This window comes from Pinus tabuliformis, chromosome 2_2, assembly GCF_031772625.1.
Source record: "Pinus tabuliformis cultivar Carrire ecotype Pingquan chromosome 2_2, CPIR1, whole genome shotgun sequence".
Lineage (NCBI taxonomy): Eukaryota > Viridiplantae > Streptophyta > Pinopsida > Pinales > Pinaceae > Pinus > Pinus tabuliformis.
The window spans coordinates 998,280,437-998,352,525 of record NC_142300.1 but is presented as its reverse complement, the minus strand read 5'-3'; the positions used below and the strand labels follow the sequence as shown (position 1 = coordinate 998,352,525).

Genomic DNA, 72,089 nt, shown 5'->3' with positions numbered 1-72,089 from the left:
GTAGAGGCCATAAAAGAGTCTATGTGTGTTGTTGGGAGGAAAAACAAGTAACCAATGCCTTGCTTTATCCCAAACAATGAACATAGAAACAACTCCCCCAAATCCAATTCCAACTCCCATTGATAATGCTATCAAAGACACTTTTTCATCTACATGGCTGCACGATTTGCTTTTAGTATTATTGTTAGTGTCATCGCCTCCATCAAGAGTTTTCTTTGGCTTGTCCTTCTCATCGCATGGTGGTAGAGGAAACCCACATAAACACTTATTCCTTTTAAATGAAGATGTATTAAAAGTGTAAAATTGTGTACCTATTTGCATTCGCTCACAAAGGTTATTAGAAGAAACATTTAAGTAAGCTAAAAATGATAATTTAGAGAGCTCAAGAGGAATTCTTCCAGTCAATTTATTTTTTGACAAGTCCAATTGCTCCAAAATAAATATCTCACTAAAACTTGCAGGAATTTTTCCTTCCAGTTGGTTTCTAGATAGATTTAGCAGCCACAAGTTACTCATATTTCCTATGCTTATAGGAATTTCTCCTGTAATATTATTGCTAGACAAATCAAATATGCCAATTTTATATGAGAAATAAAACAAATTATACTCTCTCCCTTTTACATATTCTTCAATTTGATTAGCATACACAGTGTTTTCTCCAAAATCTTCATCTCTTATATATCCTTGGAGTTTTTCAGGATCATATGGTATTCTTCCATTAAATCTATTGTTGGATAAAGCCAACATAACCAAGTTGGTAAAATTTTTGATCCATCAAGGAATACTAGCATCAAGATTATTATAACCAAGACTTAAAATTCTCAATTCATTGAAATTTGCAAAGTACAAAGGAAGCTTGCTAGTGAACCCATTTCTCCTTAAATCTAATATTTGAAGCTCCGTACAGTTGGCCCAAGATTATGACAGAGTCCCGGAAAAGTGGTTAGAATGAGCTAAAAAAACAATAAAGAAGTGTTGATGCACATGGTAGGAATAGGTCCATCTAAATTATTTCCTAATAGAGATACACCGATAAGTGAATATAAACTAGTAATATTGTTAGGAATATTGCCATAAAAATTATTATTACTTATATGTAGAAATTGAAGAGATTTTAATTTATCTATGCTATATGGGATTTTCCCGATGAAATTGTTTGAATCCAAATATAAATGTTGTAATGAATGAATCTTTATTATAGGCAGTGTGACTGGGTTACGGGTTTTTCCATACGATCGAGTAGCGAACAACAAGGGTTTTAGTTTGCAGCAGAGGTTTTTCCACGGAAAATTGCAAAGGAGGGAGCTCCACTCCCTCCTACAAGGAAGCTGTGGCCAATAAGGGCAAGAAATCTATAGATAAAGGCAGAGATACCGTTGAGGAAGGAAGAAGAAACATGGAAGAAGAGACAGAAGGTACCAAAATGAAGGAGAATAACAGCACTAAAGACAAGGAGGAAGATGACAAAAAACAGGGAACAAAAGACAAAAGACAAAAGGGACCTTGTAAACCCAAAGCTGAAATCACACCCAGAGTGGTATTAAATGATCCAGTGCTACAGGCGCACAGGGATCACATGCGCACCTATGCAATCATCTGTAAATTCATGGGATTATGGCCCACTGAAAAAGCTTTACAAACATGGATCAAATACCACTGGAAACCCAAAGGGAGCATTGATCTACATCTTGGGTCAAAGGGTTTCTTTACGGTGGTGTTCACAAACATTGAAGATAAAGACAGAGTGTTTGAAGGAGGGCCCTACTTCTACGCAGCAGCAGGTCTTTATATGAGGCCATGGATGATGAACTTTGTACCAGAGCGGGAAACTTTTACTTTGGTCCTAGTCTGGGTGAGACTTTATTCTCTACCTCTCGATTACTAGCAAACTAAATCGTTAGCTGCCATAGGCAATAAATTGGGTCAATTTGTTAAAGCTTCTAAAGCCACAAGAAGGGGAAAATACACCTCATTTGCAAGGATTTGTGTGGAGATGGATTTATCCAAAGCTCTTCCGGATGAGGTAATCCTGGAGGTCTATGATGAAGATTAGGTACAAGCAGTAGACTACAACCATATTCCATTCAGGTGTCATAGATGCCATGAACATGGGCACCTACTCAGACACTGCCCTCTCAATAAAGCAAACAACAAAAGCAAAACGAATACAATGAAAGAAACTGATAATTTTCACAAAGTGGTACATCAAGGAAAAGGCAGGAAAAAAGGGCCAAAACAACAACAAAAGGAAGGACAACAGGTAAGTCAGAACCAATTCCAAGTTCTTGAAGTGGATGAAGAATTAATAACAGAAGATCAAGCAAGGGAAAGAAGTCCTGGGGAGAAGGAGAAAGAAGAAAACCGGCAACAAATACAGGAAAATGATAAACAGAAAGAGATCATGATGAGTGATACAGAGCCAGAGATGGATCAGGAAATGACCCAAAGTGAGATGGATCTGGAGGACCATGAGCTTCAGGAGATTCTTGACAAGGAAAACCTAGATCTGGAGGGGTTCTTAATTCAGGGAACAACTAGGGGGCTAGAATCGTTACCTCAAGAAGAGTTAAATAGAATACAACAGCTGTATTTATGGAGAACTCAGGCTAAGGGTTTGGAGGGGGTAAAAAACATTGGCAGGCAGAGCAATGAAGGAGTAAAAACGATAAAAATGACTTCGGGATTAGCACCTAGAAACCCAGGAAAGAAAAGAGGTAGGAAAAAACAGAACGAGCTACTGATGGAATGTGGAAAGCTCATGATAGACTCAGGTAAGATGAAAGATCTAGCCAGCTATTCCTTTACTAATCTTTAAATATGAAGTTTACATCTTGGAATATTAGAGGTCTAGGCAGTAAAAGGAAACAGAGAATGCTTAGTAATAGACTGAAACATGAGGCTCCGGATATAATTTTTATCCAGGAAACGAAATGTTCCATTCAAAATTTAAGACAAATACATAGCAAATGGCTCAATAGATTTGAGTTTCTAGAAGTTAAGGCAGAGAATTCAGCAGGAGGTATTCTCTCTCTCTAGAATCCTCAAAGAATAGGCATAATAGATGCTGAGGCATCCAGGAATTATTTATCAGTGGTCATTCAGCCTGTTGGAGATAGGGAAACCTATCTAGTCACAAATGTTTATGGCCCTCAAAGGATAGATGAAAAACTCTGGTTCATAGAATCCCTTGTGGATCTCATGGATAGACATGCAGGGATACCTTGGATTATGGGAGGGGACTTTAATATGATTAAATCTCTTTCAGAGAAAAAAGGGGGAACCAGAGCTCTAAATAAAGACTCTTTGGCCTTTCAAACCTTTACAGATAATATGAAGCTAGTTGACATGGAGACAAATAATGGTTGCTTTACATGGAATAATAAAAGAGGAGGAGAGTCTCATGTAGCCTCCAAGTTAGACAGATTCATTATTTCCGAGGACCTTATGCTAATAGACAAGGAAATTATAATGAGGGTTCTTCCCTTTGGAGGCTCAGATCACTGGCTGGTTCAAATGGAGATTCAGGGCATAAGGAGCCCTCGGAATAGACTTTTCAGATTTGAGAATATATGGCTTTCACACCCAGAATTCATGAGCAATACTGAAAAATGGTGGGCAGAAGATTTGTAGATTCAAGGAACAAGAATGTTCCTTCTGCACAAAAGATTAAAGCACATCAAGATGAGACTAAAAGATTGGAACAAGAATTATTTTGGCAACATTTTTGTTGGAAAGAAATCTGTTGAAAACAAAATGCAGGAACTCAACCAAGTCATGATCAAGGAAGGCTTTGATAAAGACAAAAATGATCAAGTCGAGAAACATCATCAAGAATGGGATAACTTGTGTAAACAAGAGGAAATATTTTGGAGACAAAAATCTAGAGTTCAATGGCTAAAAGAGGGAGAACGCAATACCAAATTTTTCCACAGATCCACTATGGCCAATAGAGCTCACAACAGGATCTCTTCGATCAAGAATGAGAATGGGCAGATTCAGCAATCACATGAGGACATAGAAGCTGTGTTGGTCCAGCACTTCAGAGGCATAGCTCAGGAAAACAACCCAGAAAGAGATCATTACATTAGGGACTTAACCAGTCATATTCCTAAGCTGGTGTCTAGAGAGGACAATTTCAACCTTAACAGATTAGTGACTGAAAAGGAGGTCAGTGAGGTCCTCAAAGAAATGCAGAATGGAAAAGCACCAGGCCCAGATGGCTTCAATGTTGATTTCTTTAAAGCCTACTGGAATATTGTTAAACAGGATATTTTGAGGGTTGTGGAGGATTCCAAGTTGAACAAAACTATCTTGTAGGTGCTCAATACCTCCTTAATCTCTTTGATACCCAAACAGGATAATGCTCAAACACCAGAAAGGTATAGACCCATTGCTTTATGCAATGTGGTCTACAAGATAATATCCAAGGTAGTGGCCAATAGACTCAAACCTCTGCTTCCTTCTCTAGTATTGGGGGAACAGTCCAGATATGTAGAAGGTAGACAGATTCTAGACGACATCATTCAAGCTCATGAGGTGGTTCACTCGTTAACAAGCAAGAGGAAAGTTGGAATGATCATGCAACTGGACATAACCAAAGCATATGACAAAGTGAGTTGGGCCTACATCAGAAAAGTGCTTATGGCATTCCATTTTGATCATAATTGGGTCAGATGGATCATGGTCCTCGTGACGTCTTCTAGCTTTTCAATTCTAGTTAATGGATCTCCCTCTGAGATTTTTCTTCCTTCAAGAGGCCTCAGATAGGGAGATCCACTCTCACCCTTTCTCTTCATCCTCATGACGGAAGGATTGGGTCGTTCTATCAAGCATGATAGAGTAACGAGTAAAATCCGGGGACTTCAACTAACGGAGAATGGACAGGTTTTGACTCATCAACAATTTGTAGACGACACCTTGTTATAGGGTATCCCCACAGTCAAGGAAGCTTTAGCGTACAAACAAATTCTGAATGACTTTGCCATGGTTACAGGTATGGAAGTGAATCTTTCCAAATCAAAAATATTTTTCTTTAATACCAATATTGATATTTAGAGAAACATCTCCAGAATTCTAGGCTTTCAAAGAGATTCCCTCCCTTCCAAGTATCTGGGAGTGCCTCTAACTACAAAACCTTTGCATAAGAGAATTTGAGAATCGTTGATCAATAATATGCAAGATAAAGTCAGGAAATGACCATCAGATCTTTAAATCTGGCGGGGAGATTGGTGCTGACAAAGACGGTGCTCCAATCTTTTCCTATTTTCATGCTATCAGCTCTCCCAACTCTAAAAGGAGTACTGCAGCAATTCAGAAACATCCAAAGGGACTTTCTCTGGGACAAAGAGGAGACTAGAAAGAAATGGGCCTTAGTCTCTTGGAAAAAGATTTGTAAACCCAAGAACCTTGGAGGCCTAGGCTTGGATGATCAGGAGATACTCAGCAATGTTCTAAGGGCCAAACTTTGGTGGTGTTGGGTTAAAGATCCAAAGGCTCAATGGGCAAGTATTTGGAAAGAAAAATATGCCAGCTCTTGGCAACATACTGATCTCATAAGGATGTCTGGAAATATAAGGGGCTCATCCATCTGGAACAAGGCCTGGGAGAACAGAGGCTTAGTACAAAGAAACAATTTTTGGGAAATCAGAGGATGATCTAGCACTATTCTCGGAGGATTGTTAAAAGAAGACTTTTTGGGCCTTAAGAATGAGATAGATAACCAAGGATTAATAAAAGTAAAAGATTTTTGGGATCACACTAACAATTCAGGAAAATGGAGAACTTGGAGAAACATAGATTGCAGGGATGATAGACCCATGATAGCAAAAGCAGAGGCTCTCATGAGAATATTGGAACAAAGGATGATTTTAGTAACTAAGGGGCAGGACCAACTAAGATGGGGCAACAATAAAGAAGGCGTCTTTAACATTAAAGAGGCTAAAGGTTTTCTCCTGGAACTGGAGTCCCATGCTCGGGACAGAATTTAGTTGAACCTTTGGAGACACCAAGGATGGATGAAGATCAAACTCTTCATGTGGTTGGTGTATCACAAGAAAATATTGACTTGGGACAATATCCAGAAAAGGGGTATTCTGGGGCCTTCCAGATGCCAGCTCTGTGAAGCCCAAGAGGAGACCATGGAACATCTTCTCAATAGCTGCACTTTCACTTCTAGTTTATGGGATACATTTGCCACCATTTTCCAAAAGACCGATAGGGACAAAGAGAGTATCATCAACACCCTGAGCAATTGGAGAAGAAATTTTTCAGATAATGAAGTTCTTAACTATGCTTGGGCTCTCATGCCAAGCTTCATTATATGGAACATCTAGAAGGAAAGAAACAAGAGAATTTTCAAAAATGAAAGGAATCAATCTCTTCGTCTGTTTGATTTGATCTTAAAACAGCTTAAGGAAACGATTGGCACCACAATGAGGAATCTCCCCAATAATCCTCCCTCAGAGGCTGATAAGAGAATTCTCAGGTAGTTGGGTATGTAGAGGCTCATTCCACAAGGCCTGGATAGGAAAGTTATCCTAAAGGAAACTGAAAATGAGTTCTAGCATCCTCCCCCAAAAGGTTTTTTGAAATACAACATAGATGGCACTTCAAAAGGTAACCCGGGATCTGCGGGTTTTGGAGGGGTTCTATGAGATGAAGATGGGAGAATTCTCTTCCTCTTCCATTGTCATTTAGGAAAAGCTACCAACAACATGGTAGAACTAATGGCTCTAGAGCAATGTTTAGAATATCTAAAGCAGGACAACTGCTTAAATGTGGTGATAGAAGCTGACTCTAAATTAGTCATTAACTCAGCCAAAAGAATCAGTTGTGGAACAGATCCGGAGAAAGTCTCAAATCATTGGAGATTAATCTAGGTCTTCCAAAGAATTTAGGGTCACCTTTAGGGACTACATACGGTAAGATTCAACCACGTACGTAGAAAGGGCAACAAACTAGCGAATATAGTGGCAAACCAAGGTGTGACCTGTAAGGAATGCAAACTTTCAATGGGGTGGCAAGTAGTGCCTCAGGGCAGTTTGAAAATTCTCTGTCGCAATCAAGCGGAAGAAGATATAGAAGTGTATCGAAACAAAACTAGAGAAGCAAGATATATATGATTTGGTCTCTGTATGTTTCCCTAATTTTGGTCAGGTAGGTCTTTGGAGAGAGGTATGCATTGATCGGCCTCAGCAGCACGAGTAATCCCATCTTCAAAAATCCCTGGTGTTTGGTGGATGGGTTTCTCAGGTTATTGGATGTTAAGTTCAGTTTTGGTTTCGGGTTCAGGAATCCGGGCTTGTTGGCGAAGGAGGGGATCCGTGCTTATCCGACAGCCGTATTACACCTTTTTCCCCTCTTCGGGAGACAAAACCACTCACTGAGTGGTATTTGATTGATCGCTCCCCTCTCAAGCAGGAAGCGGTTTTCGTGATTTGGGAGCGATCCCATATAGCGTCTGACATGTGGCGAGCGGCTGGAATGGTAAACTACCCTCATCGCACACTAAAGTTCGGTACCATGGAGCAATGCGATATCGCTATCATCCGTCGGATTTCGAAGTTTGGATCAATGATCAGGAATGATCATGTAGTTTTATGGGACCCGAACTTAATTTAAACGATGTCCTTTGGTGATTTCGGGTCTGGATGCAATGTTATCTTCCGTGCTGCTCTCACTTCAAGGTTGGCTTTGGTGGATCTCGGGCGGACGACTTGCTCGAGGATTATTCCCCAGGCAGACCCGAAATCCTTTTATGGTGGTCTATATTTCCTCATCGGGTTCGATTCAAGAATTAAAGAGGTTACCCGTTTTCGTTCCAATATGGAGCCACGTCCGTCAGATCTCTGAAGGCGGATCTGACGATCTCAGTGATTGTTTGTATTATGAAGGTCTCGTTTTTTTGTTTGGGGGCCCTTGGTCTGGTTTTGAGCCTTTGGCTCGATACCCAAAGCTTTGTGCAGATAGTTAATTATAGGGCCCACATCTCCTTTGGGTTTGCTGTAATTTATGTAGTTTATTTTCACTGATACAATTGAATAGAAGGACCGACTCTTGCTTCAGCAAAAAAAAAGATTGAATCTTTATTATAGCTCTTGGAAATGGCCCCGTGAGATTGTTGTTTGAGAGATATAGAAATTTAAGCTTCTTTAAATTGAAAATGGATTTAGGAATTCCCCCACTGAGCTTATTATTACTCAAACCTAGTGCAATCAATTGACTCAAATTGAAAAGGGCTATAGGAATGTTACTAGTTAACATGGTTGAAGAAAGATATAATTCAGTCAATTGAGTCAAATTGAGAATAGTTTTAAAGATGTTGTTAGTAAGTTTATTTTTAGAAATATGTAAGAAGATTAAGTTGTCCAAATTGGCAATTCCTTCTGGTATTTTATGGTATTTTAGTGAGATTATTGAAAGATGGATCTAAATGTGTCAACTTGGTCAAATTAGCAATGCTTTTGGGTATGTTAACGATATTGTTATTAGATAAATCTAAATAGGTTAACTTGGTCAAATTGGAAATGGAGTTAAGTATGTTAATGAGATTGTTATGAGATACATCTAAGTAGGTTAACTTGGTCAAATTGGCTATGGAGTTAGGTATGCTCCCTATGAGGGTTTTCTTAAAAAAAACAAGGGAGAGGGAAGCCTCCTTATTTGAGAAGGAATAAAATCAGAAATACCACAACCAGAAATGTGCAGTTGTGTAAGTTGTGTCAAATTACTGAACTAAAGTGGTATTTGACCAAAGAAGTCATTGTCGTTGAGATCCAGATACTCTAGTATGTGCAACAGGCCCAACTCAATGGGATTAGAACCATTCAACAAAGTATAGTTGAGGTCAAGTGCTCGCAACGTTTTAAGCTAACCAAACTGGGGTGGAATTCCTCTAGTGAATACATTATTAGAAACATTGAAAGTGTGTAATATTAAGAGATTGTCGAGAGACTATGAGAGGGTACCTTCCAAACAATAAAAGAAGAAGTCAATGGCCATGACTCTTTTGGTATTTGGTTTGCAGCGAATGCCATACCAAGAGCATATATTCTCTGAATTTTCCGTCGTCCACTTGGAGAGTAAGTCATCTGGATCCCATGTGATGCAATTTCTGAAGGACAAGAGAGCATGGAGGTCCTTTTTCTCATGGGTGTCTATGATGATAACATGAATTCACCTTCCTCCACCATGCGTTCAAATTCAGAATGACTACACTGCACCAAAATTAATCCACCTCCCATCTGTTCATATAAAGCATCTTCCCAACGATGAGTATGGGTTGAGAAATTGATACGCGTCATTGCAAGAAGAAGGGTAGGCATACACAGAAGCAATAATAGAACCAGAAAATCCATTTCTCCTCTGTAACCACACACTGTTTCAAAACCCGTGGGTTTATAAAATTAATTATGAGGCAGATTGTTCGATTGACAAGTAAAAAGAAAGACTTGTAGCAAAGGGGTATGCACAAAAATAAGGTGTTTATTATACAAAAACATTTACTCCTGCAGCGAAATGGGACACTATTAGGACTTTGTTTTCTCCTGCAACTCAAAATGGATTGCAAATACATTATATGGATGTAAAAATAACCTTTTTTAATGGAGATTTGAAGGAGGACGTCCATTTGTTTCAGCCAAAGGGTTTTTTCCATTAAAGGAAAAGAACAAAAGGTAAGTAAATCAGTGAAAGCATTGTATGGTTTGAAACAAGCATCTTGTGCATAGTATGAAAATTTAATTGAACATCTTCTCAAATTGAATTATAAGCATTTTGACCTAGATGATGCAACTTGTTTTGTCAAGAAAGTGAGAAGATAAGTTGTATATCTAGTTGTCTATGTTGACAATTTCATGATTACATGGAATAATGATGATTATATAGCATTTGTTAAAAGGGAGCTATAAAATATTTTTGATATGAAAATTTTGGGTTTTCTTCATTACTATTTGGGAATTGAAGTTGATAAAAAACCCAAGCATATTTTCATTTCTCAGAAAAAGCATATTGGACAATTGTTGAATAAGTTTGGAATGTAGGATTGTAATCATGTTTCTACGCAAATGGAGGAGAACCTAATGGTCACTTCAAATGAAGGAAGTTCTTTTGAAGATCCAACAAAGTACAAACAACTTGTTGTAAGTTTAAATTTTTTGACTACTACTTGTCTTGACATAGCTTTTGTTGTAGGAATACTTTCCAGGTTTATGCATCATCCCTATGAAGATCATTCGATCACAACAAAATGAGTGCTCAAATATTTGAATGACACTCAGTCATAAGGCATGAAATATTCCAAGGTTTCAGACTTCCATCTTACTGGTTATTCAAGTTTTTATTTTCACAGAGATAAAGAGCATGAGGTCTCTACTTCTAGTTATTTGATGAATCTTGGATCATCAACTATCAGTGGGAGATCACGAAAGCAAATTGATCCTGCTAATTCCACTACAGAAGTAAAATATGTTGTGGCATCTTAAGCTACAAAATAAATAATTTGGCTTCACAAAAAACTTGAAGATTTGCATGACAAACTAAAGGCTTCAACTCTTATATTCATTGAAAATTCATCTACAATTCAATTGGCTATGAATCCTAAATTTCATGATCGAATGAAATATCAACACAAAATATCACTTGATTCGACATTATATTGAGGCCAAAGTCACTCATCTAACACATTGTCCTACTTCAAAGCAGATTGCAGATATCCTTACCAAATCACTTGGACGTGAAAATTTTGAGAAATTCTCAATGCTACTTGGCATGTTCGATGTCCCTTCGAATTAAGAGGGAAATGTTAACTAATCCTTCGGGATTATGTTTGTACATTAGTAACTAGATGTTAGCTCATTTTTTCTGTTAATAAATTATCCAGAAAAAACTACCTCGTACCTACCTTATATTTGTAGAAATGAATTTTTCATTATCACTCCAATGAATTTTCATCATAGAGTTTATTTACGGATCTATCTACATCACATTCCAAAATTTAAGAAACTTTTCTGACAATGATTTGATGAAAAAAAATCGATATTCTATACCATTCATTATGGTTGAGTAGGAATATCGTATACATTTCTTATAAAACTGCACATAATCTAAATTACAATGCTAAAAGGATCATACTTTTATGTAAAATAAAATTAGATTCTAGTAGAAATTTGGAAAAAAAAACTAAGTGTAATAATTTGATTAAAAAAATTAAACTATCCCATGTCACGCGACTTGTTATTCCATATCAAAGTGACCTTCAAGAGACTATTAAAGAAACTAGTGAATACATGATAAAGTTGATATGACCGAGTGTAATGTAAAACTATCAAACAAAAACGAGACCAATGATATATATATATGATTGGATTCCATAAAATTAAATTATGTTTTTTGAATATTTATTATTTTCGTCAAGAGTATACTTTTTTCCTCTTTAAATTATAATATTTAATATAATAACTAGCATTTGCACCACATGTTGCAAAGGAAACGCCGTAAGGCAATGGCATAATAAATAATTGCGTAGAAGAAAAAGTCAAAATTTTATGCAATTTTGTTTCTTTATTAGTTTTTATTTTTATGTTATGTTTTAAGGGGACCTGGGATTTAAGGTTTGATTCATGAGTCTATTTAATGTAGAACTTCATTTCTCTGTATGTATGTATATATGTATATGCTAATACTCTTCTGATAAGGTAAAAGGTGAAGCAAATATATCATACATTTTCTCCATTTATTATAGAGCTCCTGAGCTTATATTGTGAAGCAAATATATCATACATTTTCTCCATTTATTATAGAGCTCCTGAGCTTATATTTGGAGCCACTGAGTATACTTCTGCTATTGATATCTGGTCCATGGGTTGAGTTGTGTCTTGGTTGAGCTACTTCTTGGTCAGGTAAGTGGGTTTTCAGCTTCAGAGTACAGTCTTACCTCTGCATATCATGCATGAATACCGAATTTGCAGTTTGTAATATTCTCAATGACATCATTCTTACATATATTTGAGGAAATTTTACCAAATTTGTACCAAAAGACGGTGTAGCATGCTGATCATTCTCACCACGCAGAAAACTTGCAATCGTGTTTGTGTGTTATATCAAGTAAGGTATTATAGGCACACACAGATTTCTGATTTTCCTTTTCCCTTTACAGGCTCTCTTAAGCTCCCACCAGGATCAGATTTCATCCTTAGCTATCACTACCCAGTCTGTGGGGTGGCCCAAAAGGTCTTTTGATCATTAGTGTGAAAGCTACATACAGTTTGACAAAGATACGTAAATTACTGTTATCAAACTCCGGGAATTTAGGATTTTATTTTTTATGCAGTTGGAAAGGTTTCTTTGTGAATGTTCAGTAATATGGTTAAACTATTAATAGTCATACTTCAAAAAATCACTTCTGAACGGTCCAAGTAGTGACCTACTAAATCAGGAATAAAAGGCCCAATTCAACTTCAATTCAACATCAATGCATGAATAACTACACTGTTGCAGTAAGTTATGTAAGCCCAAATCTAAACCAATTATTTTCCCTGTATGTGTTATGCATAGAGCAATGCTTATTTCTCAGAAATGTCCAATGCTGTTGCAGTAAGTTATGTAAGCCCAATTGTAAACGAATTATTTTCCTTGTATGCGTTATGCATAGAGAAATGCTTATTTCTCATGTCCAGTGAAAGTTTTGGTAGCATTAAAATCTCAATATTTTTGACCTATAATTAGATGAAAAAGTTCATATTAAGTGTCACCATCAATTAAAAAAAAAATATAACTGATTTATGTCTGCCCCTTCATATTTAATTAAGAAATTATAAAAGCAACATTTATTTCTCTACCCTACTTCATTTCCCTTTCATGCCTTTCATTGAAGAAAAGCTAATAGAAAAAAAATTGTGAATTACATAAAAGTTCAGTCAAGTTTGCAATCTTGATTTCCTTTTCATACATTTAGATTGAACAAAAGCTGGATAAAATAATTGATAAAACTTTTGTGATCCTGCACTAAAGTTCAGTGAATAATGCAATCCAGAACAGAGTTATCACCATTTGGTTCCTTTTGTGACACCAGTGGAAGTGTCTCTACTTCATGCCAAAACTTCATGACAACAACTGTTTTTTCTTTGCTTCTAGTACAGGTCCTTTGTCCAAAAAAAGTTTCCATGACCTGTCCCTTAAGCTACCAACGACTTAATTCAGAAGCTACAGCGGTATTCCAAAGCCTTTCCTGCATAGAACAAAGGCAGACATATAAAGTAATATAACACAAACATAAATAATGTTGTTATTTGCACAACACTGTGAAGGTACTACATTTGGCTATAAACAAAGTCAAAAAATCAATAGAGAAAGCACAAAATCATTGCCATTGCATGAACCTGCATGAAATCATTAGCCATCCAAGATGTTTCCTCAAGAACAAAATCCCAATGAGATTTCCTTCGTGGAGGCTCCAGAAAAGGTTATTAGCAGATTCTGTGTTCTTTCTCAGTCTATAGCCTGCATGTCAGGCAAATTTGGCATTAAAACAATATTTCACGGCATAGCTAACAATGCTGAGATAGAGTAGTCTCCTAGAGAACGAATATATTAAATATCTATTAAAATTTTTGAAAGCATTTAACCATAAACCTCTATAATACTTACTTTGATCAATTTGGCCTCTTCCAAAATGATATCTTCATGTGCTCTTTTTGCTGCAGCCGATTAGTTTGAATTCTTCTCCATTTCCAAAGGAAGAGCAACTCCTGGGTATTTACTATTTACTACTCACAATACCAGATAAGATGGTAACTTTTGATTGTGGAAGCATAGACATTTTTTGGAAACTAGATATGCCACCCGCTTGACTCTCAACCTCCTTTTCTAGTACAAAAGAGGAATTTTCATTCCTTTTACATCCTGAATATTTGTGATCTTCGGTGCTAGCGGGTAATCCTTCTTCAGTCTTTATCTTAACATCAGTGACCCCTAAAAGTTTATCTTCATACATAGAATTGGCTCTGCTCCTCGTATGCAAATCCTTATAATTTGATGAAGATGTTTCCTTTGTATTGTCCAAACTTGTACTTTCTAGTAACCTCTCAGACATTGAATGTTTCTTACAGGCACATTCATTAAAGTCAGGTTTCTCATGTGTATGAGATGAATTAGTTCCTGATATGTTCAGTTTGCCAACATCAACTGCAGTTGTGGATGAACGATGTTGACTATTTTCCTGTTCAACATGTACATTCTTCTCATCTTCAATTATGCAACCATCATACCTCCTATTCAGACTTGGTTCCAATACAACAGCATTCTGGACAAATTTATCTATACCCACTTTATCATTTTCTTGGCATGAAGTTTGATATGTCTCTTCACTAACCACCATCGATGCTGCAACATTTCTTGGAACTGCGTCTTGAGCCACACTGACCTCTTTAGGATGTTGATGGCTTTGGATATTGTCAGAACTTATATCAGCCTTAATGCCAATATGATTTCCTTCATTGTGGATATATTGTAGCATCCCTATGAGTGTCCTGCCTCTGTAGCCCACCCAAATCAGTTCCCAAATGGTTTTCATGCATAAGTGCTTCTCGCATTCCATTCTTATTGAAGGGCGTGGACTTTGAAATATTGGTTGATGAAATATTACAATTTTTGTCTGCATGTATCTCAACCTCTGTATCTTTGACTTCTCCAAGGCCTTTTAAACCAGTGGGAAAATTTGGAGATCTATCACTAATAATGACTTTAACATCCAGTATAACGATTTGATTTATGCCTATTTCTTCTTGCATATAGCCTTTAGCTCCCATGCGTACACCCCCCTGAGTATTTTGATTCTTTTACATGTGTTTGAATCCGACTTCCATCCAGCTGTGATGTCTGCTTTCCTGTGCAACATGTCCTTTCCCATCACAACATGATGTGATTCTTTCATCATCCACGACTTCTGTATCACCAACAAAATTGCCTGTTGTGTTTAATTAGTTGCCAAGAAAAGTCCCAGGTCTTCTATTGCTTTCGGCAAAATCTCCAATTGGTAAGGCATTCAAAGAAAAGCTACCTTTTGATTCACTGCAAAGTATCATTGAATGGTTTATTGGCTACCATAAGAGTTTATGTAACTAAGTATTGGTTGTGCTCCATCACAAAAGCAGAGATTTTGCAAATTCGTAGAGACAATAAAAACAAAGCTAAGCAGGTGATAAGCCTGAAGAAAACCTTGTTAGGTACTACTCAGCCAGTGGATCCATTGGTGATGGAGACAGAAAACCAATAGAGTTCGTCTCTCCAAATTTGAAATCCGAAAATTTTCCTCTTGAAAACAAGATGTAAGCTACAGCAAAGCAAATAACCCTCACTAAGCATGGACTGTAAATTCAAGGGAAATGAATAAGAGATGAGACCTTCTCCAGTGATTCCATCTCCCGCCTCCGTTCTTCACGAACAAAAAACTCCTACCTGATTTCATGGTAATCATTTCTCTAGTGGATCAGTGAATAGAATAACACCGTTAAAAGAAAGCTTTGGGACTATAAAAATGGTATACAAACAAAATCACTGCTCACGAAGAGAAACCGAAGCTGTGGTGCTTGTATGAACAGTGGCGGGAGATGTGGTTATAACATTTCAGAACCAACTAAAACGTTTATTTGCTATTGTCCCGATGGCACCTCGCATACAGAGATATGCCCACCAATAGCATTGCTACTTTTCCTGAACCCCTTCTCCCAATTCGATTACGAGACCCAATGCTTAAATTATCACAATCTATAAAAATGTTTTAAATGTTCCCTCCATTCTGCACTCTTGAACCCATGGACATATGTGTATGTGTTTCCCTATATTGCCAAGTATTCCCCCTCTTTGCAAAAACTATCGATTTTGCTTTTACTCATAATAGTTGTTATGACCGCGTTGCAGGTCATAAAAACAGGCCCGCCATTGTAATAGGTAAATATAATTCTTCCTAGTATTCGGTATCTCCACGGTGATTTAGTACTGAATTTGTATCTTTCTTTTCATTATTTTCTTCGGCGTTGGACAAAGGATCACATTCATATCTATCTGCTGGTGTCACCACAGGTTGCTCCACTGGAGGAATTGCTTTGGTAGCAATAGCGGTACTGTTATTAGGGTATTGTCTGAAAAAAAGAAAAAGTTCTAGGAATTTCTGCAAATATGAGAGAAAGGACATGGAAGCGTGTGTGTGCTTGGGCGCGAGACAGGCCATTTGCCAATATTCTCTTACGAAGCACTTCGCCAGTCAACAAATTGCTTCCACGAGGAGAACGAAATTGGGGTTGGAGGGCTCGGGTCGGTCTATCTGGGTAAGCTTAGCGACGGAAGAACTGTGGCGGTAAAGAGACTTTCTCATGATAACTCCAGGAGGGTCGATCAGTTCGATCAGTTCATCAATGAGGTTAAGATTTTTTCGACTTTGAATCATCCACACATTGTCCGGCTTTATGGCTGCACCCCTGCACACAGCCCACAGCTGCTGCTCGTATACGAATTTGCCCCAAACGGAACCCTAGCTGATCATCTTCATGGCGATCGCAAAGACCCCAAGGGATTACCATGGAATACTCGCTTTAATATTGCTGTTCAAACTGCGCAGGCCTTGGCTTTTCTTCACAGTGTTCATCCGCCTATATTGCACAGAGATGTGAAATCCTCAAACATTCTCTTGGGAGAAAATTTTATTGCCAAAGTGGCTGATTTTGGGCTTTGCAGACTTGTGCCTGTAGATGCCTCACATGTCACCACCTCTCCACAGGGCACACCAAGCTACCTTGATCCAGTGTATTATCAGTGCTATCAGCTGACAGAGAAATCCGATGTGTACAGCTTCGGGGTCGTTTTGGTGGAGATCATTTCTGCCAGATTAGCAGTGGACACCAATCGGAAGACCAGGGAAATCAACCTTGCTACCATGGCAATAGCTAAGATTCAAGAAGGGGCTTTGCATGAGCTTGTGGATCCGCAGCTCAATATCGAAAAGAACCATGAGGCGAAGGCCATGGTATGTGCCGTTTCCGAATTAGCGTTCAGATGCCTGGCGTCAGAAAGAGATGACAGACCACACATGGAGCAAGTTGTTACTGAGTTTGAGGAAATCAGACATTTGTGTGTTGGCAGTTCAAATGGTCCAGGTGAACAAGAGGAAGGATACCTTTCCAACATCAAACAGCTGAGCACAGCGCCAATATCTCCCACCTCTGTTGAAGACACGTGGCGCACCAGAAGCTTCACTCCCAAGCAGTGCATAATTTCTCCCTTGGAACTTCGTATGCATAGTGTTTAATTTGCAGTTTTCAGATTTGCTCCAGAATCTGGCTTTCTGACCTTAACCCAGGATGTAAAAAGACCACAGCTAATTAACATTCCCGGCTAGCTGGACTGTATAATGGCCGGGAGGCATAACCGCATGCTATTAAGGTAGGGCAGAGAATAATGAGATTTGAATAACTGGGTATATTAGAAATTGAACCAAACCTGTTTCATATTACATGCTGTTTGAGGAAATTTTTGTAGGAAAGAAATATGGAGCCTCCCAATGTTATAATATAAACAACATTTGTTTGTATTTACATAAAAGTTCGGTCAAGTTTGCAATCACTGCTACCTGAGCTCTGCTTGAGTCATGTATCTCAACCTCTGTATCTTTGACTTCTCCAAGGCCCTTTAAACCAGTGGGCAAAGACCATTTACGTTGGTGTCACCATCAATTAAAAAAAATTATAACTGATTTATGTCGCCCCTTTCATATTTAATTCATATTTAATTAAGAAATTATAAAAGAAACATTTATCACCATTTGGTTCCTTTTGTGACACTAGTGGACTACTACCCTGCTGCAAAGGAGACATCACCCCTGCATGAGAGTGTCTCCACTTCATGCCAAAACTTCATGACAGCAGCAGCAACTGCATGAGAATTTTTTGTTTGCTTCTGGTACAGGTCCTTTGTCCAAAAAAAATCTCCATGACCTGTCTCTTGAGCTACCGAATGACTTACTTGAGCAGCTGCAACCATCTTCCAAATCCTCGTGTTTATGTGTTATATCAAGTAAAGTATTATAGGCACACACAGATTTCTGATTTTCCTTTTCTCTTTACAGGCTCTCTTAAGCTCCCACTAGGATCAGATTTCATCCTTAGCTATCACTACCCAGTCTGTGGGGTGGCCCAAAAGGTCTTTTGATCATTAGTGTGAAAGCTACATACAGTTTGACAAAAATACATAGATCACTGTTATGAAACTCTGGGAATTTAGGATTTTATTTTTCATGCAGTTGGAAAATATTAATGCTAAACAGTAAGGTTTCTTTGTGAATGTTCAGTAATATGGTTAAACTGTTAATAGTCATACTTCAAAAAATCACTTCTGAACGGTCCAAGTAGTGACCTACTAAATCAGGAATAAAAGGCCCAATTCAACTTCAATTCAACATCAATGCATGAATAACTAGGCCGTTGCAGTAAGTTCTGTGAGCCCAATTGTAAACGAATTATTTTCCTTGTATGCGTTATGCATAGAGCAATGCTTGTTTCTTAGAAATGTCCAACGCTGTTGCAGTAAGTTATGTAATCCCAATTGTAAATGAATTATTTTCCTTGTATGCGTTATGAATAGAGAAATGCTTATTTCTCATGTCCAGTAAAAGTTTTGGTAGCATTAAAAACTCAATATTTTTAACCTGTAATTAGATGAAAAAGTTCATGTTAATGCTTATTTCTCATGTCAAGTAAAAGTTTTGGTAACATTAAAAACTCAATATTTTTAACCTATAATTAGATGAAAAAGTTCATATTAGGTGTCACCGTCAATTGAAAAAAAAATATAACTGATTTATGTCTGCCCCTTCATATTTAATTAAGAAATTATAAAAGCAACATTTATTTCTCTACCCTACTTCATTTCCCTTTCGTGCCTTTCGTTGCAGAAAAGCTAATAGAAAAAAAATTGTGAATTACATAAAAGTTCAGTCAAGTTTGCAATCTTGATTTCCTTTTCATACATTTAAATTGAACAAAAGCTGGATAAAACAATTGGTAAAACTTTAGTCATATATGTGATCCTGCACTAAAGTTCAGTGAATAATGCAATCCAGAACAGAGTTATCACCATTTGGTTCCTTTTGTGACAGCAGTGAAAGTGTTCATGACAACAGCTGCAATTGCATGAGCATTTTTTCTTTGCTTCTTGTACAGGGCCTTTGTCCAAAAAAAAGTCTCCATGACCTGTCCCTTAGGCTATCCAACGACCTAATTCAGCAGCTACAGCGGTATTCCAAAGCCTTTCCTGCATAGAACAAAGGCAGACATATAAGTAATATAACACAAACATAAATAATGTTGTTATTTACACAATACTGTGAAGGTATTTACGTTTGGTTATAAACAAAGTCAAAAAATCAATACAGAAAGTAGAAAATCATTGCCACTGCATGAACCTGCATGAAATCATTAGCCATCCAAGACGTTTCCTCAATGACAAAATCCTAATGAGATTTAAATTATAATATTTAATATAATAATTATTTTGAACTTTTGATATATTTAAATTATACAAACTTAACCACTTATAATTACAATATCAATATTTAAAATACTTAAATTATATAAATTTAATTATTTTAATTCTAATTTAAATAAATTCTAATCAAATTTTAAATAAAATTTAATTAAAAACAAAAAACAAAAAAAACAAAAAAACAAAAATAATTATATTAGAACTTGAAATTGAGATTCCAAAACTTCATGATTAAACTTTAAAATCCTGATTTTAATGCCAGTTAAACCAATTATGTGTATGGTTATAGATTTTGGAGAGTTAAGCAAGAGTAGCTACTTTGTAACTTTTGTTTAAATATGAGATTTGATTCATGCTTTTCAAAATTCAATAATTAAATTAAGCGATAGCTACTCTATAACTTTTGTTTAAATGTGGGATTTGATTCATACTTTTCAAAATTTAATAATTAAACTAAGTGGTAGGGAACGCTAGCTATTCAACCTTCTTATGCTATAAAATACTTGGAGATTTAACTCCTACTTATCTTGTGCATATTGATTGATGTTCCTTATTAATAATTGTATTTGTTAATTAGTCGGATTTGAGATATTTAGTCTAACTAAAATAGTTTATAAATTAGTGTTTGATTGAGAGATTTGCTCAACTAAGTGATTGTGCAATTAAGATATCATTTCAATATTCAACTAATGGTTATGTATTTATATATATAATTAATCTAATATAAAATATATATATAATTAATCTAATATAAAATAAATTTTGGTCTACAATTGATTTTTTAACTTGGTATCAGAAAAGATAGCTCTGGGCCTACTCCCTCATGGAAGGCCTAGGCTCATGGGAGGGAGTATCATATCGAGAATGCTAGTACAGTGTCTTAATTATATGGTTTTTTTGTGTATTTTGTTTGACCACCTAACCGAGTAGAGGGGGAGCACTATGCTGTCAGAGAAGTTGAACTTCCAACCTATCGTACTCTATCAGCGTGGAGATAACCTATCACCGTGAGGGACCATATTGATGAAGGCGACAATTAGAGGAAACTGGAGAATTCAAGGTGGAGCTTTCTTCTAGTGTTTGCAAGTCTGAATCATGTTACGGGAATGATCAGCTATAAATTTTCCTTCGTGGAAGTCGACAGAGAGGGTTATTTACTAGAAAAGACAGCATTTGTTGTAAATCCTGAGGTGATATGCTGAGATGAGGATCATTGGAGTTGGGGCCGAGCTCTAGGGTGATGTATTGGTAGCCCTATGATAGGATTCCTATTGTCGCCGTCGAGCAAGCATTACAAGGAAGTCGTAAGCCAATGTATTGAAACTGCAGGCCTGTAAACTATTAGATGGGTGAAGATTTGTTATTTGTTGCACAATTCGTTTTGTTTTATTGTTTGAGATAGATTTCCACCTCTTTAAAAATCTCCTCGAAGTCATCCTTCTCAGCCAATTTGCAGTCATCAACTCAATCCCAATGAGTCTCTTCCATCTTTCCTTGTCTTCAGAATCAATTTTATCTGCCAATTTGTCCTTCTCATTGATGGCATTTTTCATGTTGTAGACATATGTTTCAAAATACGAATGTTTGAGATAGAGTTCCACTTCTTTAGTTGTTTGCATAGTTGGCGTAATAGCGTGAAAAGTGATCCAAGCAATCGTTGTGGACCAACCGCCTGCAAGTATTTTATAATTCAGTGGAAAGTGTGCGGATGAATATATTTTAAATGGCCTCAAAGAATTCAATTCTGAGAAATGGAATGAGGACAGGTTCATCCATGAACTTGCCAATTATGGGTGATCAGATCAGTATATGTTCGTAAAGGACACTAGTTTGGGTAGCTTTGGCATGTATTCTTACAACACAACACATGGTGGTCACCCAACTTATTTGAAAATGTCTATTATTGAATTGTTTGAAGGTTATTAGAGAAACTATAGGTGGTGATACTGTTATATTATTGATAAAAGAAATTTTGTATTATAATTGGTTTGCAAAATTAGTGATGATGATTTTTCAAAATTAGATCAAGAGGTCATTTTGTAAAATTGACTCTAGATACATTTTGTATTTAGACGACTTTCGTGGATAACTGGCAAAAATAAAGGTTGGTACCCATGTATCTCGGTGAATGAGAGCTCATCCATAGAATAACTAGTAGTTTAGTTATTGCTTGGTGGATGAGAGCTCATCCATAGAATGACTAGCAGTTCAGTTATTGCAAACAGGTGATTGATCGTGTCTAAAGTAACAATTTTGAAAGATCGAGTGGTGTAAAACTCAATATGGATGGTTGTCGAGAGAGTTTGGTAATTGTGGATCTAGGGAAGGATCCCTCATTTGTTGAAGATGCGGAAGTTGTCTTCTTGTGAGGTTATGCGACAACTTGGGATGATGTTTAGCAATTGACTTTGGGAGATCTGTGATTTGGGAGTTTGAGAGTGGGACTCGAGAATATAGTTTGTCGAGTACACCTTTACGAGGGTTATGAGACAACTTGATGGAGTTCGCTCTATGCGATTTTGAAGATGTTTAAAGAAGCTAATGAAGACTTTGTAGACATGAAGATCAAAGACAAGTACTCGTTAAGGGAGGGACTTGGAGATTTAACTCCTACTTGTCTTGTGCATATTGATTGATGTTCCTCATCATTAAATGTATTTGTTAATTAGTTGGATGAGATATTTAGTCCAACTAAAATAGTTCCTAGATTAGTGTTTGGTTGAGAGATTTTCTCAACTAAGTGATTATGTGGTTAAGATAGAATTTCTATCTTCAATTAATAATTGATATATTTATATGTGTAATTAATTTAATGCAAAATAAATTTTAAAGTGCAATTAATTTTATTAAAAATTATATATCGAAATTATATACGAAAAAATTATTTAATTCTTTAAAATATAATTTATTATTTATATATATATATATATATATATATATATATATTATTGGGTATAAAATTACAATATTGTTAATTTTTATTTAAAAAGATATTTATGATTTATTTTTATTCATTTATATAATATTATATAAAATTTATTTGATTTATATCATATGGATTTGACTAAAAGTAACGTCACAAATTCAAAAAGAAATTACACATATCGTTTAATGGTTAATATAAGTTAGAAAATGGAAAACCCAAATCATTATATATGCCACACAAATACATTTTAACTGATAAATTATGTGTTTTATTATGGTTGTGATAATAAGCTGGAAAATGAACACTCTAATTATTGAAGAAAGTACTGAAAGAGAATATGTAATGTACGACTGATTTATTTATTTTTGGCATATTATAATAAATTATTTATATAAACCAAGAGCAATTTTATGATATTGAAAGAGAATGTGTAATGTATAACAAGTTATAATTTTTTTTTATTGCATATCAGTATAAATTATTTATATAAAGCAATGGCAATTTCAGGATAGATACATGTCAGAGCGATCAGGATAGATACATGTCAGAGCGATCAGGATAGATACATGTCAGAGTGATATACATTGATATCTAATCATTTAATAAATATAAATTAATATAAATGAATATAGGTTTAGAGTTAAAATGAATTTACACTATTTTTAATTTTTTTATAAAGAAAATGTATCTACATTTAAACTTTGTATTATTCAATGCATCGTATTTACTAATATGGCAAGGCATATAAACAAATAGCATTAAAATACTACATTTTTTAGTAGCATTACCTATATTAAGATATTGAAGCATTGGATAAGCATTATTGAGTTATGTAGCTAATTGGTAGAGGCCATAAAAGCGTTTATGTGTGTTGTTGGGAGGAAAAGCAAATAACCAATGCCTTGCTTTATCCCAAACAATGAACATAGCAACAACTCCCCCAAATCCAATCCCAACTCCCATTGATAATGCTATCAAAGACACTTTTTCATCTACATGGCTCCACCATTTGCTTTTAGTATCAATGTCAATGTCATCACCTCCATCAAGGGTTTTCTTTGGCCTGTCCTTCTCATCACATGGTGGAAGAGGAAACCCACATAAGCACTTATTCCTTTGAAATGAAGACTCATTAAAAGTGTAAAATTGTGTCCCTATTGGAATTGGCCCACAAAGGTTATTAGATGAAACATTTAAGTAAGCCAAAAATGATAATTTAGACAGCTGAGGAGGAATTCTTCCAATCAATTTATTTTTTGACAAGTCCAATTGCTCCAAAATAAATATCTCACTAAAACTTGCAGGGATTTTTCCTTCCAGTTGGTTCTAGATAGATTTAGCAGCCACAAGTTACTCATATTTCCTATGCTTATAGGAATTTCTCCTGAAAGATTATTGCTAGACAAATCAAATATACCATTTTTATATGAGAAATAAAAAAAATTATACTCAATCCCTTTTATGTATTCTTTAATTTGATTAGAATAGAGAGTGTTTTCTCCAAAATCTTCATTTCTTATAAATCCTTGGAGTTTTTCAAGATCATATGGTATTCTTCCATTAAAATTATTGTTGGATAAATCCAACAAAAACAAGTTGGTGAAATTTGTGATCCATCGAGGAATACTACCATCGAGATTATTATAAACAAGACATAAAATTCTTAATTCATTGAAATTTGCAAAGTATGAAGGAAGCTTTCCAACGAACCTGTTTATCCTTAAATCTAATATTTGGAGCCCCATACAATTGGCCCAAGATGATGATAGAGTCCCAGAAAAGTTGTTAGAATGAGCTAAAAAAAAAAGTAAAGAATTGTTGATGCACATTGCAGGAATAGTCCCATCTAGATTATTTCATGATAGAGATACACCGACAAGTGAATATAAACTAGTAATACTTTCTGTGATATTGCCAGAAAAACTGTTATTAGCTATGTGTAGAAATTGAAGAGCTTTTAATTGATTTATGCTATATGGGATTTTCCCAATGAAGTTGTTTGAATCCAAATATAAATGTTGCAATGATTAAAGCTTTATTATAGCTCTTGGAAATGGTCCTGTGAGATTGTTGTTTGAGAGATAATTTTTTTTTTTTTTTAAATCGACAATGGATTTAGGAATGCCCCCAGTGAGCTTATTATTACTCAAACCTAGTGCAATCAATTGACTCAAATTTAAAAGGGCTATAGGAATGTTACCAGTTAACATGGTTGAAGAAAGATATAATTCAGTTAATTGAGTCAAATTGAGAATAGTTTTAAAGATGTTGTTTGTAAGTTTAATTTTAGAAAGATATAAGAAGATCAAGTTGTCCAAATTGGCAATGCCTTCTGGTATTTTAGTGAGATTATTGAAAGACAGATCTAAATGTGTCAACTTGGTCAAATTAGCAATGCTTTTAGGTATGTTAACGATATTGTTATTAGATAAATCTAAATAGGTAACTTGGTCAAACTGGCAATGGAGTTAGGTATGTTAATGAGATTGTTATGAGATAGATCTAAGTAGGTTAACTTAGTCAAATTGGCTATGGAGTTAGGTATGCTCCCTATGAGGGTTTTCTTTTTCTTAAGAGAAACAGGGGAGAGAGGAAGCCTCCTTATTTGAGAAAGAATAAAATTAGAAATGCCACGACCAGAAATGCGTAGTTGTGTAAGCTGTGTCAAATTACCGAACTGAAGTGGTATTTGGCCAGAGAAGTGATTGTCGTTGAGATCCAGATACTCTAGTTTGTGCAGCAGCCCCAACACAACTAGAATAGAGCCATTCAACAAATTATAGCTGAGATCAAGTGCTCGCAACGCTTTAAGCTGACCAAACTGTAGGAATTTACAGGGTAAGTTCCTCAGACAGAACACCAAAGGACACCGCTCACAAATAGATCACAGATCAATACACTAGTATTTTTTACGTGGTTAAAACCCTCAAAGAGGGAAACAGTCCATGACCTAAGCCAACACGGCCACTTCAGGCAATTTATTAATAAAAGAATGAAAATTTACATAAGCTTCTCTCATGAATGGGTTAACCTACAAATGACCCTCCATGCTCTTTAAATAGAGATCATGGACCAATCGGGTGTTAAGCCACGGATCAAGTGTCGGTAATACCGAGGAGAGAATGAACCGTCGATCACTACATATCGTGACCATCGGATTGTAAGTTACAAAAATACATAGTAAAGAAACACACTTTACCTAACTCTACACTAGACCAAGTTATACTTAACTATTTCCTATGTGTCGGAATATCCTAACATCCCCCCTTAAGAACAACTTGGGATAGGATTGAAGAACTTAAAAATATGACACAATAGGAGAAGGAAGGAGGCACTAAAGCCTATCCCCCCTTAGTGACAACTTCCTGAACTCCAATCATAAATAGAAGTTTAGTAAACTTCGCCTCTGTGAGAGCCTTTGTAAAGATGTCTACAACTTGATCATCTGTTGAACAATATTGCACTTTAAGAACATGGTCGTGAATGAGCTTTCTGATGAAGTGCATGTGCAGTTCAATGTGTTTGCTGCGCTGATGTTGGACTGGATCTTTGCATAGTTGAATGGCACTTTGATTATCACACCAAAGTGTAGTCGGATGCTGATGTTGAAAGCCAAACTCTGACAGGATTTGACGAAGCCACAAGGCTTCCTTACTAGATTCTACGGCACCACAATACTCTGCTTCTGCTGAAGAAAGAGAAATGGCAACTTGTTTCTTGCAAGACCATGTAATAGGTCCTGAACCAAGAGTGAACACATAACCTGCAGGAGACTTCCGATCATTAGGGTCACCAGCCCAATTGGAATCAGTGAAACCAACCAATAGAGGAGCTGCTTCGGCACTGTAATGAATCCCAAACTGAACTGTACCTCGAACATAACGCAGTATTATTTTAGCTGCTTTCCAATGACTTTCATGTGGGTTTTGCATAAACCGAGCAACAAGGCCAACGGCAAAGGAAAGGTCAGGACGAGTATGGGTTAGATACAAAATTTTTCCTACAAGTTGACGGTATAAGGTAGCATCAACTTCAGGAGAAGTACAACTGACTGAAAGTTTGACTCCAGACTGAAAGGGAGAAGGGGCTGGCTTACAGTCTTCCATGTGAAAATGGCGTAGAATATCACAGCCATACTTGGACTGGGAAAGAGAAATACCTTCCTTGGATTGCAAGACTTGAAGACCAAGAAAATAATGTAAGTGTCTTAAGTCTATCAGTTCAAACTTCCTTTTAAGGCTAGACTTCACATGGTTTATAAGGTTGGGATCACTACCAGTCAGGATAAGATCATCAACATAAAGAACAAGAATGACAAGAGACTTTCCCACTTTCTTGGTGTAGACAGTATTGTCAGAATGACACCTAGAAAAGCCATTTTCTAAAAGAAAGTTATCCATTTTGGCATACCAAGTTCGAGGAGCTTGCTTGAGACCATAAAGGGATTTCTTAAGCCGACATACAAGGCTGGAGTCTGTTTGTATAAAGCCAATAGGTTGTTCCATATAGATTTCTTCATGCAAGTCCCCATGCAAGAAGGCAGATTTAACATCCATCTGATGGACTTCCCATTTGAAAGAGGCAGCAAGGGAAAGAACAAGGTGGATAGAGTTCATTTTGGCAACAGGGGAGAAGGTTTCAGTGTAGTCAATGCCTTCAACTTGTGAAAAACCCTTAGCAACAAGACGAGCTTTATGTTTATCAACTTTCCCATCTGGTCCATACTTGATTCTATAAACCCATTTGCATCTAACAAGTTTTCGTCCCTTCGGTAGAGGAACAAGATCCCATGTATCATTTGCTAATAATGAATGATATTCTTCATTCATAGTTGCTTCCCAATCTGGATGGCCTGAAGCTTCTGCAAAGGTGTCAGGATCATAATTCACTGAAGCTTGAGCCAGTAAAGAAGAGGCTCTATCAAACTGAGAACGTGTATGTCGCTAATCTCTAGGATCACCGACAAGATCACCTGCTGCATCCCGAGTAGCACGAACCCATTTTGGAAGTTGAGGAGCTGAAGGCGGATCTTGAGAAGGTGGGGGAGGATTTTCATCCTCGCTTTCATCATATGAAGAAGACATATTTTCTTCAAAAAGCCATAACTTCTTCATCCGGAAGCCGTTTTCAGAGCTGTTTTTTTTTAACCAGCCTAATTTTTCAAGATCTTTCCATTGGAACACTTAGTTTCAGCATCTATAGCTTCATTTTCTGTTAAAATTGAAATTCCATGCCAAGTTATTCTTGACAGCACCAACTACTTCCAATGGTGGTCCTACATTGTGGATTTACTTAGAAGTAAAGGTCTCTACAGAATAGCCTCAGGCCAAGAAACCAAACCGAAAGATGAAGATAAGGCAGCTAAATGGGAAAATAAGCAAGATCAAGCACGAGGGTTGATAGGGATGTCTATTTCTCCAGATCTTAGATTCCATATTGCAGAACTTGATACTCCTGAGGAAGCAATGAAATAGATCACTAAAGTTTTTGGAATTAAAAAAGAACTTAAAGTCCATCAACTTGAAAATGAGTTGCTTACATTGGACCCCAATAATTTTTCTTGCATTGAATATTTTTTGTCCAAGTTCAAGACCCTTACACTTCTCTTGGAAGGTGTTAAGGTTAAGAAAGAAGATAGTAGCCTTATCTATTCCATTCTTACTAAGTTGGGACCAGCCTATTCTGTGTTTGTTTCCACCTTCCATTCTACAAGAGAAGCCTTCATTTCTCAAGGACAAGCCTGGGGTGGAATTCCTCCAGCGAATGCATTATTAGAAAACATTGAAAGTGTGTAATAGTGAGAGATTGCCGAGAGACTATGAGAGGGTACCTTCCAACCCAGAAAAGGAGAAGTCAATCGCTACGACTCTTTTGGTATGTGGTCTGTAGCGAATGCCATACCAGAAGCATATATTCTCTGAATTAACTGTCGTCCAGTTGGAGAGTAAGTCATCTGGATCCCATGTGATGCCATTTCTGAAGGATAAGAGAGCATGGAGGTCCTTTTTCTTGTGGGCGTCCATTGATAATAACATGAATTCACCTTCCTCCACCACGCGTTCAGATTCAGATTCAGAACGAAGGAGCTGCACCAAAGTTGATCCATCAGCCATGTGATTATACTTAGCATCTTCCCAACGATGAGTATGGGTTGAGAAATTGACCCATGTTGCTGCAAGTAGAAGGGCAGGCATACACAGAAGCAATATAAATAGAACCAGAAAATCCATTTCTCCTCTGTAACCACACACACTTTCAAAACCTGAGTTGTGTGTTTGTGGCTACATAAGCACATGTGTGTGTATATATATACACATAGATGTCGGTTATAGTGAAGGGAAAAGGTGTGTGAACAAGTGCCCATCGGAAATGGCGGACGTGCCGATGGACAGAAACGAAAGTATCGGGAAATTGCTATGGATTGATTCGTAGAGCATTAAGCGTCTGACCACGGTGGGTGGTACAGTGGTAGTCTTTTTCACAGCAGAGGGGAAAAATTGATATGTTAGTCCGTTGTAAAATTGAAAGAAAACCAAACCAGAGTATAAACCATTGAAAGAAAAGCATGGTGATATCATCGAGTCCCATCCAAACAAGATTTCCATGTATAGCTGAAGTGTAAGAATAGATAAAGTAGACTGTAATTCCCGTTTAAATTGTATACAGAAATCAAGATATGAAACATGTCATGAGGTCGCCCCAGAAATTCTTAAAGGGGGCCTGCTAGAATTAGAAAATAATTTACATTTATGGCCGAATGACTCAATAAAACAGAACGAGGAATTAAAAGCCTCTTCCCCTTAAAGTTCTGTTATAAAAATATATATATATATAACAAAACAACATTAGCAAGAATAGACGCCGAGACCCAAACCGGGTCACCAAACAGTGAGCCATGCAAGCCATGGAATCCGAACACCGACGGAAGGGTCCGCCGACTCTAGCCAGCCTTCTATCATAGAAAAACAGCTATTAACAAGAAAAACATCTCTTTTCATACCGGTGAATCCCCTGAAGGCATATCGGCCCGAGAGTGTCTCACCGTCTAGCACCAATCGCAACCAGGTTATGGCTGGAAGTACCTGCGAACAAAGAGCCACATGATTAAAAACCGTGGATAACCGAGCATGAAACCTGGCTAACACACTAAACAAAATGATGCAGAAGTGGAAAATAAGTTGTATAGGATGAACCCGCATGCAATACTTGGTGGTGGAACTTGGTAGTAGAGGGTAGCTTGAGAACCTCATGCGCTCTCTTCTAAACAATCAAACCCTGGAACTGAGTCTGCATAAGCCTGCAGCCAAGACAGGAGATGGAGCGACTCTCCAGATCTTTCCATGCAAGAATGAGACTATCTGTTGGCGCCGAGGGTAGGGTAAGTCGGCAGGTCCTTGCCACAGCCGTTGGATCAACGTCCGAGTCGCGTAGCCGTAGATGCAAGAGCAATCCTGAGGAGGTAACTGCAGCCTATCCACGCCATGTACTGGGTGGAACAGATAGTCAATACACCTTTAGTAACCAACAATCACTCAAATCACTTAAATCAAGATTAAATGACTAGGCATCATTAATCTCAGAACACCTGTAGGGAGTACACGAATTAACGGATGAGATTCATGACAATCTTCCGCAGGACAGGTTAGATAGATAACTCTGCGTGGGAGGCAATACGGCCTTATCCAATAACCAAATGAAATTAAATGATGAGACTAGAAACTTACAGACCTCGAATGTTAGTAATCATGTGAGGAGTACTTAGGATCAAATGAAATGCATGAATGTTAACCTTATAAAGTATGGCAACCACCGTGTAGCGAATCAAAATAATGCGGGTCTGGGTAAACTTTGTAAATATAAAAAAAAATTGTCTCGGGGCATATGACATGTTGCTTCACTACCCACAATTGTTTATATCCTTGGTGGAGTCACTTATGCATCATAAACCTTACTTTACTACCAACTAATTTCCACAACCCTCACACATATCTAGATTCCATCATCATCTAAGCATTTGCATCCTATCCCTCAAACCCATTTCCTAAAATAGTGGGATATATCTTCTCACCATTCCTTAATAGCCTTAGCTAATTGGGGTTTATATTTCACATAATGATTGAGAAAGCTATTGGCTATATTAAATTGGCTTTGAAATGGTTTAAATATTGGGTGTTTAGGATTTCTATTAATTAGAGTTATTATTTTAGGATGATTGTCACAATAATAACTTTTGTTATTATCAAATCAATGTTTTATATTGGGATTTTATTGTAAAATAATATTTTCATAATTTTGTAAGGGTGTTAGGTTTTTATTTTGAACAATGTCATATATATATATATATATATATATATATATATATATATATATATATATATATATATATATATATATATATATATATATATATATATAATTATAATTCTAAAAGACTCATTTTAATGATGATATATATTTATATATTTCGATGAAAGAAATTTGACTCTTACATGGAAGAACCTCAGCCTCCTTTTGAACCCGAAGGCAAAAGAGAGGTTATTAGCACTAGGTCGGCTCTTAGTATAGACTCACTTAAGAACACAAAGAAGGTATTCTATTCCAGAGCGTCAACATAAAAGTGTACAATTATGTTTATTAAAAATATTTACATTAGTAGTTTTTTGAATGGTTATTATAATTATTATTTTTGTAATGTTTTTAAAGTGTAAATCTCATTATCAAAATATTTTACTAGAACTTGATATTGAACCTATGGTAAATGATAGACTTTAGGGAAGAGGTATTTGATATTGAATTGATAAATCTCGATGGTATATATCTGGGTCCTTAAATATTTGTAGTGAATATTGAACTTAGGTTGAAGATTTGATATTGACACAATGGAATCAATTTTAATTGTGTTGAATATGTGTTGTAGTTATATATATATATATATATATATATATATATATATATATATATATATCGGTCCTTAAATATTTGTGGTAAATATTGAACTTGGGTTGAATATTTGATAGTGACACAGTGGAATGAATTTTAATTGTGGGGAATATTTGTTGTAGTTATATGTTGTTAGAATTATTTACATTATTTACTTTCTCTCTTTTTATTTGTTTATTCATTTTTATTTTACATTTTTGGCATATGCCAAAATTTCAACCTAGTAAGGAAGGGCCAGTAAATTCAGTGCAAAATTTGAGAGAATGATGATAAGTAAAACATCAAATAGAGTTAAAGACATTGCTTAAATTGTTTGAGCATAGAATATTATGGTTCAACCACAAAAAAATGGAGGCCATATTATAAGAAATGAAAAAAAAATAAACACTCAAATTGAAACATTATATACAATATTAAAGAGTTGGAAAGAAAAATGAAGTAGTAATTTGGCACTAAGTAGTAAGGAAAATAAACCAGATATCAAATCTGTCATAGAAGAATCAATAAACTAATTGAGTTGGAATGTGAGTGCAACAAAAGAGGCTTGAATCTCGTAATTGTTGGTTACATAAAAGAGCAAAAAGTTGAGTACACTTTAACAACACGATTGGAAAAACTGGAAAATAAGTCACAAATTGAAACAACTTATATCATAAAAGAAAAAATGTAGGTAAAAATAATCCAACAAAAAAGATAGGTTGATCCATGTTAAAGTAAGTTATAACGGCCATAGATATGAAATACTTAGTAAATATCCAAACTTAAAAGGCTCGTGAAATATATTTATAAATGAAGACTTCATTGCAACAGATAAAGCTAGGTGTTCCTAATTTATTTGCATAAACTAGGGCATAAATTTGCCAATCTAGGAGTTTGTAAACTTGTGAGGTGGCATGCATTCTATGTGCAGGCTTAGATTTAGTGTCACAATAAAAAATGGAAAATTATAGTTTGTCCTAACTATTAGAGCTAGGTTGTTTAAGTTAACTAGTAGGTGAATTAAAATTTAAGACTCTAAATTGGAAAAATCAAGAAGCATGAAAGAAAACTATGATTCAACAACTCAATTAATTGAAAGAAACTAATCACCTTTTTTGCAAGTAAAATCACACAACTTATTTAAAATGTATTGGAAGATCAAGCATGCATTAGCTGCATCTCGCAAGTTGTAATTTCTTTAAATTCAGTGCCCTACAATGGTTGACTCCTCAATCTTGTATTTATCCAACATTATTGATTTGAAGTATTAACATAAAAAGGCTTACTCATAAATGGAAAGAATGCTAGAGTAATTCAAGCATGGTGGACTTTGCATACATCAAGGAATATTTCAAGTACTAAAATAGAAGGACATACTAAAAAAATGGAAATATTACATGAATTAGACATTTTTCCTAATTGATGGACCCTCCTAATCTCTTTTACTAGTTTATCAATAAGCTTGTTTTCAAGAGAATTGGCTGGTCTATGATAAAACGACTTGATTTGTTCATAAACAATAACAAAAATAAAATTACTAATAAAGTAACAATGTTGGTAATTCAAAAGGGAGTTATGGATAATTATCCATAAGAAAAAACATAATATAAACTAGATACTTGAAATTTCATGAAAGTTGGGCTTTTCTTGCATAAATATGTATAAACATAAAAGGAAAAGCTATGGAAATATTTATCAGCATCTATAGTTATGAACAACAAAGAAAGGAAGTGTAAACTATAAGACAATGGACGCCTTCCATGCCTTAGCTTGCACACCAATGACTATCACCTAGTAGAAACTCACAAGAAATGAATATGTTACTAATAATTAATCTTAATTGAGCTCCAATGATGAATTTTCTAAATATTAAAATTACAATAGAAATCTAAGAGTTTGAAATCTAAAAGTAGTAGAGTGGGTTTCACTAGGTTTGCTTTTATACATAAAAATTGAAACAAACAACTAAAAAATATCTTTGTGGTTAACAAGAGAGTAGTCTAAGGCTTTTTATAGAGAAAATTTGACCTTTCCGATGGAAAACATCATGGGGAAACGACATTTGGAAAATGGAATCCCTTTCCTCATAATCCCTTCTGTTTCATAAACCAGATTAGTGAAAATGGAATGTAAATGCATTTGGATCTTGAGAGTGTTCTGGAAAATTTTAGCTAGAGAGAGTGAAATTTATATATCCTCTTGTAATTGCTTGAGAGATTGGATTGAGCTTCCATGCTCAATCTCAATCCTACAAGGAATATTGGTAATTTTGAAGAAATGTAATGGTTCCGGGCCAAATCCCAACTTTCTTTTATATCCTTGGGTAATTGCTTGAGATATTGGATTGAGCCTCCATGCTCAATCTCAATCCTACAAGGAATATTGGTAATTTTGAAGAAATGTAATGGTTCTGGGCCAAATCCCAACTTTCTTTTTTAATAAAATTTTCATAACTGTTTCTTTGAAAAAAAAATAAGATAATAAATGTGAGTTAGTAATTTGATGGGTTCTAATGGCTTACAAGCCCATGATATTGCAAAGCCCATGGTATTTGTCCATGATATTTGTTATGATGAAACCTATTTAAAGATTTGAGAAATTCCATTATGGAATGCAAGAGTACCTTCTTAGATCCTTCTTTACTCTAGACTTAATCCTCTGGACACTTGGTAGATCTGGATATACAATGGATCCGAGCGGGTATAGCTATAATTAGTTCTTTCAAATTTGTAAATATATTGCAATTTTGTAAATACAATTTTTTTACATTGATTTAGATGAGAAATTTATTATATTTAAATGGTCATTGTAATAAAACAATTAATATTAGAAAACACATATTATAACTTATATATACAAGTTAGCTCATAAGGAATAGCTCAATTGGCAATTGTTGTGTTATGAAGCAATATGTAAATTGTGAGTTTCCAAGTTCAAATCCCCTTATAGGTGTTTATACAAAAAAAAGAAGACTTATATATACAAGTCTAAATTATACAAGATTTTGAAACTATACAAAGCAATTACACTATAAACATAATTGAAACAAAATAATGATGTCTCATGAAATTTAACCCCTAAAGATTTTATTATTTAATTTAACCTAGGGGTTATGTGCCCATAAATGGAATCTAGATATGTGAATTTAACCCCTAAAGATTTTATTATTTAATTTAACCTAGGGGTTATGTGCCCATAAATAGAATCTAGATATGTGTGAGCATTATGGAAACTTGTTGGTAGTAAAGTAATGTTTATGATGTATAGGTGACTCCACCAAGGATATAAATAATTGTGGGCAGTGAAGCAACACCATGAGGTTGAAAACCTTATAAGAGAATAAAAATAATGCATCTCCAAATACATAATATCTTAGTTCTGAGTGGATATTAGCCTAAGGAAAGCTAACTCCAATAAAATGAATATAATCATTTGGAAAACTTTTCCTTTTTTTCACTGAGTTTCAAAGTGCAAAATTAAATAAAGTGTTAACACCACACCTTTTCTTGCATAAGCATTGCACTAACCTAATGTTGTAAGTAAGAAAAAGAACAATTTATTGTAACATTATGCAGAAAGAAGCAATGATCTATCAAGAGATTCATCATTGTTGAAGTTACAGATCTTAGAAAATTGTTTGGAGTTACAAAGATTGAGGGCTCCCCTTGAACAATTTTTTTCTTTTCTTTTTTAAGGTTTACCTAGGATGTTAGTTGCTCCTAAAATCAAATTTCTTGAGACCCTAACATTGATAATCCACTCATTTCACCTCAACAACCATTGTCTTACATGCTTGCCACATGTTTCTCTCTTTTGAATATCTTTTCTTAATCCATTATAAATTCATTTTGTTTCATTCTAATGTTCATTCATTTTGATAGCCTATATCTGGATAAATCCAAATTGAAAATAGATATATGCTAATATTTCTTTAACTAAAAATTCAAATTATAATAACAAATATTATATATATATAAACATATTAAAATTGTTTTTATTAAATACAATATCACCCATATAATTAAAATAAATAAATAAATAAATAATTTATAATATTATTTAAACTAAATTAAAATAAAATATAAATCCAAAATAAAAAAAATAAATATTTTCCAAATTAAAAATTACTAATATTCATTTCAATATTTGATTTTCAAATAAAATATGGATTGATATTTTTATTTAATTATTCTAGTCAATATTTTTAGTTACATATTTTAAAATTCTAAATTTAAAGATCTCACATTTTTACACAGATTAGATTTTTTACAAATTTTTAAAATTAAATAAAATGAATCCAAAATAAAAACAAAAAAATTCCAATTTAAAAATTAAAATATCGATTGATATTTTTATTTAATTATTTTAGTCCATATTTTTAGTTACATATTTTAAAGATTTCAAATTTTCACAATACATTTAGAAATCTATAATATGTAAAACATAAGATTTGTCTATTTGTTAATAAGACGAGCATGGTAGACTTAAAGATGTTTACACAAGGAAAATCTATTATCATAAAATTTACGCTTTATACAACCGATTCTTTGTTGCACAGCGATTTCAAAATTTTCCCGGAAATAGATCCGGATAAAATGACCTCTCCCTTTTGCCAGAAGTTGTGGAGCAGGTCACTTAAAGGTCCAGTCTCACCGCGACCAAACTTTCTAAACAGTTATATATTGCAGCATCTATACATATTGTAGGATTTATTAAATCATTTATATACTTTTAAACAACTCTATGTCTCCGCAGCTCCGTGTAAAATCTATTACCTATAAATATAAATATTAACTTTGAAAGTTTATAAAAAATTGAAGTAACTAAAAGATTATGAGATTGACCTCGAAGGGGGCGGAGGAATGGCCGGTAGGTGGAGTCGGAAATTTTGCCAATTGGCAAATTGGCTGGGCAATTCCTCCGCCTGGTTAGACTACTCCGTAGGAAATTTCTACCATTACGGCGGGTACTCTCATAAACAGGAATAGACAGGCCCGGCGACATTTTCGCACCGAAATTGTCGCCGATCAGGAAAAGATCAGTTTCCGAGACGGATAATGGGGAGGTAATGGTCGGAGAATCCGTTTCTGACATTTTGGGATGACCGACCGCAGACGCTGCGAAATAATTAAGCAGGGTAGATGTATACGCATTAATGCAGGTTGGGTTAGATCAGTTTACGATGACGGAAAATGGAGAGGCAATGGTCGAAGAAAGGCGAGCTTCTGCCCAATTTCCACGAAGTATTAAATTTTTTCCACCAAAATAAACATATTTGTAAGCTTTTGAATGTACTTACATCAATGATATTAAAAAATTCACCAATTTAATTTCATACAATCTGAACAAATTGGCATTGGAAAAACAGACGTGCCATCGTTTCCTCATTTGTGTACACAAAAAGCATATACTGGGACCACTAAAACTCCTTGTTAATAGATTACCCACGTTAAAATCTTACCATCCAAAGCAACAAATTTCCAAAAGCATTGACGACTTACCAATTATGTTATGTATAGGGATTATTTGATCCTTACCCTATGTTTAAGGGCAGTTTTACCATTAGTTACGACATGTGGTTAAAAAAAAATAAAAAAAACTTAGTCGAGATAGCAGGGCATTCTGATTGAGGAATTTTATTATATATATGGTTTTTTTTGGACCTTTCTTATTTTACTATTTTGGAGATTGGAAAAGAAAATCATTAATATATATTGGGAAGTTATAGATTGGAAAAGAAAAGGAGGGAATCCTTTGATATATCTCTTGTGGTTGATGGATGGCTTCAATCCTCCTCGATTGGCCATCCGATGAGATCTGGGTGGTTGCATTTGTTTGGTCAGTTTACGTGTTAGGAGCTTTGCCATTGAGCTTATCAGTGTCTTCGGTGAGGATTGACGATAATATCCGCAAACACAGACTCCTTCGTCTCCTCGCTTAATTCTGAAATCCCGAAATTTGCATTAGTTTTATACTGGGGAGGCATATATCGTTTTAAGGCCTGTGACGGACTTGAATACAGACACCTCTTGGTTTATATAAAGGGCTGCTGTTGGCGAGAACCTGAAGCGCTCATGGAACAACAAAGTAGACGACCCTAAGAAAAAGGTATGTATTCAAACGATAAGGTTGTAGTTTAATGGGTCTCGGTAAAATTTCTTAACCCTGGACAAAATCCTGTTTACTAGGAATTAAAATTTCATACGTCTCTAAAAAAACAGGAAATAGTATAGTTTATGTATGTTTGTCTTTCCCGAGGGTGGTTTATAATTGAATGATGTAACAATGCTATGTATATTTCCTGAAATTCCCTCGTCTGGTTTTATTCTTCATTTCCCTTCTTATTCTTACGGCCATATGCATACTGGCCTGCATTTACAAGACACACACCTTACACTCCTCTCGCAGCCCAAATGCCGGCCCAATAACCTTATAGCTCCCTCGTGTCCTTTTTTCCCGATAGAAACTCCATGTTTACAGTTTCATGCTCTCGACACATTTTGGTATAAGTTGACTAACACTTTTGTTGATGTACATGCACTTAGATTAGCTGTGTTGGTGTACATGCACCTAGATTAGCTCCAGTTAACTTATTGCTTGCATGTGGCACATGTATACATTAACATAAGATAAAACACACTTAGCTTTAGTTAACTTTAGTTATTGCATGTACAACTAAGCTTAACTTAGTTGATTTTATGTATTTATTCTAAAACTAATATTGTAGAATCAATTTTTTATTCTTTTCTCAATTCTTGCTCGCTTCCTTCCTTCTCTTGCAACCCTGTTTATTGTTTTGCAGATCTAGATCTGTGTATCTCAAAAATCTTACATGGTATCAGAGCACCGGGATTTGTAATCAGTGCACAAACAATTTTATTTGCAGGTTCAGAAGATTGAAGCAACAACAAAGAATGGAGTCTAAATTGGAGTTTCCACAATCGGCAATTCTCACTCCATATAATTATTTCGAATGGAAGCCAAAGGTTCAACTTCATCTCAGAAGTAGAGGCTTATTTCGAATAACCATGGAAACGGAAGTTGAACCAACATCGGCAATGGAGAAAACAAGATATTTCAATCGCATGGACGAGGCCTTCGACATCCTATGTTTATCTATTTCTCCGGAACTGCTATTTCATGTTGAATCATGTTCAACTCCAAATGAAGTATGGAAAATTTTGGAAGGATTGTTTGGAAAACAGGATGAAATGCAAGGTCACATTCTCGAAAATGAGTTAAACTCATTAGATCCGAGAAACTTTGAGAACATTCAGGATTTTTTCACAAGGTATAAAGCCTTGTTGGTTCAGCTGAAAGGATGCGGGATCGACAAATCCAAGCAAGAAAATCAATTGATTCTTTCCATTTTATCAAAACTTGGTCCAGAGTATGCAGTATTCGTCTCTACATTCCACACAGTCAGATCTGCAACTGGTGCAGCTTGGAAGATGCCCTCACTGGATTCTTATATTCAGTCTTTGATGCATGAGCAAGATAAGCTCATCAAAATGGGCACACTTAAAAATTCCAAAGCGCATGCACTTACTGTGCATGCAAAGGAAAGGCAAATTCCAAAGACCATCAAAAAGGAAAAGGGAAGAAGGATCTTGATCCAAGAAAGGGAGGACATCCCAAACCCCCTAATGGATCATCTGGCTCAAAGGAAAGGAAAGGAACGGAAGGGCAATCAATGTGCAATTATTGCCACCGTGGTTTTCATCCTGAATCTGCATGCATGAAGAAGACTATAGATCTTATGGCGCAGACACTCCAGCAACACAATCTTGGAGACCACATTCTTGAGAATGTTAAGAAGAAGTCTGGAGTAAAAGCACCAGATCCAAGAGGTAACGGGCATGCTTTGATTGCTCTTCATTCTGCACCACAAGAATGGATCATCGATTCAGGAGCTTCACATCATATGGCTTCTTCAAAGGAATCCTTTTCTTCTCTACATGCATACTCAGGTCCTCCCATTCTCATGGGGGATAATTCTACATTTGCAGCAACTGGACAAGGAAGAGTGCAATTCGAAGATGGAAGTTTTGAAAATGTCTTGCATATTCCAATGCTTTCTATGAATCTTCTCTCAGTGTATCAGATGACACACACAGGCAGCGGAAGGAAAGTGGAATTTACCCCAGATTCCGTGAGCATTTATGACATGCAAACCAATTTGAAGATTGCATCTAGCAAGGTAAATGATCAATCTCGTCTGTATACATTTTCTGATTTTGTTCCTCAATCAGATTCTATTTTGCTACTTATGCATGCAAATGAAGAAAGTAGGATTTGGCACGAGAGATTTGGGCACTTGAATTTCAGATATATGCAACAACTTAATAAGCAAGGGATGGTCAAAGGATTGCCAACCATTAAATTTTCAGATGGTGTTTGTAATGGATGTGCTCTTGGAAAGCATCCACAAGAAAAATTCGAGAAGGGGCATGCATGGAGAGCCTCTTCACCTTTGGAACTTGTACACAGTGATTTCATGGGTCCATTTCCGGTGCTTTCAATGAGAAAAGCAAGATATGTGTTGTCATTTATAGATGATTACACGAGATTCATCTGGGTTTACTTCTTGAAACTCAAGTCTGAAGTTTTTCAGCATCTAAAGATTTTCAAAGCACATGCGGAAAATCAGTGTGGAAAACGCATCAAAATACTCCGCACAGATAATGGGATGGAATATGTCAACAAAGACATCAAGAATTTTTGTGATGAAGCAGACATACAGTTGCAGCATATAGTTCCTTACACTCCACAACAAAATGGCGTGGTTGAAAGGAAAAATCGATCTTTGAAAGAGATGGCTAATTGCATGTTGCATGCAAGATCTCTTCTGTCGAAATTGTGGGCCGAAGCTATTAATTGTGCCTCATACATCCAGAACAGATCTCCTCATAAATCTGTTAATGGAAAAACACCTTTTGAGGCTTGGACTGGCATGCAACCTGAAGTTAGTCATTTCCGCATTTTTGGATCTCGAGCATGGGCTCGCATTCCTCCAGAGAAGAGAAAGGCTTTGGAGCCTCAAAGCAAAGCATGCATGTTTGTTGGATATTCTGATGAAGTCAAAGGGTACAGATTGCTTGATATCCACACTGAAGAGCTCTTTATTGAAAGGAGTGTAAAGTTTGACGAAGATATTTCGCATGCACCAGTAGATGAACTTGTTACCAAATTTTCATCACCACTCATTGATGAGTATGCAGATGAAACTTCAGACCAACATTCTGATGAAGATGAGTCTTTTCCTGTGACCCCTGTTAGACCACCAGTTGTTGAACATCGAGATCAAACTTCTGCATGTAGTTTGAAAGATTCTCGACCACCTTCAACACAAAAATGGCGCAGCATGAGTGATATCCTTGATGATCCTACCTCTATCCCTCTGTTTGAGGAAGATCTGCAAGCACTCTTAGCTATAGAGCCATCCATGCCCATGCATGCTTATATGATGCATGGATCTGATCCACAAACTTATGCAGAAGCAAATGGGCATCCTGAATGGGAAGCCGCCATGGATGAGGAATATAACTCTCTCATTGAGAACCAGACTTGGGATTTGGTTCCGCTACCTTCAAATCGCAAACTTGTGAGATGCAAGTGGGTTTACTAGTCTAAGAAAGCATCAAATGGCCAAGTTAGTCGATATAAGGCACGATTGGTAGCAAAAGGTTTTCAACAAGTACATGGTGTTGACTATGATGAGACTTTTGCTCCAGTGGCAAAAATGGATTCCATTCGGCTAGCTCTCTCCATTGCAGCAGCAAGAGGATGGGAGGTGCATCATATGGATGTGAAGAATGCCTTTCTTCATGGTGATCTCGAGGAAGAAATCTACATGGAGCAGCCACCGGGATACATGCATAATTCATCTCTGGTATGCAAACTAACGAAGTCTCTCTATGGCCTCAAGCAGGCACCTAGAGCATGGTATGCAAAGATGGATTCTTATTTGTTATCTCAAAATTTTGTACGCTGCAAATCTGATTCCAATGTTTATTTTCTGAAGAAAATTGACTCCTTGTTAATCATAGTACTCTACGTAGATGATCTTTTGATAACGGGTAGTTCAGCTTCTGTCATTACTAACATCAAAACTGCATTGCATAAGCGGTTTTCTATGACAGACATGGGCTTGCTAAATTTCTTCCTTGGACTAGAGATCCATCAGCGTGATTCTGGCATTACCATTTCTCAACCAAAATATGCTAGAGATCTTTTGGCACGATTTCACATGAGTGACTGCAAGCCAGCAGCCACACCTTTCTTATCAGGGATAAAGCTTGAGAATGGCAAAGACACACCATTGATTGATTGCACATTGTATCGCCAGCTTGTGGGAAGTCTTCTTTATCTCACTCACTCCCGTCCTGATCTCTCCTATGCTGTCGGAGCAGTTTCCAGATACATGCAGGAACCACATGAGTTACACTGGAATGCTGCAAAGCGCATCCTTCGATATGTCCAGGGGACAATCACCTACGGGATTCATTATGAAGCCAATTGTTCTTTGAATCTCATCGGATTCATAGATTCAGACTGGGTTGGCAACACCATTGATCGCAAGTCTACTTCCGGTTATGTACTTAGTTTGGGATCCGGCCCAATTTGTTAGTCAAGTAAGAAGCAGGCTGCCATTACTTTATCATCAACAGAGGCCGAGTATAGAGGAGCAGTCAATGCCACTATTCAGGAAATTTGGCTACAACATTTCCTATCTGAGCTTGGGATTAGTGTCCATCATCCAACTGTCATCTGGTGCGATAATCAAAGTACGCTAAAGTTTTTCAGAGATCCAGTGCAGTGGCAGCGTACCAAACACATCAAGATCCACATGCACTTCATTAGAGAACTCATTCATGATGGGATCATCGATCTTCAGTACTGTCCTAGTTCCGAGCAGATTGCTGACATCTTCACCAAGACTTTCACTGAGCAGAAGTTTCGATTCCTGCGAGATCGTCTCGGGGTGAAGGACACGACTGCCTAGCAGTTGTCTTTTCTCTACTTTTGCATTATATTTTGAGGGGGGTTTTTCTTCCCACTGGGTTTTCCCTCTTTCCTCCCTTTTATGCATTGTATATGGGTACCTAAAATGGCCGTGTTTCCGGGTCTCATTCATTTTGCATCACACTCACCTAAGTTATGCTTAAGGGGGGGTGTTGGTGTACATGCACTTAGACTAGCTGTGTTGGTGTACATGCACCTAGATTAGCTCCAGTTAACTTATTGCTTGCATGTGGCACATGTACACATTAACATAAGATAAAGCACACTTAGCTTTAGTTAGCTTTAGTTATTGCATGTACAACTAAGCTTAACTTAGTTGCTTTTATGTATTTATTCTAAAACTAATATTGTAGAATCAATTTTTTATTCTTTTCTCAATTCTTGCTCGCTTCCTTCCTTCTCTTGCAAGCTTGTTTATTGTTTTGCAGATCTAGATCTGTGTATCTCAAAAATCTTACAACTTTCTTTGTGTCACCACCCTGCAAAAGCTTCACCATTAGAATTTGCTATAGGTGGTGGTTTTGCCAGGGCTGGTACTGCGTTCGCTGCTATGAGGGTCCTGAGTCCTAAACCTGCTAGGAAGGTGGTTTATGCACTCATTGGTTTTTCTGGGAATGTGTGGTAATCGGATTTCGATTCGAGGACTTTCCGGGGGTGTTTTTAAAATTATTTATTTTTAAAACATTAATGTACCCACTTGCTGGCGCCCGTCAGAGGTGACGGGTGTCCTTATCCTTACACTTTGCACACTCCTCCTGGCATCCTCCCCTGTCCCTCCTACATGTTATCTTACTATTTTAGGACTATTTTCGATTCCGAGGCAGTATCTTCCCAATACAGGCTCTCGATTTGGCGGCATTGACACTCTCTTGGGCAATGAGTTCCAAGTGGGTTGAGGTGTTGGAACTGATGATATTGCAAGTGGAAAGGTGATTTTTTATTGTTTGCAGTAGCCTATCATGGTAGAAGGGATGATATTACTTCTCGGGGGATGTACCTGCAATTCCATTAATCTTGCCTAGTGACGTTGACATTCTCTTGGGAGGTGGTCTTGAGGTGGGTTGGGACGTGGGAACTATCCCCACTGCAGTGGTCTATCTCGGTAAGAGGGACGTCATTAAGTCCCGAGGTGTACCTATTAATCTTTAAATGCCGATGGACCCTTTCGAGTCTGACACATCTCTATGCGAGGCCTTCATCCAAGCCACGATGGAGGCTGAGTCACAGCGCCACTCAAACTTGGGCATGACTAGGAATGTGGCATGCTCCCCTCGGCTGACAACCCTGGGTGATGGAAGTGACATGTGGGTAGATGTCGGCTGTCAGTTACAAAATAATTTGGAGGAGGAGAAAAAAGGTGGCGGAAGGCGGGGTGGCAAAAAACATCGTGCTATCAAGGTTACATCACCTGCACCTATACTTTCATTCGGCCATGATGTTCTCCTCGATAGAGTAACGAGTCTCCAGAAGAGGGCCTTAGTGGGTAAGTGGTATTTTACATAGATAGAAGAAGCGGAGATGAGGCAGTGGCTAGCAAAAAAATGGAAAATCTTGTTGGGTTATGTTCCCACGGTGGTAAGGCTCATGGGAGGCTAGTACAACTTCCATTTTCTAACAGAAGAGGATCTCGAGAAAATTGTAGCACTGCCATGAGTCAAGGATCGCAGATTTTTTGCAATGTACGCATGGTATGTGGGTTTCAATCCATTGAAGCAAATGCTCAAAAATAAGCTTATCTGGGTCAAACTGCCCGAATTACCTTTAGAATTTTGGACGAAGGAAGTATTTACTCATATTGGCAATGCCATTGGTAAATTCATATATGTTGATCCATGATCTCTGGGAGCCAGGGATAAAAGGATTGCATGGGTACTTACAGAAAAATATTTTGGCGAGGCTTTCCTGGATCACATTGAGTTAAGGTGGGAGGACATTCACCTCACACAACGCCTGGATTTTTGGGGAGTTCTATTTCAATGCCTCAATTTCCACCAAACTGGACATTTAATAGCTAACTGTCCCAAAGGAAGAGGAAGGTGGCGACCTTCGTGGGAGCATAAAGGGACTCATCATCGACTATAGAAGGAGAAAAAGTCGGAATGTTTTTCCCCACGTCATGGTTTTGCCACAAAACACGCTAGAAACATATCAGGCTCAGGGAACTCCATCCACACTAACCAGGTTTTTTCTAAGCCGTCTCCTCAATTTATAAAAAATGTTTCTATCCCTGTTCATGTACACTCTTCCTCCTCGATGTCACAACAGTCCAGTTCTCATATTGCTACCAACTCTCCATATTGGGAGCATCACCAGCTCCTATCCACCTTGGTTATGCCTCAACTGTCAGTACTGTCACAACACACTACGGTTGACTTTCCATCTACCTCTTATGCCACGTATACTCAAGCCCGAAGGCTCCATTCACTGGCTACACAACCAAATTCCCTCATTGCTAAGTCTCCCTCACAAAAATCTCCGATCTCATCACCTAACAACTCTATAGACAACGACCTCAACTTCCTACTACAAAGGAAGACCCTTGATCTTAGATCTCTCACTATTCATAAGCCAGAGGGTTCTGGGTCCCCTGTAATAAGCCCCTCCTTTGCCAGAATATAACTGTGAGACGTATAAATAACAGAGGTAGTAGACACTTCAGAGGTTGCTCGTGCCAAACACATACAACCCTGACAAACTCGTCGTCCATCATTGACATCCCCATTTCATCACCCATATCTCCCAGGGAACTTAGAGCATGTATGCCCTCTAATAGGCTTAAATGAATTCCATTCTCTCTCTGAATATCAGGGGTTTGGGGGCCATTCCAAAATTCCTCGCCTTAAGAGACCTATTTCTTTCATCTCATTCCAATATTATTCTCATCCAAGAATCAATGCATTCTGCATCACAAACAGTTGACTACTTTTAGAGGATGTTTCAGATATGGTATATTGTGGCAACTAACGCCACAGGAAGATCTGGGGGTTTAGCAACTTTTTGGGACCCAAGATGGGCAAAACTGAAGGCATTTTCCTGCTCGGCGGGTATTTTTCTGGCTGGTAGCATCAGAGGTATCCTGGGAAGAACGCACATCCTTAATGTGTATGCTCCTTACAAAGAGCGGGAATGTTTTTGGGATATAATGGAGGCATCTGGGATCCTTCATTCATCTTCTCTTATTTTGGTTGGGGATCTTAACTGTACCATAGGGATCGAGGAGTTGTGGGGGCAATCTAGGGTGGTGGATAAGATGGCACAAAAGCTTAGGGACATTATTTTTTCCCATAATTTAATAGATATTTGTCCACCAAATAATGCCCCCACCTGGGATAATGGAAGAAGTGGAAATAATTATATAGCAAAGAGACTTGACAGATTCCTTGTACAAGAAAATATGGTGGAAAAGATGGGGGATGTAAGATCCCACATTATTGAAAACTATGTATCAAATCACTGCCCAATCACAGTTTTTGGGTGCAATATTGATATTAGACTTGGCTTTCCTTTTAATTTTAATAGAGTTTGGCTTGAAGATATAGATTTTGAATCACTTATCCGATCACAATGGTTGGAAAGAAGAGATACAGAGAAAGACCTTACGTACATAAAAAGGTTTATAAGCAACCTTCGAAACCTTAAAACATAGGTAAAAACATGGGAGCGGAAGAAGAAGGCAAGTCTGAGAATGGAATTGATAGAAATAGAAAAGGCCTTAAAGCCATTGCATAACCAAATGGCCATCCACTCCCTATCTGCCAAAGTATGGGAGTGGATTCATGCTCTCGATTTGAAAAAGAAGATGATTCTTCAAGTAAGAGAGACGACATGGCAATTGAAGAGCAGAGCCATCTGGATTCGTGAAGGGGATAAAAATACTAAGTTTTTTCATCGCTTTGCCAATCATAGAAGGAAACAAAGCACAATTTGGCAGATGACTAATGGTGAAGGGAACTGTTATAAGAAACAATAAGAAATCACAGCATTGGCGTATGATATTTCCAACAAGAATATAAAAGAATGGAAGTGGAGGAAGCAGATTCACAGGGATGGGAAGTAAATGAATACCGTACAATGTTTAATGAGGAGGAAAATCTGGAGTTGTATAAGGAGGTTAAGGTGGAGGAATTGATCCAGGCTATCAAATCGATGAAAGGAGACAAAAGCCCGGTCCAGATGGATGGACTGTGGAATTCTTTGTCCACTTCATAGACATCTTTCAGGAGGACCTTCTACAAATAATAGAAGAGTCTAGAACGAAGGGAATCATACATCCCCATTTAAATTCTACCTATATCTCCCTTATTCCAAAGAAAATAGAGGCGGCCACCTTTGTTGATTATCGCCCAATTTCTCTGTGCAATCTTACATATAAGATTATCTCCAAGATAATTGCCAACAAAATCAAGGCGTCTTTATCAAAATTCATCTCAACAGAGAAATATGGCTTTCTTAATAATAGAATAATCCATGATGCTGTGGCAGTTGCTCAGGAATGCATGCACAATATCAAGACAAAAAAGATGAATGCAACAATAATGAAGGTGGACCTTAAAAAGGCATATGACTACTTAGATTGGGGTTATCTGAGACTAGTCCTTCATAAAGTTGGCATAAGAACAATATGGTAGAATGGATTATGGGATGTGTTACAATAGTTCGATATGTTGTGATAATTAATGGATACCCATCAAGGTTCTTTGTACAGGTAGGGGACTTAGACAGGGATGTGATTTGTCCCCCCTTCTTTTCATACTGGCGATGGATGGTCTAAGTTTGATAATTAAAAAAGTTGTGAACACAGGTCAGTTTGAAGCGCTAAAAATTAGCAATCATATTTATATTTCCCACAGTTTTTTTGTTGATGATATCTTGCTGATGGGTATGATAAATAGACTCAAGTGGCATGCACTGTCATTAAATTTTAAGAAGTTTGGAAGAGCTACGGGTCTTGTTCAAAATGAACACAAATCTATCATCCTATATGGATCCACCATGATGATATCAGCTATATCTAGAGGTGTTTTTGGGTAAATGCAGTAAATTTAGAAAATGGAATGAAATATCTGGGTTACCAACTAAAGCCAGGAAATTACAAAAATGTTGATTAGATGTGGCTAGTGGATAGATTCCACTCGAGGATTAAGGGATGGGAGCATAGATGTTTATCAGTGGGAGGTTGTATCATTCTCACACAGTCAATTCTTACGCAACTGGGGGTCTATTGGGCTCACTTGTTCTGTGTCCCACAGATGATAATAAAATCACTAAATCGCATAATGGCAAACTATATTTGGTCAGGTGCAAGAAGAAGCTACAAATATCATTTGGTCAAGTTGGAGAGGATCACTAGACTAAAAAAGCTGGGGGGATGGGGTGTTTGAAATCTTAAAATTTTTCATTGGCCACTGATTCTAAAATCACTGTGGCGGGGTATCAACAGTAATGGCATATGGGGAAAATTGATTCGGTTCAAGTACATGAAGAATAAGGATTTTACCTGTTGGATGAGACAAGGTGCAATTAGAAAAAAAAGTGGATCTAAGATATGGAACAACTTCAACATTGTTAAAAAATCCTATTTCAGAACATCTCATGGATGTTTGGTTCTAGCAATAGAATTATTTTGGGTAAAAACAATATTATTGGATCCGATTTGATCCCACTTGGTACAGTGGAATTAATAAACCACCTGAATAGAAAGGGTATATTTGTTATGAATCAGATGATCAGTGAATGGAGTGGTATATATCAGTCTGGCTTGACTCCACCCAACTGAACCTTACAGGACAATATGAACTGGATTGGTTCCAGCTTGTGAAATCATTAAAAGATGTAGGTATATGTTATGACAGCGAAGGGGATTGCATCACCTGGGCTGGAAAAAAGAAGAAATTAGAAGAGATTGAAGTGGCGGATTGCTATCTCAAATTATGTATGAAGGAGCTACAAGATGCGGAATGTTGTTGGTTTTATAAGTTTTGGCAAATTAGTATTCCCATAAAGATTATCATTTTCCTATGGTTAACATGGAAGAATAAGAATCTTACATGGGAAAATTTACAGAAGGGGAATCACCACAGACCTGGGATATGTTATCTGTGTAGGAAAGAAGGAGAGGATAACTGTCACTTATTCTTACATTTCCCAAGATCTACAAGCATCTGGAAGCACTTCACCACCAAGATGCAGATCCCATACATACATTTTAATACAATTGATGATTGTTTAAAATGGTGGAGTACATAATGCACAAGTTGGCGATCGCTCACACTGGCTGTCTTCTGGGAGATCTGGAAAGGCCAAAACCACTTGATTTTTGTTACCAGTAGATGGAGAGAGGATTTAATCTGTGAGTACATAGAACAATGGACCAAATCGGATCAGAGAGTTGGCACCAAGAAAAAAGAGAAGGGAGACAAGGGGATGGTACAGGTTACCAAATACCCAGCTGGGTTTTTTGATGAGGCATCACGAGGAGGGAGATGTGGATGTGGAATTTAGCTAAAGGTGACAGAAGAACAAGAGTAATGGATTCACTGGAATGTGGGAGAGGGAACAAGTATGAAAGCAGAAGCAATTTCCTTATGGGGATTACTACGGTTTACCAAATTTTTTGCATATTCCACAAATACAAATATATGGTGATTCCAGGTGTATGGTTGATCACATTTTGGGGAAGAATAATATTCAACAAAATTCCCTATAAGGCTACCTGAAACACATACAAAGCCTATGGAGCACTCTTCAACAATCTTCCATACAACACATTAGCAGAGTGCACAATAAAAATCCAGATGAAATGTAAAAAAAAAGGATTACTAGCCACAGAAGAAGGTATGCATATCCAGGTAAAAGTGGGACCAACAATGACAGAAGTAGGAAGAATTAACATGCCAGGATAGAGCACTGAAGTCCTTGACAAAGGAGCATAACATCAATGCAGATAAGTACCTTGAAATTTCTTTGTATCATTTTTTGTAAATGTTTTATATATGGTCTTGTATAAAAAAAACAGGAGAAAGATCACTTTATAATTTTTTTGTATCATTTTTTGTAAATGTTTTATATATGGTCTTGTATAAAAAAGATAGGTGAAAGATCACTTTATATTTTGCTTGTATGAAGAACACGTTCTAGATCAGATGTGTATTTAAGCTTTCTCGTTTCCTTTATGAGGAGTCTAATTGTAACATCCCTACCGTAATAACTCATCATAATAAACCGTTATGAAATATTTACGGGTTGGTTGTAAACCGAAGGTCCGTAGTAACTCAACGTAAAATAACAATTATGAATAGTTACTAGTTAGTTTCGGAACTGATTCTTGGTATTCAAAACTGATTCTTGGTATTCTGTTTGGAGCACTAATTCCATGGTGCGGTTATTATTAAAATCGGAAACCTTGTGTTGTGTTTGGGGGGCGCTAATTAAGTGACGCGGTTATTATTAAAGTCGGAGACCTTAACGCTTCATGGAATGCGGGTATTGTGCGTTCCACGAAAGTCTTGGTGTGGACAGGGAAAATACCGGCAAAGATCGCTTCAGGGATGGCGATAGCTTACGCGTTGTCGGCCATTTGAAGCAGTCCGAGGGTTTGATCTTTGGGCTCGACAAAATTTCGATACTCAGAGTCCAATCTTTGTGCGCCCGGTATTTGAGGAGGAGAAACGAATGGGATAGGCGAGGAGGCTTACAGTTTCGGGGGGGACGTTCTGATAAGGGAAAATGTTTTAACTATTAATATGTTTTTTGGAAAGAACCGAAACGAACCATTGAAGCGTGTATTTGGAAGCGGCATTCCAAGGATTTATTTGCAAGGTCAATGGGCAAATCAGAGAGCTTTTTCTCAGAGAACATGTTGTTGGCTGCCTGCAAATTATCTTGCAATGTTTACATCAGTGAAGTCCGTGATGATCCTTCCTATGTGAGGACTGATTTGGGAAAAACTTCCGTCTTCGCTTTCCGTGGCTCTCTTGATCCCATCTCTTCACATCCAAAGCAACCAAATATGGAGAATGTCAAATTCATGGTACTGGTTTTCTGGACTGTCTGAAAGATGTGAACAACCAGCCAGCTTCAGTCCATCGGGGTTCTCTCAACCAATTTCTTTATATTTCCAACAATTCAAGCATTCAAGAAGAGGCCTGCCTGGATTATGAAAGGGGGAAGACTATGGTATTCACCGGTCATTCCATGGGAGGGGCCATTGCTATGTTGGTTACTCTATGGATGTTGAATAAGCATCGGAAGCACGACAACCCTAAATCTGTTTTCTGCATAACATTTGGCTTCCAAGGCAATCGGTGATGGAGGCAAGGTGGTTGTGATGAACAAGATAAGTAACTTTCTTGCTTTCTGGAAGGAAAAATATAAATATAAGTATGCTTTATTTGGGTATCTTTTGAAAGATCTCTTACCAAATATAGATAGAATATAAACATAATAATATGCAATGAGGAATGTGAAGAAAATGCAAGGATGTAAAGGCTAAGTATATGCAGTTTTTCCTTCTATAAATTACATGGGAATTTTGTGTTAAATGCTTTATGAATCTAGATAACTTTTGATGTTTTGAAAATGCATTACATGCATGAGGGAGTTAGCTAATGACGTGCTTGTGGGCACATAGTTATTCATTCTTGTAGCTTCTTTTTGGTAAGAGAATGCATACTTCAAGTATGTGTTCTTTGTATGTTAGCAAAACTATGATAAAATCTTGAAAATAGCTATGTGAAAGGAATGCATGTGCAAGGCGCAGAACAATAGTTATTACCTGGTATGTAAACATAACCAATGTGTTATATGTTTTAAAAGAAACATGGACTTGTAAAACTAATGGTTAGATCTCTTAGAGAGAGATATGTACCAGTGTGAACAAGCATTGTGAAAAGTAGAACAAGAATTTTACTTGAATAGATGTACTAGTTAGTTAGTATGTTATGCTTGCTCATGCAGATGAGTAGATGTTAAAGGATCACTTTTAGAGGTTGTTTAATGAATTATTGATAATGTATCTAATATTGTTGCCAAAGCTTGTTGACAACTACATTGACAGGAAACGATGGCGGATGGTGCCAAAGGAAAAGTGATGTTAACTTTGTGGCAGGAAAAGGATTAATGGTCCATGCAGATGAGTTCAGTTGTAGGATCGTACAACGCCAGAACATTCATGCCACAAAGAATGTTGTATGTGGCGGTATGTAAGTAAAAGATTACGTGAGAACTGTATTAGCTTTTAGCTAGTTATGTGATAACTTAATGATAACTCATTGTAATGATTTTATAACAATGGTTAAGGGATGGAATCCCTTATAAGCCATTGAGTGAGGGGTGAAATCCCTCACGAGCGTTTAATAATAAGATTAAACGTTTGCTGGTTTTCACCCTACGGGGTTTCCAGGGTAAATTGGTGTTCAAATGGTGTGATTGCCTTTTGTGTCCGTTGATAATGATGAGTCCTTGATGATGATGGTTCTTTATTTGATGTGACAACCATAATGTCTTAGTACATGATTATCTAATATGTTTAAGGATATCAAGAAATGGATGCAAGGATTCATGAGACAGTTTATGTTATTACAGTGGTGGTTAAAGGTTATGCAATGGTTATGAAACTTATTGTCTTTTACTGCAATTTACTTGATGTATTAATGAATGTTATATCTAATGGTTATTGATGAATTGAGGAGTTGAGATTCGGATAATTACTGGTGGGTAATTTGTATAAAAAATTCTAACTCCCTACTTTTACATGCGAGGTTACCGGGGCATGTGACACTAATCTTGTTGCCTATTAGTATATGGTTGACCAGTAAATTTGTAAGTCCTTGTGCAGTTAAATACTGGATACAATATGTTCTGTTCATCATATATATGTATTGTTTTAAAAATAATACAAAACAGACAGTTTTTCCCTGTTGAATAAAAAGAAAAATATACTGTAATTGAAGTTAATGAAAGTTGATTGATAAATAATTTTTTTTTGAAGTTTTTGGTTATTTAAGAATGATATTGTAATTTTAAATAAAATTATGATTGATATTTACAAATAATATAATAATTTTAAATTATAGAAATTTTATATAGGAATTTCATTAATATATCATTTTTTATTTTTTATTTTAGAGGTAAATTTACAATATTTAATTTGAAAATTTTTATTAATATTAAAAAAAATTGTTTTGATCAATATTTAGGAAAAAAAATAGTTAATTCCATTTAAATCTAATTCATTAAAATTTGAGAAAACATATTAGTTTTAAATTAGTTTTTTTTATTAATATATGAAAATAATATTGTAACTTTCCATTTATGTAAATATTAAAATGCAAGTTTACAATATTCGAATGAAAATCATTAAATTTTGGGAACATATTTCCATTAATACATAATACATAGGTTTTTGTTTTTTTTGCTCGAGAGAAATTTCATTAATACGTAAGATTCTTAATTTTTAATGAGAGGAATTTCATTAATATATATGTATTGGAATGTTGTATTATTTAACCGTAGTTTTATTAAATATTAAATTATTAATGTATATAAAAATTCGTAAGATTCTTAATTTTTAATGAGAGGAATTTCATTAATATATATGTATTGGAATGTTGTATTATTTAACCGTAGTTTTATTAAATATTAAATTATTAATGTATATAAAAATTGGGGTTTTTAATTTTTTTGGTTAATAAGTTTATAATAATATAGTTAAAAGAGAAATTCATTTAATTAATTAATATTTGGAGAATCAATAAGCATATAGATGTATTAATTTTAATCCATTAAAATTTGAAAATATCACTAATTCTATTTTTTTATATTATTAGTGAGAGGATTTTTTTAATAAATAGGATTCTTTGTTTTTATCTGGAGAAATTTCATTAATATATAATACATCAGGTTTTTGTATGGTTTAACGGTGGGTTTATGTTTAATCTTTTTTTATTTAAATAGATTTACAACATTAAAAAAAATTTCATTTAAATAATTGATATTTGGGGAAATGTCATTATATAATTGTTAATGAATATCTTGTTTACTTAATTTTTGTTTAATTTTTAATCGGAAGTTATAATGGTCAATGGTGAGTTTATATTTAAATTTTTTTATTGAGATAAATTTACAACATTAAAAAAAATCATTGAACTAATTAATATTTGGGGAAAGGTCATTATGTAATCGTTAATAAGTGTCTTGTTTACTTGATCCTTCTTTAATCTTTAATTAGAAGTTATAATGTTCAAATGGAAATGTTTTCAATAAATTTAGTGAAATTGTCCCTATTTTTTGGCTGTACTAAAGTCAAGCAACACGGACTGAGGACGCTAGAAGAACTTTCCAAAAACGGTGGAAAAACATCATAATACAGTTGTCGCTGAAAGAATCCTCTTTTAAAATTTCTACAATTACGGCGGTTACTCTCATAAACAGGAATAGACAGGCCAAGCGACATTTCCGAGATGGAGAATGGCGAGGTAATGGTCGGAGAATCTATTTATGACATTTTGGGATGACCGCAGACGCGGCGGAATATATAAGCTGGTAGATGTATACGCGTTAATGCATGTAGGGTTGGATCAGTTTCCGATGACGGAAAATGGAGAGGCAATGGTCCGAGAAAGGCGATCTTCTGCCCACTTGCAGGCATATTTTTCATGTCGAGCGTGGTTTCTTTCGCATTCCACTCGTCCACTTTGCAGAACCGGCGTCCTGTCCGAAGAAGAATTTTTGGGATTCGAAACTGTCCATTCAGGTTAATATGTAAAAGGTTTTGTTTTTGTTTTTTAGGAAGAAAAAGCATGATATATTATATGAGGAATATAGAGAGGCGTATATATATAACCGATTTCGGAAAGAGACCGGAGGGATCATAGAAATCAGAAGACATAGATCATATCTCAAAAGCTAAACCCTGCCAGGATATTGACAGATAAGACTTCATTTGTGGACAAAAAGTTATCATAGGAGGAGACTTCCGTGAGGAATAAAACAGATACAGCATCATATAAAACTTCCGCGAGGAGCCTTCCACGAGGAATAAGAACAGATACAACATCATATGAAACAAAAAAACAAAAGTGAAAACCTGAGTGAATGCTTGCAAAACTAGAGATCAGGAAGAGAAAATTCCTGGATAGGAAAAATATTCCCTTCAGATGAAACCTGCAAAAACCAAGGACCCGGTGCATCATGAAGACCCTCTTTTGACAACGAATCAGCCTGTTGATGTGATGAATGGAGCCGCCTTCCAAGCTCGCCCAGTATAAACTGATCCTATCCATCCACCCCAACAGGTGCGGCATGGAAATATGATTTTTCCGGGAGACGAAGTCCACCATCACCTTTGAATCTCCAAAAACTGAGACATTCTGTATGTCTAGAAAGAGGCAAAATTTTAGAAGGCCAGCGAGGGCCATCGCCTCAGCTTTGTTGTTGGTGCCTCTCCCACCATTCCAGTGGATGAGGAACTGATTGTTTTCATTTACCATAATTATAACACCACAACCACAGGAGCCACTCTGTTCAGCTCCATCAAAGAACACCCTAGGATAAATTGAAGGATCCATAGAAAGGTCTTTGCATGCGCCCTTTTTTTGCTTGAGAGACTTTTGCGGGAGAGCGTCATATAGAGAAACAATGTTGAAAAAGATTTCCAGGAAAGGGGATTTGCAGCCATTAAAAATAGAGTTGTTTCGCCACTTCCATATACTCCACAGAGCGATAATGAATATTGTTCTCCATGATTCCTTTTGCTCACTGCACCAGAGGAGCGCTTCAATGATTGTAGCGTGGATGATGTGTTGAATTCCATAATGATTCTCCAATGCATGCCATAATTGCTGGGTACTTTTGCATTTTAAGAATAAATGTTCATTGTTTTCCTCCTCTGATCTGCAAATAGGACATAAGTCGGGACCATGCCATCCCCTCTTCTTTAGGTTTTCCCAGGATAGATTCTTGTTATGAAAGGAGAGCCAGGCAAAGAAAATCATTTTGGGCGGGCAATCTGCCTTCCAAAAAATGCAAGGAAAGATAGGATTGAGAGAGGGCTGCTTAAGACCAATTAGATTCAGATATACATCTTTGACTCGAACATTATTCAATACTTTCAAATTTTTCCAAGTGACACTGTCAGATTCAGCAGAGCAAAAAAAGCCGTAGTTCCTTAGGCACGTCCTGATGTGTTCCCATTGGAGAGCGATCGGACCATGCATGTCCAGAGTTCCAGCATCTTTCCACAGTGGAATAGATCCCTGCCATTCCGCAATCAAACTGTCCCAAAAGAAAAGACCCCGTCTATGAAAGAAATTTAATAAAGATACAGGCACATTGATCTCCTCGGCGCTGCTCTGGAATTTATCTTTCCCAATAAGGATCTTGTTGCCAGATTGGAAATGCCAAATTAAGTTCTTCAAAAAATAATTTTCAATTTTACGAAAGCTGAGCCATATTGAAGAACCATACAGGGCGCCGATCCTTCCCTCCCTGAACCAGAAAGATAGGTCCTTCCTGCCTAAATATTTCTTCTGAATAATGGAACTCCATGATCCTTCTCCGTGAATCGCTCTCCACAATGACTTGCATAGGAGAGCCTTCCCGAAAGTGCGCATGTCGAGCAAACCCCACCCACCCATACTCTTTGGCAGCGAGATACTGGACAGTTTTGTGAGGTGGTATTTCTTTCTTCCCGCTTGACCGCCCCAAATAAAATTCGTTGTAAGCTTATTCATACTTTGAATTATACTCGCTGGGAGAAAATATAAATGTGCCCAATAAACCACGAGCTGGTTCAGAACTGATTGCGCCAAGATCACTCTTCCTGCCAAAGTTAGACATCTAAATTCCCAAGCTGAAATCTTCCTGTAGTATCTGTCTGATATCCAATTCCAATCTGCCTTTGAGTAACCATTTGCTTTTATCTGAAAGCCCAAATATTTAATACCAAGACTAATGGATTGCGCTTTAATTCCAAAAAGGCTAGCCAGCCATTCAACTTCAACCGGATTGGAGTCATTGTGGAAAATAGTTGACTTGACATAGTTTATTTGCAATCCTGTAGCCATTTGAAATTTTTTTAGGATTTCATAGAAGCAAATCCAGGTGAACCTGCAAAACATTCCGAATAGAATAATATCATCAACAAATAAATTGTGAGAGATTGAAATATTTCTGCAAATTTTCAGGGGGCGGCATTTGTTCTCCATGACAGCCTTGTTGATATGAAGGCTAAGTGTGTTCATAGCCAGGATAAACAAGAGCGGCGCAAGGGGACATCCTTGGCGAAGGCCTCTGGCCGCGCGGAAAAAAGGAGATGGAATCCCGTTAATGATAATCGCATAGTCCACCCTTTCTACGCATGCCATGATCCAGTTAATCATGCTTGCTCTTAGACCAATCTTTGCGAGCAGGCACCTAGTGAAGCCCCAATCAAGGCAATCGTATGCCTTGCAGAGATCGATTTTGAGAATAACTGCATCACTTTTTTTGGAGTGTATAGCAAATAGGCCTTCCTGTGTACTTGCGACTGCATCTAGTATATTTCTTCCCTTTAGAAAGGCGTGCTGATCCTTTGATAGGTATTTTGAAAAGGTTCCTTTTATTCTTTCAGCTATGATCTTCGATATAATTTTGAAGGAGATATTACAAAGTGAGATCGGTCTATAGTCCTTGAAGGATTCCGCTTCTCCTTTTTTAGGAATGAGAGCTATGTTTGTGGAAGAAGTTCTTTGATTGATGCTGCCTGACATCCTGGATCCTTCCACCATCCTCAACAGGTTTGATTTTATTAGATCAAAAAAGTGAGTGAAAAATTCTATCGTCCAACCGTGAGGACCCGGGCACTTGTCCCTTTTAAAAGATTTCATTGTTCTCAGCAGCTCCTCCTCGGATACCGGCTGAAAGATTTGGTCATTTAGATCATCATCAAACATCCGAGGAAACACTTCAATGCCCCACAAAATATCCTGAAAATTGCATTCTTCAGACCTTTTGTACTGGTTCTCAAAATATTTCATCGCCTCATTTGTAATGTCCTGTTGGGAATATAGAAACCCTCCTTTCCCATCACTGATTTTCCATATATAATTTTTTTCGCATTTGGAGCTGGCGAAATTATGAAAGAATTTTGAATTCCCGTCCCTTTCCTTCAACCAGATCACTCTGTGCTTTAACCTCCAGAAATATTCTTCCTGTTCTAAAATTTTCGATTTTTCCTTTTACAGCTCCTTTATCCGGCATCTTATATTAAACGGTAGCATGTTTGAAGCCATGGAATCCGCAATGCTATCCAATTCCATTTGAATCTCCCGAAGCTCTTTTCTGTTGGCTTGTCTCCTTTTACACTGCCACACCTTTACCACCTTTCGGACGGCCTCCATTTTGTCCCTGAAAGTCATTAGAAGTGGAGAAATTTAGGAGGACGACATCTCATACCAATATTTTGAAATGATATGATTAAACTCCGGGTCTTCTAAACATGTCCTGTTGAATTTAAAAAATAACCTTTTCTAAACCCCTTTCCCCTCCATCCAAGCATAATCGGTCTATGAGCAGAAATAAAGACATTCTCGATTGATGAAAAAGGCATGCCAAGATTGATGTAAAAGGTTTTGTTTGTATGCTCAGTTAATTTGTAATTTACGATACTGATAATGCAGTTCCAGAGTTGAACATTGTCGGGCATATCCTATTTTTGTGTGGATTTATTACGCATTGCAAATGCTGGTAATGAGTTGATTTCCAGATTGTGTGTTATTTTCCTCATCATGGTTCATGTGTAAATAGTAAAGATCAGCGCCTGCAATGTAATTTCCATTCAGTATCAAAGTAAGTTAATTAAAAATGTAGACTGCAATAAGAAAAAGACAATGAAAACCTCACGTTGGTTTCTATGGGTAGGATAGGTTACAACTAAAGTAAATGGCCCATTCTAATAACATTTTTTAAAAGGGAGTAAACGATGCATTAAATCTAAATTTAAGGTAAATTAATGTTCATGGTTAGAATTTTAACTATTAAGGTTTGGTTTTGTTCAAGAATACAAATCTTTAAATTACAGATAACATCGTTTGCCTTTGTTGTTATTTATTTTAATAAATTCTAAAGCATTTTAATAAATGCATAAGTATATTTACTGATAAAATAGAGATATTGATAGTTTTTTAGGTTAAAATAACCTTAAAACCAGAGTTCCAAAAAACTAAGACCACCTCTACCATTACAGACTGATGATTATAGAATCTATCCAAAAAGTGATTAGTAGAAAGAGCACCACAGAAAATCCATTCTCTAGAGTAAATTCAAAAAACCCAAAAGGTTTTCATTAATAAAAGCAGTTAATCCACGTCAAGGAGGCAATAACCAGAAGGCATCTCAAATTTTCTAAGATAAATGCACTTGAAGTCTATCCATTTCTCCAAAAATAGGAATCTTTCAGTTTCATATAGTGCTTCTTTGAGAGTTTATCAGCACTCCCATTCTATTGTCTATAGATACTATTAAATCTCAAAACCTAGAAATAATCATTTAGCCAATTAATCCTCATTATCCACCCTTGAAGATCAATCCCATGCAATCTATTTTTACCAGATAGTCATTCAATACTACTTGAGAATCACCATATACTTGAGTCTTGCATATCACCAATCTTCAAAGTTGTTGCCAGCAAAAAATGTATCGAACATCCTAAAACTTCAGCTTTGGCCTTAAATCCCTAACCACCGTTTAGCCAAACACAGTATTGGACTTTGAATGAATCTGATCATCGCTCCAGCTCTGCAGGCCCCCTTGCTGAGCCCCATCAAAAAAATCCTGCTACCCTTCTTGTGGAAATAGGAAACAAAGAGAAAGTTTGGGAAATTTTCTAGATTTTACTCCTTTGATGTTTTAAATATTCAGAAAAAAAAAACTCAATAATATGATCGCACATAATAAAACAAGAGAATAACTTCAACTGAAAAAAAAATCTTATTTCCAAATTTCTAAATTCCCATGCAATACAAAAAAGAAAAGATATGCACCATTAAAATTTTTCCACCAAAGTAAAGTAAACATGTCTGTAAGCTTCCCAATAGACCTAAAAACAATATTAAAAAACTCACCAATATAATTCAAAATCGATATCTGAAAGGACGCAGCCTGGAGTTCTGATATCGGAGATCTTCTTTTGGTATAAAAGCGGGTTCTGCTATATAGAATAGCTTCAGGAAAATTCTACCTTTCTTCATTCAGAATCTTCGATGGAGGTTGTACTCGGGATCTTGCATTTACATTGGTATCGACCCGATTGTCAATGGTCTGGAGCTCATGATCCCAAGATGCCTTATACTCTTTCTCCAAACAAAAGGTATATTTACTTGGGAAAAGTTGATTAAACAATGGACATCCTCATCTCCTGTTTGGATTCGCGAGGAGGATTTATCGATCCCTCCACACTTGAGCACGATATGGGCCTCGGTGATCCAGAATTTAACAAGCAAAGGCATCCAGCGAATGGGCAACAAAGACAAATTGCTATGGTCTATTTCGAAATCAACTCAGCCGGTAAGGGTAAAGGACATTTACTCTGCAATGATAGATGGCCTTCCTGATGACACAGCATCAAAGTTTCAGATGCCACTGTGGAAAGTGACTTGCCCGCTCAAATGTATTCTTTTTTCATGGCTGGTTTTCTCCAACAGGAACCTCTCCTGGGAGGTTCTTCAAAAGAAGGGATGGAACGTGCCGGGTCGATGTTCCATGTGTCTCTCAGATCATGAGACCAATGTTCACATGTTTTTTCAATGTGCTCAGACATTGCAAATCTGGTATGAATTGTCTATATCCTTTTGTTTCCCTTACCGCGTTTTTGCTTCTGTGTAGGAGGGCTACAGGTGGTGGAGTGAGCAATGCATATCTCTTCGTTCCATGTTTGTTTCGGTCATCTGGCTCATATGGAAGTGGAGAAATAAATGTATTTTTCAAGATCTCAGAATTCCACTTGCTTCTATCTTGCTGCGAATAACAGAATCATCTATCCCTCCTGATGTGTAGGGATCTCTTCTTCTTCTGTTTCTTGGATGTGGTCATTGGTGCCGCGCAACCTTGAATGGATCTTTATGCTTATGGTGCTCTCGCTCTATCTGGAGCTTAGGGTTTCAAATGGTCTTATTTTGGTTTTATTTTGCCTCTTTCTGGCTCGAGACTAATCTCTCCATCTATCTGTACATCTATAAATTCTGTACATTTCTTTCTTTCATGGTTTATTCTGTTCTGCCGTGGGTCTCCCGACAATACGGAATTTTTGATTTGCTATATACAATGTCCATTATATTTCCTTAATATAATCTATATGATTTTTTTTCTTCTGAAATTCCACATATTCTGAGCCAATTGAAATTCTGAGAAAATTGAAATTGGAAAAAGAAAGGTGTCATCATTTCCTCATTCTGTACACAAAAAGCATATACTGAGAATCTTACCATCCAAAGCAACAAATTAGCATTGACGACTTGCCAATTATGTTATGTATAGGAATTATTTGATCCTTACCATTCAATTACGAAGAAATTCATTGACTAAACTTAGTTGATATCTGGAAATGAAACATCACTGTTTAGAATGGCATTCTCATTAAATTGAGGAATTTCAATATGTATGGTTTTTTTTTTTTGATCTTTCTTATTTTACATAAATTCCAGAAAGAAATTAATTAATTGGAAAAGAAATTTATTAATATATATTTGGAAATTGGAAAATAAATTTATTAATATATATCGAGAAGTTATTTCATTATATGTATAGGTTTTTTTGGATCTTTTTATTTTATTTAGGAAAAATTAATTAATATATATTTGGAGAGTGGAAAAGAAATTTATTAATATATATTGGGAAGTTAATTGATTTTTAAATTATATCAAGGAAATTTTAATTATAATTTTTAAAGCAAAAGAAATTCCTTAATAGTAAGGTGTAGTGGATGAAATTGACTTATATTATAATTTTTAAAGCAAAAGAAATTCCTTAATAGGTAAGGTGTAGTGGATGAAATTCACGTACATTATAATTTAATCAGTAGTAAAAAAGAATTCCGAAATATTTTTTAAGGAAAATTTCATTAATATATAAATTTTAGGGATCTGGATGGATTCATTTTCTGTCTCTGTGTTAGCCTATGAGATTAAATTAATGTGTCAGGAATATTTGCATAGTTACACTGGTACTGTTTTTAGGTATTGGAGAGCATGTATCCAAAACTTCTTTGCTCTTGGGAGCTTGGGAGCTGATTAAAAAAGTTAACAGATACTTTGGAGTTTTTTGGGAGCTTCATTGCAATCGGTTTTTGACATTTTGGGAGCTTCACTGCAATGAATAAGTAGGTGTATTTAACATTGCCAGGGTGGGCACCGCTTAAACTGATGGAACTGTGTGAAGAGAAGGGTATGCCTTTGGGTTTAGATTTGGATATGGGTCTGGAACTAAGAGAAACACCCTGTTTATGGAAAGTCCTTCTATCCAAATGAAGATGTTTGGCCAATCCTGATCTTTGTTATTGGAAAGCTATTCATTCTCCTCATATAGGTGGATGACCAATGGATATAAGATAATTTAAGAAGATTGTTGGCCACTAGCAAAACCATCATTATGGCCCAAGCTGAATGGACAAAAGATAGAATATTAAAGGAAAAAAATAGTTGAAATTATGAAATATAAATATTATTAAAAAAACTATTTTTAATTTAATTTTCATATTTATTTGAGTATAAAATATATATTAACTTGGAAATTTATAATTTTATTATACATCACTCTTTCTAAATAACATTGGGTTTAAACTTTGTTGTTTTAATTTTTTTTTAATTATTATTAATATATATTTTATTTTTTCTTATCTCTATTATAATTAGATGTAATATATATAATATGGGTGAGGTTACATAAGGGCGAAGAAAACCAATGACTTAATATATAGTGTTGCATGAAATCACCTAATAATCAAGTAATAACAATCTTTTTTCTGGTTTGGGAGTTTTACATGTTTCTTTGCTTGGAAGGAATTTGATTGAGAAATTGTTGATGGATTAATATTTTGATTTTTTTTGACAATGTTTCAAAGTTCAATCTTTTATATGTTTTTTTTGTAAAATGAAATTGATTGGCAAGTTTTGGATAGAAATAAATAAATTATTTTATTTTTATTTTCAATATATATTAAATTTTAATATACTATATTATTATCGCTCCCAACTTGAAATTTCCTCTAAATTTGAGCAATAATTCTAACCATGCAAAATCTGCTCATCAAAAGCTTATAAAAAATACACGCATACGGAAACTTGTGCAACATAAGATATTTTATTTCTTAAAACTCACAGACAGAAGGGAGCGTAAGAACTTTCCTCTTTCTAGCATTTTATCTAGCCACTACGTTTTTACGTTCTCTTTTTCAGGAAGAAAAAACATTAATTTATATTAAAAATATATCAAGTATGTTTTACTACGTTCTTACATTTTTACGAAGTAAAGAAAAGAAAGTCAATTAATTATATTGGGAAAAAGATATTTACGGACAGTTAGAACAAACGTGGTCGCTTCAACCAAAATTTGTTCATTATTATTTTTGAAGAGCAATTGTGATCTCAAGAATTTCGTTATTATTTCATAATTTATATATGGGAAGCATATTGTAATTTGAACATCAATTAATTATATTTGGAAAAAGATATTTACGGAGAGTTAGAACAAACGTGGTCGATTCAACGAAAATTTGTTCATTATTATTTTTGAAGAGCAGTTGTAATCTCAAGAATTTCATTATTATTTCATAATTTATATATGGGAAGCATATTGTAATTTGAACATCGAGGAATTCTTTCCATAAATTTTTCATCAATAAATTTTTTTTATTGATATTTAACAAGAACAGTGTAATTTAAGTTAAAATACTTTCGTCCATAAAAAAAATTATTGAGATTTTAAAAAGGTAGTGTAATTTAAGTTAAAAAAATTATTGATATTTAAAAAAGGTAGTGTAATTTAAGTTAATGGAACTTGATTAATAACGTAAGTGCTTTTGGATTTTATTGGTTATTTATTATATATTAAAAATTTTATAATATTTAAAAAATATATTGTAATTTATGTTAATGGGAGTTGATTGATAAATAAAATATTTTGAATTTATTGGTTATTTAAGAATGATATTGTAATGTTTTTAAAAGTTTGATACGATTATATTTTTAACATGTTTAATATATCATTCCATCGGGGAGTGGAATTGAATGTATGACTTTATATTAAGGAATATCTTTACACAGTAATAAGGTAATTTCATATCAAAGAATGTTTTTACATAACATTTAATCATTGTTTATCGAAAAGATAGTAGACAAAATAATATTATAATTTTAAATAAAACAACAGATAATATTTAAAAATAACATAGTAATTTTAAATTATATGAATTTTACTAATATAAAAAATTTAATATAGGAATTTCATATATATATATATATATATATATTAATTTTAAAAACAAATTTACAATATTTAATTTGAAGAAATTTATTAATTTTCAACAAATTTTGTTTTAATTGATATTTTTTTTTTTTAATTAATATTTATAGAAAAGATTAGTTAATTCAAGTTAGAGAATTTTTTTTAATACATAGGATTCTTAATTTTTAATGGGAGTGATATAAAATGTATTGGGATTTTGTAATTTTTATTGGGATTTTGTATTTTTAATAGTAATTTTAAATATTAAGTTAATAATGTATATAAAACATAGAGTTTTTGGTTTTTTTTAATTTTTTTTAATAAATTTACAACATTATATTTAAAAAGAGAATTTCATTTAATTAATTAATATTGCCAAAGAGGTCCAAGGGGCATAGAGATCTATTAATTCCAATACATTAAAATATGAAAATATCACTAAATCTTTTTGTTTTTTTAATTAGTGAGAGGATTTACTTTAATAAATAAGATTTTTTGTTTTTGGACGAATTTCATTAAATATAACGCATCTAGTCTTTGTACAGTTTAATGGTAGGTTTATATATATATTTTTTATTTAAATAGGTTTACAACATTAAAAATGAGAAATTCATTTAACTAATTAATTTTTATATAGTTTTTAATATAGTCGTTATTTAGTGTCTTGCTTACTTAATTCTTGTTTAATTTTTAATTGGAAGTTATAATGGTTGAAATGGACCTATGTCATGAGGCTCTTTATATAATGGTCATGAATACCAAACTAGTTTTTCAAATTAAAAAAATATATATAATTTTAAAAAACATTGTAATTTTTTTAATTAAATAATTAATTTCAAACTTTTTTTTGGAAATCTAGGCACTTATATTAATTCATAAAAATGGTATATAGCAAAATGAGCTCCAATGGACAAAATAATAAGGGTGAGATACAAACAAGACTTTCATTAAATCAATAAAAATCTTTAATAACCAAATTACAATCTACCCATTACATCCACACTAACTCTATTTATCTAAACACACCCATTCATGGATTGATAAATCTGTGAACTCCCTTGATTTTAGTTTCAAAACATTTTCTTAAGAAAAATCTTCTCGAACATGAGTATTATGACACAATATCCATAGACTTCATCTCTGTTGTAATTTATGACCACATTAGTTGTCATCAAATGATTCTTATTTGATCTGGATATTCTCATTGATAAATCAACATGATTCCATGACATGAACTGCATGAAATCATGAAATTATGTGATTGTCATTAAATCTTGTCTCTAGTATATATTGATTCTTATTAATTATATATTTGTTGCATTGGTATTATGTTTGAATGAGACTTTGACTGAACACACACTTGATCTTTTTGGCACCTTAAGGGTGTTGAAGCACCACTTAAGCCTCTATAATGTCCTCAAGTGTCAAGTTCTTCTTCCACCTTCCACTACATGAGATCTAAGGCCAGTTACAAGAACATGGAGTTCTTGTAATAGCTAGTTGTTATCAAAATAAAGCATCTTTTAATATTTATATAGGCTATCAATTCTTTAAAAAATTGATAACATTAACCTTTTTTAACCTTAGATGTTGTGGAATGCCCTGTGTCATGCATATTTTGTGGAAAATATGAAAAAATGGTAATTTCAACCAAAATGATGGAGATTTAAATGATTAAAAGAGTAAGATTACAGTCAAAATAGTGGTAAAATAAAGGTCCAATAGTAATTCCAATAGAACCAATGCTCTTCTACATAACCAACAGGGTAGAACTCGAGGGTTTGAAATCTTGTCACCTAGTTACTAGTGGATCACGCTCCAACCTAAGTGTCTTCAAGTGACTTTTCCATGAGGTTAATGAATTCCCTTGTAGTTTCAATCTAGAAAATGAAATATTCTACTCTTATTCTATGAAGTGGATATTGAAATAAAACTCTAGCCATTTAAACTAATGATTCAACTTTATTGCATTAACCTCACCTTGGTATGGCTTGATATCCACCTTCACTTCTATTTTATATAAGGATAGTGAATGGGTGATGACACTAGAAATTGGATGCTCTTTTCAAGGTTCTTTTCATGACTCCTTTTCTAGGTCTTCATTTTCTCCTGGTTTTCTATCTAATCTAATCTCTGAGTTAGAGATTCCAAACTCCATAAATGGTCCAATATTGCATAGTAGATATACCATGAGGAGAGTCATATTGTGAAATATGTCAACATATTTCTCTTCCAACCTTGCAGATATATCTTCAGTTGGATCTCAACAATTGTTGTGAATGACTCATCTACCATGGCTAAGGTTCTACGACTCTTTCCTAAGCCCATTCATGGATCTTGTAATTTTTCCACAAATAATCCAAATAAAACTAATTTAATAATAATACAAAATGCCATGGATGTTCCACTAGAACTATTTTTTACAACAAATCTTACCATAGTTTGAAATCTTAGACTATGCAAAAAAAAAATCCTTAGATCCCAGATTAGTGAATTACTTGCTTTGCTTGCATTTATGAATTAATTGAAATAGCAAATTGAAATAATAGGCACATGTATAAACCATCCACATAAATGAACACACATTTATCCTAGGAAATCAAATATGGGAGAAAACCCAACTAGAAGGTGAGGCCTATACTTTTTGCTCTTTGATTTAGCTATAAAATCCACATATAAAGGAATTGGAACTCACTATGGAGTTACCTTTCAATACTATGGCCTAAATGATTACTACATATTCCTCCTCCTTTATAATGCCCTCAAAATACTACCCTATATGTTTTTCTTAGCTATGGAAGAAGTGCAATGCTAAATAATGGAACCTCTTCCCCTCCTAGCAGTCGACAATCATCTAGAGCTACTTTTTTTACTTCCCCAACCCTTGATTACTGATAAGTTTTGGACCTTCTATATTCCTCTTCAAATTTTACACATCGGTAGCCCCACATGTGTGAGTAATGCGGGGTGGCATCCACTTGGACCATGGCATTCAACAAGATATGTCAACATGTAAGAGGCCTAACTTTCACATATGAGATTCAATTGAGGCAATTTGCACACCATTGGAAAGGTCTTAGAGTGCAGAATAATGTTAAAGGTGTTGGAACAAGTTTTGAATGTTGAAAATCCAAAAAAATGGTGTTTGATGCCTAAAAGTGGCTTTGAAGGGTTTTGAACCCTAATTTTCCAAACTACGACTTGTGACTAAAAAAAATTCTTGCAAGCTTGTTAATCAAATTTTTCCACCCAAACAGTATTGAGATAGATGACAAATTATATGATGATTCAATCCAAATTAAAAGTACCCAAATTATTATGTTAGTGTAACACATTCCCTCTATCTTCTATAGCAAAAATATGGTGTATACACCATAAATAGATATCCACTAATAAGCCAAGAAGATACTAAAGTAGTTAATGGAACCATTTTACAAATAATTCATTTCTCACCATAGGGGAATATCACCTGAAATCTTCAGTGAACTAAAGTTCTTGGATACATTTTGAATGATAAGATGCTCCAACATATGGAATTCTAAAATGATGTGCTATTGAGAGAACCTCAATCCACTATAATAATGGTTATGGAACACAACCTCTAGCTAGATCCAATGAAATTATGTAAGATCTTTATGTTTCAAGCCTCCCCTCAAGAACTTTGCAAAATAGTCCAGTTCAACGACTTAAGTAGATAATAATGAAATGATGTATATTTTGCTTGTAGATTCAACAACTTATGTGATATGTTAAAAAAAAAAGACAATAATCTACTCTACTCTTCAACGGAAACCAAAATTGATCGATGAAAACAATATTAAGAAAAGGAGGAATTTCAATCACACATAACACAATATGTTTCTGGGGAAAGAAACTGCTAAAAACCCCGACTATATGTATTGCATTACAAGTACAATCTATCTCTATGATTCCTATGCAAGCCTTGGATGAATATAGTATGATCTTCTCAACCTTGAGCACAACCTACACAAGTATTTCGTATCCTCTACCTGATTGACTATGTTTGGCCAATACTTAGCCAAATTCCTAGCCTTCCAAGCCCCTACTTCCTTGCACAATTCCTAAAATAATTGGCCTCTATTTAATGTGGAAATTCCTCATTCATAACTATGAAATCCATCATAGGCCCTCAACTGATTGCATCCACCATCTGTACAACTTGGAAAATTATACAAATAATACTACATTGTCCGTAAACTCTAATATCAACTCGGTCTTCCTTTGAACTGACATGCATGAGTTATTTTTGAGTGAATTATCAATTATCTGATTGATCACTGCATGTGAATTAAACCCAATTTTATTCACTTGACCACTCACTAGTTCCTCTGACAGTTAGAACTAGTTTAACTGAATTTAACTCAGTTAAACTGAATTAAATAATTACAACTCAATAATAACTCAACCCGGGACCCTAAAATTTAGGGATCACTCTATGAGACTCTAGATAGATTCCCAACTCAAATTTATTGAGCCAACTAAGTCAACTTAACTTAGCTAACTATTACAAATTGATATGAGAGTAGAATTACAATTTAATTCCTAATTTAATTCAATGATAAATTAAATTAGAATTTCTAGATGTTATTTTTAACATTTTTTATTGTTATTTTCAACACATCCTCTAAACAATAAAATAATTCAACTCTATATTGATTTGGTACCTTTTGAATGTTCTGCATGCAACTCTTGTCACTATTGTTGTTGCTGCTGGAACATCTACAACCAAAAATCATCCAAACTAAATCAGTATGATGCATTTGTCACTAGAGTCTCTTACTGCTACAAGCTACTTCACTATCTACTGAAAGCTCTATGCTTCTGCTAACTTTGCACTGTCATCTGCACTGCTGCCAACTCTCCTCTATGATCCCCAGTATCTAACTGCTGCTAGTCTTTGCCTCTATCACTCTGACATTTGACTGCATCAACTGCCACTTACCCATCATACTACTGTGTGGGCTCTAGTAGAAATGTAATGATCCATGAAACAAAACATCTCAATGGACCCTACCCAAATTTCTACACTCTTGGGACTGTTATTTCACATCGCCCCACCTCTCTCCTAGAGGTATGGCTGAATGTGCTCCCTCTGCCCACTTGGCTTGAAATTCCTCCCTACTGGAGGTTTATGTTTGAGTGGATGTCTCCACTCGGTCTCCTCTCTGCTTTACTAATTGTGGATGCTCCAAAACTTTCTGAGGCTGCTTCTAAGGCTTCTTTTGGGGTTGCATGTTGAGAGGTAATTCACTCTCCCTCTCAACCACCAAGTCTCTAACCTTTCCCTTGCTCCTCAAGGCTTTGCATGCATCTTGAACCTCAAGTGCATACAGGTTCTTGACTTGCACACTGGTTTGTTTCACTTGTGCTATGGCGATGTGTCTAAGTAAAACCTTTCCTTTGCTACAAATCACTTCCTAGTTATAGTCTTCCAATACCGCGATGGAAACAAGGTTCTAATTTAGTCCTGGAACATACATCACATCTGTGATTCTGAGAGGGGAGCCAGAATCCCTCTGAAAGGTAATTTTATTAATGTTGGTCACATTATACCTCCCATCATCTCCAAACTCTATGTTCTGCTTGAGGTCTTTCTCCTCAAAGTCACTAAAGAGATCTTTATTCCCCATCATATGGAACGAGGCACCGCTGTCAAGATACCACATGCTTCCCATTATAGTGTTGGTCATGCATGCAATGAGAGTGAAATCAAGTTCGAATTGTGAAGCTAGAGCTTCACCTACTGCTACTATTGCAGGCTCCTTCTTGCTTACTTTCTTCTATGAGAAATTCGTGGTATAGTCCCCGTACTCGTGATAGTGAAAACACATGATGTTCTACAAGTCCTTCTTCTTACCGCCCGCCTCGCCTTCGAACTTATTTCCCTTGGCTTTCTTTTCTTTTCTGGCTAATGCGAAGTCCTATTTCACTTATTTGGAAGAGGTCTCATCTCTGGTGTTCCGCTAAAACTCTTCCTGTACCAAGTCAGACCACATCGAATCCCACTCTTGTAGCATCTCCCTCCCACTAACTGAGTTCTGGTGATCCAGGTGGCTCCAGAAACACACACAAGACAAAGAGGGCTTATGAACGCTCAAAAATCAAAGTGATTTGAATGATTTCAGAACAAGAGCGAAGCGTAGAACTCATTGTCTTGATCGTGGTGATGTGAACGGTTCGTCAAACCGAGTCCGTATGTGAAAGTTAGAAGCAGTCAAAGTTCGATTGACTTTTTATAGACTGGGTAGGCTTAAGGAGGCCACAATTTGGACAAATCCCGGCCACTAGATTTCGGCCAACCTGGGCTAGATTCTGGGTGAATTTGTGGGCCGGTTAATTTATCTCCTTTGGCCTAAAATCCGAATATTTTAAAAGGGTCTATTTAAAAATATATATATATATATATATATGTGGTGGCAAGCCACCACCCTCGCCACCCCCAATCCCATATCACATACAAAAAAAAAAAAATTAATATTGGAAGGACTGACAGCCATGACCCCGCCGGTCTAACCGCACCCACCCAACTCCATTAAATATTGCATATGGTTAAGTATATGGGGTGGGCACAGGCCACCTCCGGTGGACCCAGCCCACACCTAATCAACTCCAAACAGACCCCCCGAAACCTCACATAACTCGCCGGAAAATTCTGGTAAGGGAGTCAGTGGGGTTCGAACCTGCCCCACCCACGTGGTCGGCGCCCAAGCGGGCGGCTCCATGTGATGTACCGTATGGCGTACCACCGAACCACGGTACCCATGGCCAATCAAAACATAAAACGAGGAAAGGCGGGAGTTACGGGGGCAGGCCGCCCAATGCGAACCCGACCCAACATTTAAATTACTTTTGTTTTTAACCAAACGAATAAGTGTTAAAATAGGGAGAGGCAGGATTTGATCCCCCGACCCCCCCTCAACCATTTACCTCATTTACCAACATGCCAAACTTCCTCTTCGTTAAATCTGCCAGAGAAAACTTATATAAACCCATTTTTCTTAATGCACAGTGCAGATGGAGGAGGACAACAACGTGTACACAAATCGATGCAGGTGGAACCATGACTGTTGTAGAAACAGGGAGCAGAACCATGATCCTTGAAATTTTCCTGAGGAGGTAATTCTTCTCCATGTTGAAATATAGTCAAGTTCATAGTTGTTTTTCATGGGTTTCCGCAGGCATTACAATGGCGAGCTTGAATTCTCCTTTTGAGTTGCATATTTCCACTCCACCCATGGAGCAGAATCTTTAACGAATCTAGGGGAAATCTAAAAGATTCCTTGGGCCCCAGATTCTCAATTTCTCAGAATTCAGAAATTTGACAGTTGATTTTTCACTATTCGACACCACAAATTTGATGGTGCATTCGGGATTTTCATTTGCTCATTTTATTTTCCAGCCACTTTTCTAAGGGGAGTGCAGGTGTCAGCATTCATGTGTGAGCAACCATTTCCATGATCTTCGACGCCGTGAGATTGAAGGTCCGAACAACTTCAGCAGTTTGACATCCACTTCTTCAAATGGCCCCTGGATGTGAGGTATATGCAGTGTATTCATGCACTTATTTTGCTATGCATTGTGCTGCATAGATCCCTGATTTATGTTTGATGAGGGATCCTGTTTCTTACTCATTTTCATGATTCCTGCTTGATGTGATGTGGAATCATATGTGTGATGTACTTGTTGTCATGATTTTTCATGTTATGTTTTGAGATCCCTTTGTTGTATGATGATGGGATACTCATGTTGTCATCATGTATGTTTGCATTGAGATCCCTTTTATGCCATGTTGGTGAGATGCTCATCATGCATGAGTTTTATGTCATACTGAAAGGAGTCATTTTTGATTGAGAGTTCCTGTAGCGGAACATCTCTTGGAGCTACTCCTGCGTGAGGGAATTTTCCTTGTCTGATAGTGACATCACCTCCTATGTACATCATCACTATTGACAACACTTAATGCAACGACCTACACCATCTTGACATCGGGGCCCAGAGACGTAGTCCCTCCTAGACGAACTCCATTATCAACATCTTGAGTTTTATGTTGCTGATGATTGTCATGTTCCTCTTCTTTACAGCATGCAGATGTATTCATTTATGTTCTTTTAAAAATGCAATTTAATACATCACGAAAGTAAAAGGTCTTGGAAGGGTCCTTTGTCACACCTGGACCTGGATCAAGTGGTATCAG

General features: G+C 35.9%; 1 protein-coding gene and 1 pseudogene across 1 annotated transcript; one reads left to right on the top strand and one right to left on the bottom strand.

Annotated features, from left to right (window-relative positions):
* Positions 1–16,173: 16,173 nt before the first annotated feature.
* LOC149196718 (LEAF RUST 10 DISEASE-RESISTANCE LOCUS RECEPTOR-LIKE PROTEIN KINASE-like 1.4 pseudogene) lies at positions 16,174–17,299 on the top strand (annotated as a pseudogene).
* Positions 17,300–23,284: 5,985 nt separating this feature from the next.
* On the bottom strand, positions 23,285–57,414 carry LOC149196717 (uncharacterized). Its single transcript, XM_089408401.1, has 4 exons — positions 54,742–57,414; positions 29,457–29,538; positions 28,500–28,628; positions 23,285–23,610 (listed from the first exon to the last, which is right to left on the bottom strand). Exons 1-4 carry the CDS (start codon positions 57,412–57,414, stop codon positions 23,285–23,287), a joined length of 3,210 nt encoding a protein of 1,069 aa, XP_089264527.1.
* Positions 57,415–72,089: the final 14,675 nt, after the last annotated feature.

Excerpts from the sequence above, each read along its gene's own strand:
- LOC149196717 (XM_089408401.1), bottom strand. The coding sequence starts at position 57,414 with ATGAAATATTTTGAGAACCAGTACAAAAGGTCTGAAGAATGCAATTTT. Across the intron at positions 29,539-54,741 it reads CAGTTTTTGGAGATTCAAAG|GTACTTCCAGCCATAACCTG; the intron begins GTGATGGTGGAC and ends CTTTGTTCGCAG. Across the intron at positions 28,629-29,456 it reads TGCCTTCAGGGGATTCACCG|CAACATGGGTCAATTTCTCA; the intron begins GTATGAAAAGAG and ends TTCTACTTGCAG.